At 42.6% G+C, this 53,563-nt stretch overlaps 3 protein-coding genes across 3 annotated transcripts; 1 reads left to right on the forward strand and 2 right to left on the reverse strand.

Annotated features, from left to right (window-relative positions):
• Positions 1-2,619: 2,619 nt before the first annotated feature.
• prg4b (proteoglycan 4b) lies at positions 2,620-8,762 on the forward strand. Its single transcript, XM_063460557.1, has 13 exons — positions 2,620-2,695; positions 3,028-3,144; positions 3,298-3,420; positions 4,418-4,477; positions 4,907-4,966; positions 5,043-5,261; positions 5,464-5,982; positions 6,373-6,459; positions 6,686-6,822; positions 6,909-7,065; positions 7,221-7,328; positions 8,064-8,192; positions 8,632-8,762. The coding sequence occupies exons 1-13, from the start codon at positions 2,629-2,631 to the stop codon at positions 8,733-8,735; spliced, it is 1,887 nt and encodes a 628-aa protein (XP_063316627.1). The 5' UTR covers positions 2,620-2,628; the 3' UTR covers positions 8,736-8,762.
• Positions 8,763-8,781: 19 nt separating this feature from the next.
• tprb (translocated promoter region b, nuclear basket protein) lies at positions 8,782-31,843 on the reverse strand. The gene is made up of 51 exons (XM_063500801.1): positions 31,681-31,843; positions 31,211-31,315; positions 31,029-31,102; positions 30,363-30,459; positions 30,155-30,258; positions 29,875-30,039; positions 29,592-29,684; positions 29,392-29,472; positions 28,857-28,944; positions 28,591-28,731; positions 28,319-28,422; positions 27,962-28,159; positions 27,711-27,818; positions 27,370-27,596; positions 27,097-27,260; positions 26,578-26,720; positions 25,182-25,330; positions 24,850-25,012; positions 24,598-24,732; positions 24,370-24,510; positions 24,080-24,248; positions 23,481-23,647; positions 22,962-23,114; positions 22,746-22,862; positions 22,337-22,540; positions 22,043-22,230; positions 21,764-21,911; positions 21,522-21,659; positions 19,791-19,922; positions 19,524-19,654; positions 19,219-19,429; positions 18,910-19,056; positions 18,579-18,777; positions 18,262-18,455; positions 17,956-18,029; positions 17,455-17,651; positions 17,036-17,320; positions 16,766-16,920; positions 16,571-16,651; positions 16,095-16,283; positions 15,865-16,014; positions 14,291-14,384; positions 13,765-13,922; positions 13,619-13,678; positions 13,429-13,520; positions 10,254-10,363; positions 10,063-10,161; positions 9,740-9,881; positions 9,466-9,587; positions 9,278-9,373; positions 8,782-8,993 (listed from the first exon to the last, which is right to left on the reverse strand). The coding sequence occupies exons 1-51, from the start codon at positions 31,829-31,831 to the stop codon at positions 8,947-8,949; spliced, it is 7,080 nt and encodes a 2,359-aa protein (XP_063356871.1). The 5' UTR covers positions 31,832-31,843; the 3' UTR covers positions 8,782-8,946.
• A 7,248-nt stretch (positions 31,844-39,091) lies between these two features.
• On the reverse strand, positions 39,092-43,842 carry pdcb (phosducin b). Its single transcript, XM_063500402.1, has 5 exons — positions 43,704-43,842; positions 42,731-42,803; positions 42,511-42,572; positions 40,635-40,783; positions 39,092-40,466 (listed from the first exon to the last, which is right to left on the reverse strand). Exons 3-5 carry the CDS (start codon positions 42,554-42,556, stop codon positions 39,951-39,953), a joined length of 711 nt encoding a protein of 236 aa, XP_063356472.1. The 5' UTR covers positions 42,557-42,572; positions 42,731-42,803; positions 43,704-43,842; the 3' UTR covers positions 39,092-39,950.
• Between the last annotated feature and the right edge of the window lie 9,721 nt (positions 43,843-53,563).

The following is a 53,563-nucleotide window of genomic DNA, read 5'->3' on the forward strand; positions in this document are numbered from 1 at the left end:
GAGTCCTGTAACTCTGTCTGCAAGATACAGTAAATAATGACCAATGTTGGGCAATTAATTACATAGTTACTTCTTCAAAAACGTAACTGAGTTATGCAAACAAAGTTTTTTGCAGCTGTTTACCTAAAAATGCAGCCAAGGTGTTTTTTTAAATAAACATTTCAAACTATTTACAGAACAATCAGCTGTTCTGCATCAAATTTGATGCCACACAAATTATTTGTGCCACTCCAAAAAATAATTTCTGTCCACTATGAGATAAAGGAGAACAACAGCCTGATACCTGCAGGCCTGACAGCAGGAGATGTATCACTCCTGTAACACCTGTAACATTCAGCAGTCGCCTCATTGTTCTGACACACACAACAAAACTATTGACTACACTACACACTAACTACACACTATCTACACAAGATTTGCGCTAAACGTCGCAAATCTCTCACATCTCAAACACCGCCGTCACTCCTAAAACTTCCTCCTTCCTAAACAACTAAATGCCATGCTGCCATATCATTTTGTGATTGGTCGACATGGTACATTTTTCCACCAATAGGAAAGGGTGGGGTTTTTTGGTTTTGTTTTTGCTCACAGGTGGAGAGCGCTTTCGAGCGTTTTCCTTATAAAACGCCGTTTTTACCGTTTCTTCCCACAGTAAATATAAACAACGATAGTATTCAGGAAGAAAACCAAACATGTTGATCAATGGTCATGGGAATTTGCATAATTATGATTAAGGAACTGACCTCACAGCCCATTGTTCCTTCAGTGGGCTGGTTTCAGTCATTATGCAAATGTACTGTTTATAAGATTGAAACCTGCAGTCAGCTGAGACTGAAGAAGTCACTTGGATGAATGACGAAACGTTTCTCCCACAAAACGCTACGTCCAGATGAACAGAATCAACTTTTGGAGGTTTCTACATGAGTTCAACATTTATACTCCAAAGCGGCACTGAAAGTTACAGACACAAGGGGGCGTGCTTACTCTACTTTCTAAAATGTTCAACTTGCACTTCTTTTCTTTTCCTGTCACTGGGTTGTTGTTTTTTGTTCTTAAATTAAGATCAGCTGGTTTAATCAATCTCATTTCACAGTATATGAGTGAGAAATATTTCTGCTGATGTTTCCTGTGATGTCTGCGTAGACCCGACTGTTTGGTCGGCTCGGCCACTTCAACCAGATCCTGTTGTTATTATTGGGTTGACAGGAGCGTACTAATGAGCACTTTTCCTCTAACTGAACCATGACATGATGGAAAAATACCACATGCATGATACGGTCCGTCAAAACAGCCACACGAGGCTCAAATTATTAAAATGTCTTGTCTGTTAAGAAGGATGCTGTATGTTCCACTTACAAAGAAAGTAACAACCAAACAAATAAATAAAAATAAATAAAGCTACAGGCTTATTGTAGGTTTCTTTCTATCTGTGTTTTACAGGTAAAGGTGTACATTTTAAACGATGTTAATCCTGCAACAGTGTACATGAAAACACAATAAACATTCTGATGAAAATACAGAGAAATAAAGTAATATGTGACAAATTCAAATACATTGTTCCAATTTCATTTACATTGAATTTGCTGTGAATTAATTTACAGTAACTTTAATAAATTACTGTAAATTCCAGTTACAGCAGCAGAGCAAGAAGAGTGTAGAGAATAAGTTGATTATGGGTGGAGGGAGTTACAGCCAAACGCAGTCATAGCCTCTTTAAATACTAAAGATAAACATGTTTTTGACTGAGACACTGCTAATGCTACAGTAATGTCCCAACTTGAAGGTCGGGAGGCGTTAAATCAACCCTGTTTTCCCTTCTCTTGCACTGTCATTGCAGCTTTGAGCCACACCTTTTTGGCCTTCAACACCTGTAAACCTCATATTTAACAGTACAAATGGTGAATATAGGAGTTTATTTATTTTGGCAGTGACAAGAAACACAGCTGCCAACGGGGGGAGAGAGAATTTAATATGATTTTACTCTTGATCTATAATTTAATAATTGCTAAAACAAAGATGTAGTAAATGTAAATTGTCTAAGAATAGTTTTTGTGTGTATGTGTTTTATTCTAAAATAGATGGCAGCTGTAAGGGGAAATCAAATTCACAATAAACAGATATATAGAATATATACAGAAAACAGCAAGCTGCTATTTGAGTGTCCATGTGATTTTTATTTGGAAGCTTCAAAGTCTGGGATAAAGCTAAAAGAATTTCCTACTTGTTACTGAACTTTTCTTTTTTTTCTTCTTCTTTTGCTCGGAAGTGTGTAAAGTCCGACACACGTGTTTTGATGTCATTCCAGCTGTTTGTGGCGAATCATGCTGTCTGGACCTGCAGTCTGGACTAGAGGACCCTCCCTACAGCCTGTGAGATCACTGCACATTTAATTAGACAGGATCCGCCAATTAATGGGTGGTCGCACTGTAGCTCTCAGCCTTTTAAAAGCAGGCGGAGCCGAACCTTCAGCAGTGCTCCGAGGCTCCGGCGAGGTAAGCCACGTTTTTGTTCCCGTGTTGTCCCTCTTTGGCACATCAGTCAGAAACATCCAAAACCTCCACACATCGCTGGAAATATGATAGAGTTTTTGTGCGTGCTTTTGTGTCTACTTTCAGATTCTACAGGAGGATGTCTTCCACGCTACTTTGTGCGCTTATTTTTCTGGCTTGTGCTTTGACATTTAGCGGCGCTCAGAGTGAGTATAACCTGGCATCGTGTAACATGGAAACATTAAACTGGTTTCCATTCTTTAATATTCTTTGGCTTCATTTGTTTTTAATGAAAGCGTTTCCTGGAATGCTTCAGGTTTTTTCTGCTTGTACTCGTTCATATTTACTCTGTTAAATAATTATTTACCTGAGGGGGAACCTATGTGTACCTTATGTATTTACCACTACTGCAGAAATCAATTTTTGGCAGGGTTGCACAGACTGTGTCCTCAAGCGGGATACATCAGGAGCGCAGGTGTCGTCTTATCGCTGCACCCTCTGCCTCTGACATTTATCCTTCTTTTACTGTTACTGACAGCGAGCTGTAGAGGACGATGCGGTGGCGAGTACTACAGGGGTTACAGATGCCAGTGTGACTATAACTGTCTGTCTTATGGAGAGTGCTGCAACGACTATGAATCCCAGTGCACCACAAGTGAGGCCTTTTCATTTTTTGGATCTATACCATCCAGCAGAATTTAGATTTTTGGTCACCGTTACTGAACCCTTACATATAATAACGTCTAATAACCAGCCGTGCAGTCTCACTGTGTTTGTGTGTCTATTATGCTGTGTTTGCGCGCAACAGAAAACTCATGTAAGGGGCGCTGTGGAGAAAACTTCAAACGAGGCCGGCTGTGTAGCTGTGACTCTGACTGCATAACGTACAACCAGTGCTGTCCGGATTACAAGAACCACTGCGATGCACAAGGTTGGTCCTTTCTAGCTCATTCAACTCCTGTGTGTATGCGAGGGATTCTTAATGCATGCTAAACACGATAGATTTCATCATCATCCTTAGTTCATCTGTAGAGTCATACACCCCTTATGTAACAGATTACATTTAGTCATCAATATAATATACCATCAGCTCATGCACGTTGTTATTATATAATTATGGCAATTTGTGATGCAAATTGTGCACAAACGGGGAGGAAGATACTAGGATGAATGTGTCTGTGAAGGTTCTCAGTCATCCAGGTCATCGTAGTCTAAGGAGCTTGGAAAGAAAAGCGTCTGGACTTCTTTAAGTTGCTTGAAGACGTTTCACCTCTCATCTGAGAAGCTTCTTCAGTTCTAGGGTCAAATGGTGGGGACAAAGGTAAAGATCAAAGGTCACTCTTTCGAGGATGCTAATGTTCACATTTTGGAAAGAGAAGACAGATGGTTTGAAAGAAACATCTATGTCCACTGTGAACGACCATCTTTGAACAGAGGGCGGGGCTTACGACACCAAGGGGGCTCTGGGACTCTCCACCATTTGACCCTAAAACTGAAGAAGCTTCTCGGCTGAGAGGTGAAACATCTTCAAGCAACTTAAAGAAGTCCAGACGTTTTTCTTTCCAAGCTCCTTAGACCAGGATGAATGTGACATCCCCACTCTGACTCTGCCTGCATGTCCATCACCAGCATGCACAGTACGGCAGTATAACCGCAGCATGCAGCGCATGCAGTAATCTGCAACGATGCAACGTTTGACAATAATTTCTGTGTTGGTAATTGCTGCAGAACAGAACAGTGGAGAGGCCAGTGCTGCAGCAGCAAAGAAGACTAGTTCATGCAATAATGTAAATGATAACAAATCCAAAGGTATATTTTTCTTGGTAAAAGGTTTGATTCCTCCTAGATTTTTGGGGGTTAAAGGCAGATTTTATAGGGGCTACCCCAATAATGGTGATTTTTGTTCTCGTTCGTGAACGTTCCCACAGATCAAACTTTGAAAGAGGCAACAGACCAGCTTTCTACATTCAGTGAGGGAAACGATGAAGGTGAGTTTGCTCTTTGTGAACTTTGCTAGAGAAAGCTATCCAAGATTTGGCTCTAATGACAGGAACAAATGCTCACTCAGTTCACGTGCACTTTGATGACTGTCGTGAACTTGATTCGGTGGATTTTAAAACGCATACGTCAGGAGGATGTTTATGGCTGTGAATTTGTCACATTAGCCTCACAGGCCAAATGAAACAAGGAAGCAGTGTTGTTGTGAGTGGACTGTGTGTGGGAGGGTTGGGCTGAGTTACAAGAGAGGAAAGCACTAAATGATGCCAGAAATGAGGATAGGACAATTTATGGGAGTTTTCTTCAATCAAAGCTCTGAACACTTTTGCATCCAGAGTCCGGAGGAGGACATGTAGGAAAAATAAAGATGGCCGATTAAATGATTAAAATGTTTGTGTGAACCCTGCTGCTGCCAACAGATGACTCTTCAGTTCCTCCTGTCGGTCCAACATCACATCCACCAGATGATCCCACTGATGGTGAGCAAAGCTCTTTCCCAATAAAGTTACACAAGTCTTACGTCCAAGTGCGCACCTCATCTCGCTCTTGTCACAGATGTGTCTGGCCCGATCTTTCCCACTGATGAATTTTCTAAAACTGAACCTGAAGATCTGGAGGCCAGTCCAGTCCCGGAGATCAGCAGTGACTATGAGCTCTCTACAGTTGACCCGCTGGGGGAGATTTCTACCGAGGCCACCCCGACTACAGCGAGGACTCCTTCAGACAACGACGACCTCGTCAGCACCACTGCAGAGGCCCTGAGTGACAGCACGAGTATGTGAGATATCTGCTTGTGGTATTTGATTCATACAGTTTTTGTGAGTTACTTTAGCAATAGATTGCAGAAAAAAACCCCAAATGTAGCAACTAAGATACAAATTGCAACTAAAATATGCAAATTGATATTTAATTATTTTATTAAATTGATTAAAAGACTTGATTTACAGTGATATGACTTTCTCTCTGCTCACAACAGCAGCTGACCACATTTCCAGCGAGCCAACATCAACTTCAGTACCCTCAGTCGAGCCTAGCTCTTCAACCAGCTCCCCACAGCTGGACACGCAGACACCAGCAGTGGCTATTATGGATGCTGTCTTTCCCTCTGATGAACCAGATGACTCACTGCTCACCATCACCCCTGCCTCCACAACCATCCCAGAGGAACCCACTTCAAACCACCCTGAGGATGTCACTGCAAACAACCCTTCAGTTCTTCCTTCCACCAGCGCTTCCTCAGTGGGATCTGAGGAGATATCAATGGTTGAAGCTGTGACCACCCACACTCCCTCACCCACAACTGCAGCGTGGAGTGATGCCACAGACGATCTGCTGACAGACACCTCCAAACCCACCGGGGCTCAAGAACCAGAACCGACTGCACCTGTGGAAAAACCAGAGCCATACGAGCTAGACCCAGCTAAGCCCACTTCTGAACCTGATACTAAGCCCCTGGAAACCCAGAATATAGACGATACAGGAGATTACCAAGCAGGTAAGACTGTTTAAAAAATAATAATTTGACCAGATTCTTTATGTCACATGCAGAAAACACCTGAGGGACTAACTCTGTGATGTGCACAAGTACCAAAATTTCCGAAAATCTAATTTGTTTTACGAGTCTGGCACGATCGCAGGCGCTGACTTTTGATTACGTGTAATCACAGGGTGCTACCTGTTTTATGAGCTCAGTTGTTTTTTCATTTTCCCTCACGCTGTAAATAAATCTGGCATTCCTCCGAAATTGGAAGTAAAGTTCAGCCACATTTAAGAGGTGAAAAAAAGCTCACAAAACAGCAGAAAATGAGAGTTAACGCCCAGAAACACAGTCTGAGATTACGTGGTGGGTGGTGTTTATTCTCACGGGTGTCTTTACTTTCCCCAGATGACAGCAACGATACAAACCTATGCAGCGGGCGGCCCGTCAGTGGAGTCACCACACTGAGGAACGGCACAATGGTGGTGTTCAGAGGTTAGTGCAGCTCGTGTGCAGTTTTAACTCTAAAAGGATCAGTCGTGTCATTCCAGTCCAACAACAGTGGATTTGCATATAAGAGAGCAACTAATGGAATGCATTCAAGACAGGAAGAACTGAGGGGAAGTTATTTTGAAGCATTAAACTGAGAGAATGAAATTACAATGTTACAATTATGTTAGGTCATCTAAAACCCTATTTACTGATATTATAATTTTTACAGGTCACTACTTCTGGTTGCTGGATGTTAACAGGGTGCCAGGTCCACCCAGAGGCATCACACAGGTGTGGGGCGTCCCTTCACCCATTGACACTGTGTTCACCCGCTGTAACTGCCAGGGCAAGACGTACATTTTCAAGGTAAACTGACCAATCTCAGCAGAACCACTGAGCGAACAGCATTACCCTTTATCTGCCTAGAGTTTAACACTGCATGGTGTTCACAGGGAAGTCAGTACTGGAGATTTGAAAACGACGCCTTGGACCCCGGCTATCCCAAAGTCATTACAACAGGGTTCGACGGGCTGCGGGGCCACATCACGGCCGCCCTGTCGGTGCCCCAGTACAAGAGGAGGGCAGAGTCAGTCTACTTCTTCAAGAGAGGTAAAAGTTAGGGGGGCGGAGCATATTAAACTACCAGAAAAGATATATTTTGCTGTTCATTGCTTCAGAAAGAGAATTGTAATAAACAAGGTGTACAGTGTTTATGTTTTGAACACATAAAAAGGCTTTACGATGTTTACTTTCTTTTTCCCTAGGTGGAATGGTTCAGAAGTATTCATACCAGGCTGGTGTCAGGCCGACATGTGGCAAGAAAGTCCAGTATGCCATTTACACCGTCCGCAACAGAGTAGTTCGACAAGCAGGTAACCCATCATTGTTTATTTATTTCGATCATGTAAACAATATACAAAGTTCATTTAGCAAAGAAAATAAGAAAAACAGCTAAACAAAATAAAGCCAGTACATTTCACTATTGCCTCACCTGTTCTGATTCAGTTACATACAGAAAAGGAGCAGGAAGAAGTAATCCCGCCCCTTCGCCATGAGTTATCGGTCAATATTCAATCAGCTTCCTTACTGATATAATCTGCAGTAATAATAACGACATATTTCTAATATAATATTTACACCACATATCATTATGTTTTTGTGGTTCAATAACTTTGCCTCCAACAAGTATGAATAAAATTTCCATTCACTGAATTTTAACATTTTCCCTTTCTTTATAACTCATAAAGAACACAACTTAATAACTCTCTTTATGTTTGTACACACTCAAACTTTTACAATAGTTGTGCGTGAACTTAGTGGAGAAAACCCCGGACAATCCTCACTATTGTTAAGCGTGTTTACAGACTTATGACTAGCTCCATGCTTGGTTAGACTTTGGCTTAGACGTATACACGAGCTGCAACGCACACACTGCGCCGAAAAAGTGAGTCATAGCGTGGTGGAGGGGAGCAAATAACTGGAAAATGGAAACAAACACCCTTCGTATGGTTTATGGGATGAGCAAGGGTTAAGAGTTTGTTCACAAAACAACACCAGTATGGTTTGGCTTCATGGCACAATTTTAAACCTGATCGTTTCATTTCCAGCCCCCGTTTTAGGACCGGACATCAACATTCGGACATCCTGGAGAGGCTTCCCGCCCGCCATCACAGCCGCCGTGTCTGTGCCCACAACCGCCGAACCAGAGGGCTACAAATACTTTGTCTTCTCAGGACGTAAGTCACACACTGGACTGTTTACAGAGCTGGAATAAAAGCATGCGGTTTGGCAGTGTTTAAAGCAGCAGTGGTGTTTACACATGCCTTTGTTGCTCAACTTCAGAAGCACAAAATGTCCTTCACGTGTCCATCGGCATTGTTGTTAACAAGGACCATGTGTTTGTGTGTGTTAGGGTGTTCACCTACAGCTCAGATTTATTGCAGAGTACCCACAGTCACAATTTCCATTTCTATGGTGATGCATAAGAAGAAAACAGGCGGGGTGTACGTAGACGAGCTGTCAACTGTAACAGCGACCGTGTTGATAAACAGCTCTGTGCCACGTTCATGCCAGTCTACCTGAATATAGAGCGGCATGAAGGAAAAATATTGTTTTGTAAGTATCAGCTATTAATGTAATTGTCTAATGAACTTGTTTATTCTACTACTTCTGCAGCAAAATCCTACAACGTGAGGTTGGATGGTGAACGCCCCGTCATCGCTCCTCCTACGGCCAGCTCATCACCTCAGTCCAACAACTTCATCAGATGTTTACAGTAAAACAACAACAAAAATGTTTTCACTTTGTAAGTTTATTATAATCATCATAAAACACATCAGCATGGATATCTAATCGCATTAACGAAAACAAATCGAAACTAAAACAAAGCCAAACACGCTTCATAACAACAGAACATGATCACGTCTGAGCGGGAAGTAAAAACCTCGGCTTTTCTGAAGGGAATGATGAGCTCTTCACTTTGATTTTTCTTCATCTGGCGAATCTTCTCCCCTGTTTCCATGAAGGAAAAGCTTGACCTGTGGAGATGTAAGCATGTTTTTAGACGGGCTTGCTGCACTGATGTAAAAAAAATTAATAAAAATATATATATGGTCACGGTGACTGTGTAACATGTGTTATGAATAACCACAATGAATGTACGGTGTTTCCTGTCGTGCTTTTCATTAATAAAAACTGAATGAAATGTCTGAAGTCGTTTCTGAGTGGCCATTTAAAGCAGTAATAAAAACATTGCTCAGTCTTGTGCCCATTATAACGTTTGTGTTGCATCACTGTTACCACGAGCTTTCAAATGCGTTACCTCCTCTCTTCATGCGGCCGCCGCGGCTGTCCGGCCATCGTTGGAGCTGTCTGCTGGGCCCGGGCCGAGGCTGTTTTGGTGGAGCGCTGCTTGTATCTAAAAAAACCCAAACGTAACGTTAACCACTGAATATGCAACAGAAAGACAAAACAGATGGGGAACGGCACAGTCACGAAGCTGTAGTGAACCTGCAGAGCTGGAGGAAGGCTCCTGGCTGGTGGAAGGGAGGCTGCTCTTGTCGGACGCTTGGCTCGACTCGTCCATATCGCCCTGAGACACCACAGAGTCCACCGACACTTCAGCACCGGGCCTGAATCAAGCAAAATGCACCTCGGATTATGTAAACTGTGACCTTCATAACCTCTCTCATTTTGGTCAAGTTATTGAAACCGAGTGGAACGAAAGGTTTCAAAGAGGCAGAAGTTTGAGGAGTGACAAGCTGCTGAGAGGGGCGAGGCTCACCTATCAGTGTCTGGCTCCAGGAAGACGTCGTCTCTGTCCTCCCCTGCACCGGCAGCTCCTGGTGTTGATGTGCTCACCATGGGAACAGACTGAGAGGCGTGCTCTGTTGTGTCGGACTGAGCCACTTCTGAGAAAACAGTTACTGGAAGATAGAGAGAGGAAAACAAATTTCAACTTTCCAGAAACTTGTAGTGCTCCCAAAACCCAAATTTCATCACACTTATCCTAGAACAGATAGTTTTGAGGAAGCTCGGGAAAAGGCAGTGCGAAATGCTTTAACGAACACATCCTTTCACATCAGACTGACAGAGACAGACAAATACCTGGTGCCGCAACTTGTAGCGGAGTGGTGGGAACGCTGCGTCCACCAGACTCCTCCTCGTGAGTGGCTAAAAACAGGGGACTGTCATACATCCCAAGACCTGAAGAGAAGAATTAGTTTGCAGTTAAAGAGATTGTGGTGCATATTGATGGTTCTTTGGGTTTAACATTTATTAAACATTTGGTAGATTACCTCCTTGTGACGCAAGCTGACCCAGATCAGAGTGTGAGGAAGAGCTGGTCTGCGCCATGTCCTCTGAAGGGCCAAACCTGAAGCGCGGCACGCCAGCTACCTGTGGCGAGCTGAGAAACAAAAGAGACACGAACGTGAATTAGGCGACTGTGGAGTGACCAAAACGGACCAGTTAAGATTTCATTTTAGAAGCAAATGATCAAGTTTGAATGAATAAAGGCTGTTTATACGAGCTCAAGACTCAGTTTAAGGAGATACAGTCAGACAGCTCTACATGACTGCACTGCAGATGGACCATGTTTGTGGCCTATACACGTGCTGTACTACAGTAATGTATGCCACAGGATAATGTAGCACACATTACAGTAGTTCTTTGTAGATTTTGGCTTTTCCTCCCATTAAAAACACACACACACACACACACACACCTTCTCATTTAATCATTTTTCTGTATTTTTACTTCTTTCCACACTGTAGATACAAACTCAAGACATCACATATATTAAGTAAGATATATGGAATCTACATTTGTTGCCAAGTAGCCGCCCTTTGCTTTATTGACAGCGCTGCAAACCCTTCTCTCAATGAGCTTCAGGATGCAGTCGCCTGAAATGGTTTCACTTCACAGATGTGCCTCGTCAGGGTTATTTGCGGAATTTCTTGCCTACTTAATGGGGTTGGGACCATCAGTTGTGTTGTGCAGAAGTCAGGTTGGTACACAGCTGATAGCTGTTAGGATTCATATTATGGCAAGAGCCAATGAGCTGAGTAAAGAGAAGCCACAGTCCATCATTACTGAAGGTCAGTCAGTTTGAAATTGCGAAAACTTTGAATGTGTCCCCAAGTGCAGTCGCAGAAACCATCAAGAGCTACGAGGAAACTGGCTGACATGAGGACCACCCCAGAAAAGGAAGACCAAGAGTCACCTCTGCTGCTGAGGATGAATTTATCCGAGCCTCAGAAATCACAAGTTAACAACACCTCAGATTAGAGCCCAGATAAATGTTCCAGGAGCTGGAAAACCATTTCAGGCGACGACCTCGTGAAGCTCATCGAGAGAACACCAAGTGTGCAAAGCAGTAATCACAGCAAAGGGCGGCTATTTCAAAGAATCTAAATTTTAAAACATGTTTTGAGTTACTTCACAATTTTTTGTTTGCTACATAATTCCACGTGTGTTCATTCATAGTTTTGATGCCTTCAGAGAGAATCTATGATGTAAATAGTCATGAAAATAAAGAAAAAACATTAAATGAGAAGGTGTGTCCAAACTTTTGACTGATAGTGTATAAAAAAATGTGTTTGTCTGATGAGACCAGGTCAAGTTATATGTACAATTTTTCCAACCAACATTCATCAGTCCAATAAATCACGATAGGTGATATATTCACGCAGGTGACCTTTTTGAGGGGCGGAGCAACGTAATCATGCACGGACTGACTTGTGTGCTTTCTTTTCTTGTTTGTTTCAGTATTAATATAATATAATAATAATATAGCTACTTTTTCTATTATTTATTCACTTATTTGAAATGCATCAAACTGCACAAAAGACTTAACGTTGGAGATTTTTTTTTTTTAAATTTATGTTCGCTGGAAGAAACATTTTGATTTTTAACTTTTTGTTTAATTTGGTATTTGTTGTTTGGTTGAGTGTGTGAGACAAACACAGTTATAATGGAAAAAAGAAGCCAGTTTCTCTTCGTTTCCCTCCCCATCACTGTGTTTTTTATTTAAATTAAATGTTTTGTTTTTTCTGAACATAGGCTACTGCCTTTCTTTCCTTCTGTTATGAGTTTGCGTAAATGAATCGCTGCATTTGGGCGCACTATTACCGTTTTTTGTTGACTGCTTCCTTTAGCTTCAACCAACCTTATTAGCAAACTTACTCATGAGCAAATAAATAAATAGCTTTTGTAAAAACGACCGGTGAAAGGCTCAGCTTATCGTTGATTAGGGCTGTGCGATATGAGCAAAATCTCATATCCCGATAGAAGACATTTATCGTCACAACAACGATATATAATCAAAAATTTTACATTTTCTGTAAATTTTGTGAATCTCGGGCAACTCAACTTGCGTGACGTGTTTTCCGCTGCGCGTCGCGTACCTGGAGTCGAGTGTTACATAAGTTTAAACAGCTGCAGTTTTCTTTGTGAGCATGTATTACACGGCGTGCTGCGGGGGAAAGCCTGTTCTAAGGTTTATTTTTAGCACCCGACGGCTCTTTTTAGCTTCTCATCCGTAAACACTCTGCATACTATTTCACATAATTCAGTTTATTTTGAAAAATCTCAGCAGGATCTTCAGCTTTATTGTGAAAGGTTTATGTGAAAAATAAACGGATGGCGGAGCCACGCGATGGTTTTACCGTCGTTGTTGCTAACGACAACGCATAAAAACAGTCGCTTGTCCGTCCGTAGTGTGGTTATATTAAATATAAGAGAGAACTTTCAGAAATTCTACAGCGACCATCAAAACGATGAAAATTTATTGACGTAAACAGTTTATTTTGCGACACCACGAAACAAACGATAGACGTTTTCATATCGTCATCTGATATATATCGTTATATCGAACAGCCCTATCGTCGATGGTTGATAAATTCGTCCAACCTTAAGACCAAGGTTAATTTTTTGGCTGCAAGTCCAACAGTTCGCTTAGCACAAAAACAACACTTTGCTTGTTCACCAACGGAAAACCAGAAGGCTGAAGATGGAGAAGAATTTCCCCTTTGAACACGACCGTGACCGAGGATACATTTAAAAACAACAAACAGAAAACTGAAGTTTTGGAATGAGCCAGCCGGAGCCCACATCACTGGTGTGAGCTGAAGACGGAGGTGCAGGAGAGATGTCCTCATAATCTGGCAGAATCTGAGTGCTTTGCAACAAAGAGTGGGAAAACTACACTACGATGTATCATGCCAGCTGCTACCCAAGAAAACTGAACAAATCAAAAGGTGCATCAACAAAGTATTAGTGTAAGGGTGTGCACTTATACAACCAGCCTAATTTACATTTACAAAATATTTATTTTTCAGTGGAATTGCACAAACTACAGGTCATAATGAAACCAGGAGAAGTTTCGAAATGATTTCCTGTGTGTATAAATGTGTAGTTCCTTAAAACGGTTTTCTGTGTTCCAACTTGCGGCCCGATGTTTGTGACACTTACTGGATGGCCTGATCGAAACCATCAGAGCGGTGAGGCACCACCAGAGTGGGAGTGCTGGGAACCATCCTGTCATCCTCATCGAAAAAGTGCTGCTGCAGAGGGAAAGAGGGAAGAAAAGGGGGTCAAGGTTTCACATAGAGGTTCGTATGAATATCATGATGTAAATTCTCAGCCTTTCGATGTGACTCACAGCGCTGCCCGGCACACCGGGAGTAAGTCTGCCCACTGACTGGCGGCGCACTGGGATACGCTGTGAAGGCAGTTTCACAAAACGGTCAGACAAAACATTAAAGACGGCTTTCCCCTCCCCCTCAGTGGCGACAGATCCCCACGCACCTGAACCTGAGCAGGTGGCCCCAGTTCTGATGTCGGTGCGGGGTGGATGTTCAGGCGGGGGGGCAGCTGATGCACTGGTCTCCGTGGCGACTGGGGCATGCGTGTACCAGAACTTGTGGGTTGCTCTGCAGAGAAAGCCTCCATTGCGCCACTCTCAACTAAAACAGAATTCAAAGGTTCAAATGAACAAGAGTAAATAAGATTTTAGATAAATATACTTTAAAACACCAGAAATGTAAACAAAATAACTCCCTTTACAATCAATATCCCAGTTACTTGTGACATTTAAACCTCCTTTTACCTAAAACATAAGTGAGTCGGGTTAATTTGCTTATTTTACCCGTAAAGCAAATCTCTTCTTAGAAGTGACCTTTGTTACGCTCGCTTTCAGACAGAAAACACAACATGACATCTTTCTCAGTCATCGCAGACTGTGGATAACTAATTGGATGGCGGGACAGTTTGTGAGCGCATGCAGAGAGTCTGAGGCACAGCTACGTATTCGACAGGGTTTCCTGGAGCTTACAGCTGGGTGTCTGGGAATCCGCCGGCCTTTGGGTGGAGTCGGACGCCCCCAGACTCTCCTCCGTCTCGGTGCCCGGCTCTGTTACGTCAGCTCCCTGAGAAACGAGGGGAAATAAAAGGAAACGAGTCAAAGAAGAAATTCAAAACCACTCAGAGTTTAAAAAAGGCTAAATTTGGCAAACGAAGGTAAGACCAACGAGTCACATAACTTTGATGAGTGAGAGGAAACGCCGAAAGAGAAAGGTCATATAAAACGAAGCAGTGCCAGGGTATACTGGCAGAGCATCACATGCAGATTATGATTCACTTTCTCCCCGTTGGAAACTAAAACAACTGTGAGAGAAGCCGAGGGTCAAAAAAAAAAAGTTTGACCTCCGTCACAGAGAAAAACTCTGAATCAGATAGTGAGACGGTCCAGTCGTCTAACAGGCGAGTCACAGCCCTGTTTAGCCTCCCTGTACTCTAAACAGGTACTACGGATGGCTTTGTCGATTCTTAATAATGGTCCCATCCTCTACGGGGTTAATTTCAGCTTCTTCCCTCGGGACGGAGGTGTCTAGCGCCAAGATGCAGTTACAGAAACAGCTTTTCCCCGCTGCCGTCAGTAAACTTAGCCTACGTCCACACGTACACGGGTATTTTTGAAAACTGCAGTTTTGAAAAATATCTCCGTCCACATGTAAACGCTAAAAATGCATTTAAACGCTGTCAAGAACATGCCAAATCCTAGCTGTGTAGAAATGTAGAAGCCTGGGAGGGAAACAGTAAACAGGGTTTTATGCAAACCTTAACTACTTGTAAAAAGTTTTTTTTTCTGGAAAGGCAGCTAATTTTGTGCTACTTTTCAAGTGCCTTTATAATTTAAATGTTAATAACCAAAAACAGTATTTTGTCTGGTGTAGACTCACAACTTAGGAATGAACAAAATGCATACATTTTAATTTAAAATTTTAAAAATTTATTCAAACCCGACGTCGGTGTTGGGATTTAGGTTGTGAGAGCGTCTGTGTTGAATGAAGCTCACTCTGATGCATCTGTCTTTCTAAATGGAGGGACAGTAACTGTGTGTATATTTATATTTCCTAAGTAATATTAAGCTTTTTTTGTTTACACATTTTATAGTTTAATCTGTGCTGCTATTTAACATTTTCCACCCTGTATACAGAGAATACCTCTAGTTTCTATTTAACTTTGTTCAGACACCTGCCTTTGAATATAACACGTTTATCATTATTCCAAAACCTCACACACAAAACTGCAAATCCACACTTCAAGCCGAACCTTACACAAGGATTACAAGTTAAAAGCCCATTAGCTGTTCCTTTGCAGACACTGACTCATCCTACTGAATATGTGCAACGAAGACTAGAGTAAAAATGTAAACAGCTAAAGTCAACACAGGCGCGCAGACAGAACGTTACGACACGGGGGCAGCATGTAAGTGACAGTGAAATGAGAGCGTGTGGAAAAACTGAGTGTGTGAGCGGGAAAGGCAGCGAGTGGGAGGGGTTAACACGGTGTGTGGGTGGCAGTCACAGAGGTCACACCTGGAGCTCGCGCTGCAGGTACTCTTACCTCTGTGTCGTCTCCTTCGTAGGGCTCGTTGCAATCTCCGCTGCCCCCGTTGCTGTCCTCTCCTTCCTCTCCCATCTCTCCGTCATCCTCCTCCTCCTCGTCATCTTCCTCCTCCTCGTCTTCGTCTTCTTCATCCTCGTCATCGTAGTCCTGGAAACCGGCAAATTTGTAAGACGAATTTTCACCGTTTTACATGTCGTCTTTAAAAAAATTGAACAAAACTGCTCTACCTGCTCTTCTTCTTCCTCTTCCTCCTCTTCCTGTTCTTCGTCACTCTCTGTGTCCGTTACGATAACGATCACTTCCTGCTGCAGTTGTTCTGTGGTCTCGCTTTGGCTCAGGGTAACCTCTTGCTCCATTGTAAGGGACTGAGAGGCTGTGCCTTCATCTACTTCCTCCAGCGTGGAAAACTCCTCGGTCTGTGGGGCGAAAAAAGGAAAAAAAAAAATGGCCGCCATTGACAACGCAAAACATCATGCATATATCAGGGTACAATTCCTGCATGAATGTGACAACATCGTCACAAGACTGCTTTATGGTACTACTACAATGGTGAAAATTGTCTTATGGTACAACATTACGAAATCCTCATTGGTAGCTTTAAGATCCTAGTCCTATTTATTTACTTTTAATCACAGCAAAGATTAAAATAATGGTAATTATTAGCTGATGTACAAGACTAAAAATGTTTGTAATTTTGGCCAACCTGGCTTCCTTCTCCACCGTCTAGACTGTCTGTCGGCACCACTCCCTCGGCCTCAGCGCTATCCTCGGCCAGCACCTCTTCCTACGGAGACCGCGTGACAATCAGAACCGGAGCATCAATATTCGCTCAAATTTAAAAAACAAAAACAAAACAGAAAACAGCCATGGAGTTTTATGTGCATCAGTCCAGCCTCACCTCTGGACCCACTCTCTGGATAATGCGCAGCTTCTTTGATATGGGAGCCCGGGAGGTGTCCTCCTGAGTCGCTTCTGTGTCAGTGACCACACTGGCGGTCTCCTCCTCTTCCCGAGGGCGCTTGGACATTGCTGATGTTCCCGGTGTTGCTGACACTAGAGAGAAAGTGTGGCTATCGTTAGTTAAAGAATTAAGAAAAAACCTCCACGGTGTGAGTCTCGTCGTCTAAAACAAAATATCGCCTCGGCTTTCAAAAACATAATCTCTCACCGGTTCCAAACACAGAGGACGACGTTGACGGCCGCTCCACCTGCGAGCTAGGCGTGGCCTCGATCACCACAGGCGGTGGCTCTTGATTGGCTGGCTCTGTATGGGTCATGCTCTGCTGCTGCGTTGGTTGAACGAATGCGGTGGCCTGTGTCTGGGTCTGCTGCACAGTAAGCATGGGGCTAGCTAAGGTCGTCTGGACGTTGGGGCTGGCGGAGCGCACTGAGCCGCTCGCACTGCCGTACACGGTCACATGCTCCACTGGTGGACCTTCAGCTGGCTGCATGGCTGTCCAAGAGTAAAAATTACAAATACTGCAAGTTTTACAATGACAAACATTTACTAAAAAAAATAACCTGCGGTTAGTTTCCTACTTTTGCGACTCGCTAACAGGTCAGCTAAAGCTTTGCTGTTAAACCTACCTTCCTGCGTCTCCACCTGGGTGGTGGGCATGACTGTAGCAGTGGGCGTAGGAGTGGGCACAGGAGCTGGGGTGATCATGGGCCTGATGCTTGCTCTCGGAGTGGGTTTGTTCCCTGGGTTGACGGGCTGTTTACTGGCTGTAGCAACTACAGGTGTAGGCTTAATGTTGGCGGTTGGAGGCTCAGAGGTGCTGGCACTGATGGAGGCAAGAATTAGTCATTATTCTCTGGACCTCAAGGATCCACTAAGAAAATGATACCCTCTCCTCCAAATTCGAGACGTGGCACCTACACTGCCATTTAATTTTGAGACTGCAGAAGTCGGCGGCACGACCAAATGAATGTCAAACAGCAAAAACTAAGAAAAGTACAACAAGTGTGGAACGGCCACAAGTCAAATGAATAAAGTCAGCATTAAGACAAATACAAAACTCACGAAATGCATTGGTGCATACTGAGTAAGACTTTAAATACTCCTCCATGCTTAAATAGTGTACCTACCTGCCCCTGTCTGCAGCTGGAGTGGTCTTCAGGCTGATCTGCCTCTGCTCTGTGCTCCTCTGCGGCTCTTGACTCTAAAAGCACCGAAAGAAAGAAAGAAAGAAAATGCTCAGAATCAGGACGCCAAACGGTCACTAAACTCGCCGTACTTTTCCAATCCAACATAGTTAAGCCATCAAAATAGAGAACACTGATAAAATAAAGACACAATTTTAGCAACGTTATGTGACACATACCTAAAACATTAAAATATTTATATTACAGCAAACCAGTGTAAGTAGACTATAAAGTAAACAACATCCTCACCTTGCTGGGACCTGCCTCAGCTGGCTCATCTCGCTGCTCTTGTCTCTCCTGTTGACCTCGCAGGTCTCGGAGTTCTCGCTCCTGCCGACTCAGACGGCCCTCGTATTGAGACTTCAGAGCGCTCACTCGCACCTCCAGCTCCTCACGCTGCTGTTTTAGCTCCTCGTTTTCCTTCTGCAACTGGTCTTTAGCGCCTGATCATAAATCGCAAACGTCACAGATTCAAAGTGAGAAGCGATGCTCGTTACGCAGAGCCAAGAGATGTGAGGAAGAGCAAGTAACTGGTAAAAATCAGGAGTTTATCGTAGTCCCCTCACCCATGAGCTGGTTGATCTTCTGCTTGGCACAAACGATGGCTTTCCTGGTCTTCTCCTCCTTCTCAGCCATCTGCTGTCGGAGCGCGTCCTCCTGAGAAGCTTTATCCTGCAGCTCCTGCCGCAGCCTGGCCAGCTCCGTCTGCAGCCGAGATGATTGTTCCTGGGCGTTACGTGCATCGGTCTCGCGCTCCGTGACCACCTAAGGTAAGCGTGCAGAATTGTCTAAACACTTGTTTTTTTCCCGCCCTCCCAAGAACTTTTAGTATAGAGGTTTATCAGCACATATAACACCGTTGGAATAAAAACGGGGGGATTCAGCAAGTTTTCCTACCTTGTTGATGTTCTCCAGCTGTCCTTCTAGCTCTTTACTCCGAGCTTCAGCTTGACTCAGAGAATCTCTGAGGCTCTGCAGCTCCTGAACCGAGGCCTGACGAGCCTCCTCCTCTTGGGATGGGCCTGCCGCGGCCTCAGCTACAAGCTGGAGTACATATGGAGTTAAAGTTTAACCTCAAGGAAGCACAACTGTACTACTGATGAGCTAATTTATCACCAGATCGTGATAAATGAAAACATATTTTACAACCACCCACTTTTACTTCAGGCTTTGGATTGAAGTTTAAGCTGTAATGGTAACAAGTACCTTGTCGTGCGCCACCTTAAGCTCATCGTACTGCGTCCTGTAACGCCGTCCGATCTTCTTGATCTGTGCGATGGTTCGCATCTTCTCCTGGAGTTCATGGTTTTTGGTCTCAATCTCCTTCTGCAGCCCGTTCTTTTCTTCGGTTATCTTACTCATACTGTCACGCAAGCTTTGTATTTGGTTCTGTAGGGAAGCTGTAAGATTATTTGTCCTATAGAGAGAAAAGAAAACAAAAATGAATGAAGACAGGGGAAGAAAGAACAGACCAGGAGAGCCCAGTTCAGCACCTGTATGTAGCTCCTCACCTGACCACCTCTGATTTAAGCCTGTTGTTTTCCTCATTCAGCTGCTGGATACGTTTGAGATGTGCCTCCTTCTCAGAATGCAGACGCTTGTACTCTTCTGGATCCGAATCTTTCTGCTGACTCACCAAATGCTAGAGCAACATAAGGAAAACTAGTCATTCATCTCACAACTTAGAAGTCAAGTCTGTCTCATGACAAACGTAATTTTTCCCCTTCATATGAAAAATAAAAACTTTTAGTTGTTTATATTTGGGTCTTTGCACTGACCTGAGTACGAGCCTTCCAGCGTTTGATTTCCTCTTCCAGCAGCTTCTTCTCTGCCTGCAGCATGCCGCTTTTCTCACTCAGCTCAGAGTTGGCCTGCTGCAGTGGCAAGATGTCCGACTCCAGCTTTTGCACCTGAACACACAGGAGATACGCGCGCACTGAGAAGATTTCAAACATAATTGCCGCTTTGCTGCTGATTTCCTCCACCGAGTTGTCAAGTCCGCAGTTTATGTCTGTCTAGACTCTGTGTGTGTGTCTGTTAGGGTTGGGCGATTGAACGAATATTTCGACTATCGCCGATAGGCTGAGCCCATTGGCAATCGTTTTTACAAGAGTGATTTATTTATCTATTTCCCCATGAGTAAGTTTGCTAATAATGATGGAGCTAATAGAAGCAGTCAACAGAAAATAATAATAGCGCTGTTTTAACAGCACCCTCTTTCATCTGCGAGCAAGTGCCCCCTCCTCAGAGTGCGCCCAAGTGCTTGTTGCTGCAGAAGCTGCTGATAGCCTAGCATACTCAGCCGGATGGTAGACACGTGCATGCTCATGCAAGTTAGTCGTGTTTGAGTCCTTTGCTCGCACTACATGTCTGCACAAGCGGCACACCGCTTTGGTTACATCCTCAGGTTTACCTCTTTCATCTGGTTTAAAGCCAAAGAAATTCCAAATTGGCGACTTTATATATTTTTTATTGCTGTCAGCGTTAACGCGCCGTCGTCAAGACTATGCGATTAACAATTAACCCATCTGTGCGCAGACTGAGTCAAAATCCCTGAAATGTCTGTCAATGCATTTCGGCAGTTTGTCCAAAGTTCGTTCAGTCTGCGCTCCAGATGTGTTGAGCGTGTTAATAATTTTTAATCGTGATGACCGCGTTAACGCTGACAGCCCTAATTTTTTTGGAAATTAGTTCGTCCATGTTTGGACTTCTTCTTGTTAACGCGCAAATCCGTGCATGATTATATTGCTCCGCCCATCAAAAAGTCTGCGTATGTGCGAATATATCGCCCATCGTCGATTTTTGGACTGCTGAGTGTCAGTTGAAAAATTTTTACATATCATCCAACCCTAGTATCTTTGTGGGGACCAACAGCCCTTATGGGGACAAAATCCTGGTCCCCACGAGTTTGAAGGCATTTTTCAGACTCAAAATGTGGTTTTAGTGTCAGCGTTACAATTAGGTTATGGTTAGGCATCCATTTTTGATGGTTAGGGTAAGCAGCTACGGAAAGCATTATGTCAATTAGATGAAAACACAGTGTTTTCATCTAATTAAGACTGCCCACGTGCCAGATTTCTTTAAGACTATAAAGAAATCTGACACGTGGGCACTCATTCACTATAACTCACCCTGTATGTGAGTTACAGGTGTGAATAGTGATCATAAATTAAGCTGACCATTCAGATTCAACATGTTGGTCTTTTTGGACATTTGTAAGGTCACAATAACCTTTGACCACCAAAACTCTTAAAATACGTGGACGTTAATGCAAAATTTGAAATGTACAGAAGACATTCCAGACTCTGCATCCACATAGCATGCAGTGATCGCCAAAGGAAAAATAAAATAACGCTCTTCTCATGGGTGTTGTCAGCATCAAATTTAAACACTTGCAATATTTGGATAATTGAGTGGTTATAGTGTACAAATGAGAAACTAATCTCCAGTGCACTGCTGGAGAATATGTGAGATTCAGCCAAACTAACAAAGTCATCAGTGAGACTGACCTTAGCTTGAGTTTGCTGCAGTTCCTGCTCCATCTTATCCCTCTCTTCTCTCAGACTCTTGTTTGTCTCCAATAGGATGCTCATCGTTTCCGTCTTCTTCATCAGCTCATCGTGCTGAGCCAGGGTCTTTGCTGTCACCTGAAACAGAGTTAAGTGAAAGATAAAGAAAATCCGTAGGCGATCTGCGTGCTCGGTACAGCCGCAAACCAGAAGTTACTGAGTCAACGAGTACACAAACAAACCTGCATCCTCTCTCGAGCAGCGCTCAAACTGTCCTGCACCTCCTTCAGCTCTCGTTCCAAATGCTCCACCCTCAAACGGTAACGCAAAGTCTCCCCCTGGGCGACCTCAAAACGAGACTCTGAGATCTCCTTCTCCCGACGTACAAACCTGTGATGAACAATGCGGATCAACCGTTGTTAGAAATAGTGAAAACATGACTGTGTGCAAGAACTTTTAAAACTTAGTCAGCAGGTTTGATTTGTGGGAGTCCTGCAGCATAAGCTAGATAAGCCCGTTACCTGAGAATCTCAAGAAGCTGGTCCTGGGATTTTCCCTCTTCAGTCAAAGATATGTTGAGGGAACTCTCACTGGCAGCACGCTGCAAATTATCTGCCATCTTGCTGCTCATGGCCTGGATCTGCTCATGAAGGAGGGTGTTCTGCCTTTGCAGCTCCTCATAGCGGCTCTCCATCTTGGACATCTCCTCCTGTAAGACGAGGGAAAAAAGGCTTGGGTTAAAACATATCATAATATATCTAACATAACATATCTAATATATTTATATAATGCACTGAATAGACACTAAAACAAACCTTGAGGATCTTCTCTTGCTCCTCCCATGACACTCTGGCCTCCAGTAGCTCAGCACTGATCCTCTGCTCTCTCTCCTCCAGCTGGTGTTTGAGCTCTGCAGCCTGCAGGGCCTGGGCTTTAGCTGCCTGCAGGGCTTCCACGTCCGCTGCGTGCAGCATCATCTCCCGCTCATATTTATCTTGAGCTTCAGCTGCCAGTTTAACCTTGAAGAGCAAAAGAAGGTTTGGAGTCAATCTCTGCATATCAGAGTTTCTCAACATTTTCTTTGAATTCATATTTCAAGTTTTTTCCCTCTCCCCACAAATTACTTCATATTTTTGATTTTTACCCGCATTAAGTGACCTCAAACCAGAATATTCCACACTTGGATTATTTTCCTCCATGTAATATTTTATTATGACTGCTTACCTGATCTTGGCAGTCCTTAACAGCCTGCTGTTTTTGGGCTTCAGCGACTGCAACCTGCTGTAGCGCTGCCTGGTGGTCTGCCTGGGCACTGCTAAGACTTCTCTTCAGGTCATTTATCTAACACAAACAAACAAAACAAAAATTTTTCATGTCATAGAAACAAGTAAACATGTTAACATTTTTCACTTGTGCCTGGTTATAACAAGGATTTCATACTTGTTCCTCCAGGGCAGCCAGGACACTCTTCTTCTGCTCCTCCATGTCTTGCTTTTCTTTCTCTGCTTGCAGAAGCTTCTCTTCGAGTCTGCAGCGCTGCTCCTCAGCCTCCTTCATACGGCCTTCAATGGATGAGCGCGCCTGCTCCGTCACCTGGTTGTCACACACGTCACATTACATTTAGAAAAACAAAACATTTACATGATTTTTAAAACTTAACGTGCCAAATTTGCGATTGTTGAGACGATCTCAATCCTGATCATTGTGTACACCAATAATAAATATTGAGTTGCCTTGTGGCTACTTTTTAACTTTCATACAGTAACAGACTGTGAAGCTTCTTAAATCACATCTGTATCATCTGTACTTTCATATAAAGTTACAATGTCAACGTAAACTAAAACAACTTCTGTTTATTTGATTAACAGCAACAACCCTTTGAATGTTTTCCACTTTCATATTTTTTGTCCTATTTGGGTGTTTTATGAGCTGAGGTTGTTTCACGATCGAGCGCCCAACCTGTTTCTCGTTCTCCAGCGATTCCTCGAGGCTCTGAGCCATCGCTCGGTACTGCTCCGTGCTGGATGTGGTGGCCCGGAGGCTCTCTGCAAGCTCTTCAACCCGCGTTTCAGCAAGCTGCAGGCGGCCTCGTAGGTCCTCTCTGTCTTGATCTGAACCAGGCAGGCCTGCAAGCGAGTAAAGCATTTTGGAAGTCGTTGTGTGATGAGACAGGGGGACGCAAATATGCACTAATAAAATATACCAATTAACTTTGAAGAACCTGTGCTTAAATTCTCACAGATTTTCAAAAGGAGCGCAGTTTTAGACGTTTTACTAGACCTCATCTCAAATAAACAGAATCCAGTGCAACATTCAGGCTTTTAAAGTTCAGATAAAAGTGGTTCAGCCAACTGGAACATCTGGGAAATCTGAGCAATTTACTTGCGTCTCAAACGTTCAAACTAGAACGTAGAAGCCGAAAGAATGACGACGTTAAACATGCCTCGTGGTATTTCATGACATCCCGACAACATACAGAGAATTTAGGTTTGTACGTGTCTGGATTTTATTGTGAATGTTAGTTTAACTTCTTCTGTCTGTAAACATTTAATGCCGACCTCTGCCGATCGGTGTAGAGGGGGAGCTCAGGATGTGACGCCCTTCGATGCTGCCTTGCTGCATCCTGAGGGTGTTGAGCTCAGACTCGGCAGCATTGAGTTGTTCCTTTGTTTTTTGGTGTAAGGCGACTTGTGTCTCCAACTGCCTCTTTGCATCCATTAATTGGATCTGTGCATATGAAAAAAAGAAAATCATTAGCACTATATCTGCATCCTTCTCTGGCCTCAGTTGACCACTATTTAAGTGCTCACTACAAAAGATGATAGAAACATTTTTATTGGATGCCTACTTCCTGGTTTCTGCTGAGCAGGTGGCGCTGCTCCACTTCTTGTTCAAGCCTCTTCTGTAGCTGGGAGATCTCTCGCTCCTGTTTCTCTAACTGGCTGTTCAGACGCTGACGTGTGTCACCCTCAGAGCGCTCAAGAGTGGCCTAAAAGAACAGAAAACGTAACATTACTTTTGTTTATGTGAAGGTGTGACAGTCAGACACTGACAGAAAAAAATAACCTCAGATTACCTGAATAGCCTGGAGGTTGGTCAGCAGCAGGTTTTGGCTCTGCTGCTGGCTCAGAATCGTCTCTTTCTCCTGATTCAGCCGGGACTCGACCAGCTTCAGCATGTCTCTCTCCTTACGCAAGTTCTCAGCACGGCCCTGAAAAGGTGGATGAGATTCAGTTTACAGTACGTGTCTCAGTATATCCTGGAGCAGGGACACTTCCAACTCCAAAGTGATCCGAAGCACAAATATGACACTGGATAAGGGGCAAACCTCAGCCATGGCGAGTTTCTCCTTGGACTCTTTAAGATCCTCATTCAACGTGTGGACGGTCTGCTCAAGCTTTTGTGTGGCAGCCTCCATCTTCTGTCCTTTCTCTCTCAGTGAAGCAATCTCCTTCCTGTAGCCCTCAACATTGTCCTGCAGCATCTCATACCTGAGAGCGTAAAAAGCTGACGTCACTTTTGCTGACTGATGTCCTTGTGGTTAAATGTTTGATTTTAACAGTGGATATTTGCCCTGAAAAGTTCACATGCTCCCAAGTTCTGTTCCTGCTACAACCCCCCCCCCCCCCCCCCCCCACATATTTTTTTTTTTTAAATTACCTTTTGGAAGCAAACTCTAGCTGTGTGGATATCTTGGCATTCTGGGAGCGGAGCTCAGAGAGCTGTTCCTGGAGTTTCTCGTTCTGTTCGGTCATTGCCTTCTCGCTCTCCGCACGCTCCTTCTTATAGGTGGAGAAGACGTCCTGCAACTGCAAAGAAACCAGACATTTTATTTACTTTGATAGAGGTGTTAGTGAATAAATAAATAAAATTTTATTTATATAGCACCTTTCTAGACAGAATCACAAAGCGCTGCACATAAGATAACAAATAATAAAAGGGTAAAACAGACAATATAAAACAGGCAGAAATGTAACCAAAAACAGTTTTAAAAAGGTGAGTTTTGAGTTGTTTTTTAAAAACAACTGCCGAGTCCACAGTTCTTAATGTATGAGGGAGAGAGTTCCACAGTCTCGGGGCCACGGTGGCAAAAGCTCTGTCACCCTTAGTTCTCATCTTAGTCTGTTTTATAGCAAGTAAGCCCTGATCAGATGACCTCAGGGACCTGCTGGGGACATATGGCTGTAGCAGATCGGAGATGTATGGTGGTGCCAGTCCATGCGAGGCTCTAAATGTCAAGACCAGGATCTTAAAATGTACTCTAAATTCAACAGGAAGCCAGTGTAGCTGAAACAGCAATGGTGTCACATGAGAATACTTGGAGGATTTTGTCAAAAGTCTAGCTGCAGCGTTTTGCACAACCTGCAGACGATCCAGAGAACCTTTGCTTAGACACATAAACAAAGAGTTACAATAGTCCAAGCGTGAGGAAATAAATGCATGTATAGCAATCTCCAGCTCAGGGCAAGATAAAATAGGGCTTAACTTAGCCACATTTCTTAAATGATAAAAACAAGACCGAACCAGAGATTTCACATGCCCATCCAATGTGAGAGTCGAGTCAAAAGTGACACCTAAATTCCTGATAGAGGATTTAACATACACAGAAAGAGGACCAAGGGCTTTCACTATCTGGGATACAAATCTGTCCGGAGCACATATGAGGACTTCAGTTTTCCCCTCGTTGAGTTGGAGGGAATTTACAGCCATCCAACGTTTGATAGAATCTTAGCAGTCATTTAAAAGCCAATAGTCTGCCAATAAACACACTGCACCGCTGTCTGTGATTCAGAGAGACCTACAAATGTCTTTATGTGGGCACTGTGCCATCTGGTGGCCAGCACGAGTAACACGATGCAAAGTCCCAAGCTTTTAATGAAGAAAGGAGGGCTGCTGATGGAATATCGCTCCACAGAAAACCATCTTTAAGTAATAAAGCAGACTTATAGACATGAAAACTGCATCATGGTAAACTATCATAATTCTTTAAAAGTAGGTCCTGATAGTGAAAAATAAATATTTTCAGTTTCAGTCTTGTGAGCCAAGTTTAGCTCACCTGTCGCAGAGCCGCCTTGGCCTCCAACGCCTCAGCAGACTCTGTGGCCATGGAAACAAGAGCAGTGGGTGTTCCTGCGGTGGGAGTGGCCGCGGGGGAACGACGTGGGGTAGACGTCAGGGAGAATTCTTCAGTTGGTGTACCTGGTGGATAAACAATCAAATATTCATCCATCCTCTTCTGCTTATCCTTTTCAGGGTCGCAGGGGGGCGGAGAGGCAGCGTAGACCCTGGACAGGTCGCCAGTCTGTCACAGGGCTAACACATAGAGGCAGACATTCGATTCGCTCTCACCTATGGGCCTATGGGCAATTTAGAGTTTCGAGTTAACCTGACCACACTAACTGCATGTCTTTGCACTGTGGGAGGAAGCCATGCAAACGCGAGAACAACATGCAAACTCAAATATTCAAATATTAAAATTCCGTATAACGTGTAAAACTGCTGTGAAATTAGTGTATCGAATTCTATAAACAGTATTCGCTTATGGTTTTCAAGATGCAAGTGTTCATGTTCTTACCTTGTTGTGGGAAGTTGACTCCGGTCGCCTGAGCCAGTAAGACTCGGTACATGTCCCTCTGCCTCACAATGGACTCGGTCATCTTTATCTGCTGGCTGCGTTGCTCTCTCAAAGACTCCAGCTCAGCCTGGGCCTTCTCCAAACTCTGCTCCAGCTCCCCGTGCCTGAGACAGTTCATTGTGGGGAAAAAAAGGTGAGATAATATTTTAGGTCAGATGCAAAATTCTGGCTAAATAAATAAATAAAAGAAAGTCAGTAAACATTGTAATATACTTATTGCCGGTAGCCTCAAACTCCTCCTTCTCCTGGGCTTCACTGAGATCTCTGAGGGCCGCAAGAAGACGCTGGTTCTGCTTCTGAAGCTCCTCCACACTACGGAAAGTCACCAAGTGTTGGCTGATCACCTCTGACGTGCTGCTGACATCTGCTGAGCTCACCTCCTCCTCGTGAATCACGTGGTTCCCACGGGCTTCTTCGAGCTCAATCAGCAGCACGCGAACCTAGAAGAAACGATAAGGGGTAGTAGAGAAATTTTATTTGAGTGATTTGATTATTTCGGTCATTATTTTGAAGACTAACAAAGTTTATCCACACAAAGAAAAGTACGAACCCACCTGCTGAGCCATGTCAGCGAGCTGAAGCTCAAACCTCTGATTGTCTCTCTCCAGGACCGAGGAGCGCTTGTTGGCCTCGTCGGCCTCGTTCTGCAGGCGGTGAACCTCCTGTAACAAACATGAACGGAAAGCTCGAGCATTGCTTGTTTAAAACACAGATGTTATTAGCAGTCACTGTTTACGGTTTTCTTGTCAATTAAAAAGCAGCAAAATCTATTTGATCGTGCAAACAACGCGTCTCCATTACAAACCTTAACAGCCTGCTCCAGCTTGGCAGAAAGGCTGGCCACTGACTTCTGCATGCGCTCATGCTCGTCCCTCTGCCTTTTCAGGATGGGGGCTTTCGCTTCCACTTCCTGCACAATGTCATCCAGATACTTGTTGACTCGCTTGTTCTCCAACCGCTCCAACTGCAGCTCCTCCTGGCTCTCCACGTATGCTGTATACAACTGAAGAAATGACTCGTGTCAATATAATAATCAAACATCTTGTTGTTAGTTCAACACACATCGGTAAGAAATCCGAACAAGCAAGACACACAATTCTAGAGTCTAATGAAATTTGTAATGAAGTCAGCAATTTGAGTCTTAAACCTGAGCTGTACGCACCTCAGTCAGCTTCATACCAGGTTTTATCTTGGATATAGCAGCGGCTGTTGGAGACATTGTTGTCATTTGCTCTTCTGTCAGAATGGATGTTGAGGCAACAGGGCCTGGACAGACAAAGAGGAAGTTCAAATGATCACATTAAAAATAAATAAATAAATAAAATAAATCCACGCAAGGCTTGGCTGAAGTTCCAGAAAATTAATTTTGCATTGCCTACAAATAATCAGCATGCCAATGAAATGAAGACAGGAATAAAAATCAACTCAACTGACCTCTAAGTTTGGAACTTGACAGCAGCTCATTGGCATTGTCCAGCTCCTTCTCAAGGCCCTGAATCCTGTCCTTTAACTCACCGACAGTTTTGTCTGTGACGCCATTCATTTCCTGCAACTTATCCTCAAGAGCATTGTTGGCTGTCAAGGAGGGAAGAAAAAACAAAGACTCTAAAATCCCAACAACATGCGACTACACGAGCAAACAAACTGAACATCTTCTGTCCTTCTAGGATAGAAAACATGATTACAGAGAAGCCTTTTACCTTCACCGGCATCTTTCAGCAGCTTGTGCAGCTCCTCCACCGCCTGACTCAGCTCTTTGCTTTTGGCCTCAGAATCTGCAGCTGCTCCCTGCCAGAATAAACGGTGAAGTATAACAAACACCGGCAAAGAAGCCGAGCAAATACATGCAGGGATTCATTTCATTTACAAATGTAAAGCTTAAGCACTGTCATTTAAATTAAATATGTAAACACTCAAAGATTAAGTTTTTAAATCACAAGTTGCCTATAACAATTTTATTTAGCCTAAAACACACAAACAATAATTAACCGGCATCTGTGGGTGGACAGCAAAGAAAGAATTTCATTGCACAAAGAAATGTCTTTTCTCCTGTGACACATGACAATAAACACTTTGAATCTTTGAATTTGAATCCTGGCAACAAATTTAGAAGTTGTTGATCACGGGCGCTACAATCATAACGTAACGTAATAATTTACTAATGCAAACTTGGAAATAATGGTCCAGAAGTACAGAGTACCACACCACATGGTTTCATTTTGCACGTGTGCATACCTTGTATAAATTGCAAAGCTTAATGTTGGTATTGAGCTCATTTCGGAACTTCTCCTCCATGTTGGTGTGTTGCTCCTTGGCCTAAAACAAGTTAAAATCCAACCATTCATTTTCACTCTGAGTGCCTTCATTCTAATGTACATTTACATAATACCAAAGGGTTTGATTAAAAAGGAAATACTGTCTGGAAACAAACATACTTCTTTTAGTTTGCTGATCATGTCCTCGTTTTGTTTCTGAAGGTTCTCGTTTGATGTCTTCAGACTGGTCGCTTGATCTTGGAGTTTTTTCATCTAGAAATCACAAAGACAAATGGCATCAGATGACAAGTCAAATAAATAAATAACTGCCTACATTCAAGGCACAATGAGCACTGAGATCAAAGAAACAAACCAAGACAAGTAATCTCTGAGTCAGAGCTATCGCGACAAACTTCTTCAGACATCAACATCCCAAACAAAAACAACAAAAAAAGGGACTTGCCTCATCTTCTTTATTCTCCAGGGAACACTTCAGCTCCAGGATCTCGTTACCCTTCTGCCGGGACAGGGACAGCAGTTCCTCACTCTTGGCCTTCAGCTCCTCGTTAAGCCAAGCCGTCTGGCTGTTCAGCAGCTCTTTCTCTTGTTCCATTCGTTTCTCCTTATACTAGAATAGATCACAACTTCAATCAGTGATATGCTGATAACCATGGAAAACAGAAAACAACTTTCTCTCGCAGGTGGTGTTAAGATATTAAATCTACATGAAAATATCAACTCACTTTGATGTTGACTTCAGCTGCTTCGAGATCATCCAACTTCATCTGCAGGGTCATCTTTGACGAGTTCACTTCCACCAACTTATCATTGAGTTGCCTCAGGTCATCTGGAAGAGCAAAAGAAATGACTCTGTTATGTAGAGGTGAGATTTTACATTTACAAATATAGATGCAATACATATGAAGTTATATAAAAATGATCTTTTCATACCATTTAAGTTCTCCACTTCTAAGGATCTCCTTTCCAGTGTTCGCACAAGTTCTCGCTTTTCTGCCTCCAATTCATCTTTGGCTTTGGACAGCAAAGTCTAAACAAATGCATTAATTTAAACAGAGTGCTTAGTGTTATAATACTTACAAATTAAGCACATCTTAAATCCTTAAAGCATCCAAAGCAGTTCAGTGACGCAGACATTCCCTCTATACACATATATTTTCATTATCAAGAAACTTCTTCTACAAGGTGCATGAGTGCAAAAGGACGGTAAGGGGAGGGGCTGGTCACGTTAAGAGATCTGATTGGTCAATAAAGTGTTATTAATGAAAATAAAGGAATGGGCTCCTTTCATATTAAACGTGGAAGTTATGGCATAAGAGCAAGGAGGATTTAAATCTTGGGTGTCAAACTGTGTTAAACCTTTTTCTATTGTTATGTTTGATTTGATCACCTGCCATACATACAGTTTTTACAAACATTCTTGCTAAAAAACGCCTGATTGTTCTATAACTGTTCATAATTACTCTGAACCTTACACCGACAGCAATAATAAATGCTCAGGCTCCAGAGGACATGACCACTGTAGTTCCCGATAGACTAAAATAAATTAGAAACATTCTTAAACACAAAGCGGTTATCAGTGATTTTCGGATTCCCTACCTGCTCTGATGACAACCTTTGTTGTGCAGATTCATATTCTCGGTTCTTCTCGCGAACACTTTGGAGTTCCTCTCCTTCAGGAAAAAAATGAAAGTGAGCGGAAAGAATAAAGGTCAACATTGTGGAGTCATAAGTGGAATCAGTCCGAGTCCGATTAGAAAACCTAAATATATTATTCTCACCAAGTCTGTTAAACTCATCTTTGAGTTTAAGATGTTCTTGAGTGTGAGACAGAAATTCTTCTTGACATTGGGAAAGCTGTTTAACTTTTTCGAAGAACTGTTGCTCTGTAACAAGAAGGTAAACAAAAACAGCTAAGACAAGAATATAGAATCATCGCCTTCTTGCTTTAATTACTTCTTTTTTGCTATCAAAAGCAGTGGTTAGCTCAGAGGGTTAACTAGTGCTAGCATTAGCTAGCATCTCATTCTTGTTATTGGAAAAGCGCAGGTTCATCGCCTGTTAGCTCTAATCAACATTTTAAAGCCCCTGACGGACAAATGAAGTAATGAACAAAGAACGGTTAGTATGTTCAATACGTTCAAACTTCTGAGCTTTAACATTGCACGGTTTAAAACAGGCATGCATGCACTGTAAGCAAAGCCAAACACTTTAGCACAGCTAGCTATCAGGATAACAGGGAATAACTTACCGCTGTCAACCCGGAATTGCTCGTGTTGGGCTTTTAATGAATCGATTTCATACCGCAGATCCGAAACAATTTTCTCGAGTTTACTTTGAATTGTTTTTGGTAGCTTAGCTAGTTCGGAAGCCTCCAACTCCTGTTGCAGGAGTGCCGCCATTTTTCCCGACTACAAGACGAGCAGGCGCAGTTGATAATTTGAAGCATTATGGGAAATGTATTTCTTTTAAGCGAGGTAGCAGTTTAGTCAACCTAAACAAACCTCGCTTGAAAACATAATTATTAAGCTGTAAAAACAAAACAAAAAACAACAACAACAAAACAAACAAACAAACAAAATAATTATGTTATACCGTGTGTTAGCAACTAGGTCTAAGTTTTTAAAAATCATCCTCGTGACCTCTGGTGTCTATGGGATACAGATACTCCAGCCAGTGACCGCCGGCAGATGACGCCAAAACATACTAAATCGACGTCAATGTAAGTACCAATGTACCAATGACTGTAGAAAAGATTGTTATTACAGTCATTGGTAAGTATGCGTGTGCAAGCATAGTAAATTCGGGTAGCAAATATCTGTTATTTTTATGGATCAAATATATATATTTGATATATATATGTATATATATATGTGTATATATATATATATATATATATATATATATATATATATATATATACATATATATGTGTGTGCTCAGTGAATACCTCAGGAAGCAGAAACCCAAGAAAGAGGAGGAAGGTGAGGAACCATCATGGAAGGACAGGCCCCTGCACGGTATGTACCACCGGCAGATAGCGGAGGTGGCTGATATCCAGAAATCCCACCAGTGGCTGGACAAAGCTGGACTGAAAGACAGCACAGAGGCACTAATCATGGCAGCACAGGAACAAGCTCTGAGCACAAGATCCATAGAGGCTGGGGTCTATCACACCAGGCAAGACCCCAGGTGCAGGCTGTGTAAAGATGCCCCTGAGACAATCCAGCACATAACAGCAGGGTGCAAGATGCTGGCAGGGCATACATGGAACGCCATAACCAAGTGGCCGGCATAGTGTACAGGAACATCTGTGCCGAGTATAACCTGGAAGTCCCGAGGTCAAAATGGGAGACGCCCCCAAGGGTGGTGGAGAATGACCGACCTAAGATCCTGTGGGACTTCCAGATACAGACGGACAAAATGGTGGTGGGTAACCAACCGGACATAGTGGTGGTAGACAAACAGAAGAAGACTGCCGTAGTGATCGATGTAGCGGTTCCCAATGACAGCAGCATCAGGAAGAAGGAACACGAGAAGCTGGAGAAATACCAAGGGCTCAGAGAAGAGCTCGAGAAGATGTGGAGGGTGAAGGTAACGGTGGTCCCCGTGGTAATCGGAGCACTAGGTGCAGTGACTCCCAAACTAGGCGAGTGGCTCCAGCAGATCCCGGGAACAACATCGGAGATCTCTGTCCAGAAGAGCGCAGTCCTAGGAAAAGCTAAGATACTGCGCAGGACCCTCAAGCTCCCAGGCCTCTGGTAGAGGACCCGAGCTTGAAGGATAGACCCCCCGCAGGGGCGAGCGGGGAATATATATATATATATATGAGGCATAATATATAATAATAACATTATGACTGATATCATCAAATCAAATCTCATGAGGCATTAAAAAAATATTTGCAAAAGGCTTAAAGACAACTGGACTATATTGGACTAGCCAATACAGGACTAAAGTTGTCTTTAAAAGTCTCTGTAGTATAATTAAAGGATACTGAGGGTAGTGATGTGCAGAAAGAATAAAAGCCTAAACTGGCTCATTAAGTAATTCGTTGACTGCTTGACTGGATATCACTATTTCCCATAATTATTAGTATGTTTCCATATCTGTTGGTAAGTGATTGTAGGCAGCCTGCATAAAGTTCAGTTTGTATTTTTGTTTGCATTTATGAAAAGGTAGCACGGTGGCACGATGGTTAGCACTGTTGCCTCACAGCAAGAAGGTCCTGAGCCGGGGTCTTTCTGTGCGGACTTTGCATGTTCCCGTGTTTGCGTGGGTTCTCCCCGGGTACTCCGGCTTCCTCCCACAGTCCAAAGACATGCACTTCGTGGGGATACGTTAACTGAAAATTCTAAATTGCCCATAGGTGTGAATGTGAGTGCGAATGGTTGTCTGTCCCTGTGTGTTAGCCCTGCGACAGACTGGCGACCTGTCCAGGGTGTACCCCGCCTCTCGCCCTATGACAGCTGGGATAGGCTCCAGCGCCCCCCACGACCCTGAAAAGGATAAGCAGAAGCGAATGGATAGATGGATTTATAAAAAGGTGTGGGTCTTGATAGGTGTTAAACTTCTACACTTAAAAAACAATCGTTGGCACTTAGAAACATGGACCAACAATTTTAAAATAAATAATAATGATAATAAAATGCAGCTGAAACATATGAAATCAAAGGTTTATTTATTCAAACAATTAATCATTAAGGACGTTGTGTTAGATGGAAACTGAATGTGTACAGATTATATTTGAATAGATTCCATTAAATTTAAAGTTTTATATTTCACTCATATGTCTGTCAGTGCGCCCCAGGGCGGCTGTGGCTACAATGCAGCTTGCCATCACCAGTGTGTGAATGTGTGTGTGAATGGGTGGATGACTGAACGTGTAAAGCGCTATACAAATACAAGCCATTTACCATTTTACCATTTCACTCATATAACAAAATTACATGGAAATTGTACATGTAATCTGTGTATCTATCGATCTAGCTAGCTGCCTATTATGATGCACATGCAAGTTTTGCTTTGTGTCCTTATGGATTTACAGTAATAACTTGAATATCTTTATAAATGTGATTCCTCTGCTCCGTACAGAAGCAATGATGTCTCTCAGCCACAGAGCTAATCTTATCTTTCAGCTACACCCTTCATAACTTCATGCTCCATATTACACAGCACATTTAATTAATTGTAAAAGGTTGAAGTGTGAACGATTTCTTTTTATGTGTGCAGCTGTGTGTTTTTTTCCTTTCTTTTGTTACACAGCCACTTACACTTTCACTTAGTGCTCTTGGGTGGAAAGTCTCAGTTTCAGACATTTTACTGTGTCCCTTTGTGACATAAACCTTGTTGGTATTCAGAAATTGTTGAGACTAGTTGGACAAATACCTCAGTGGCTTGTTGGTTCATAATGAAAATGAGACTTCCATGAGACAAAAGCGTGAACACGAGAAGTTTTAAGGCAAACTTTTGCTGCAGGCAGCGGAGCTATTTTCTGACAGTCTGCTGTCACGCCTGGATACCAACGCGTACAGTAAGCTGCAGCAACATTACAGTGAAAACCTCTTAATCTGAGTCAACCATACCGACAGTTGTCAGGACTTGTCATCAGCATTAAAGGCAGGAGCATGGACACTCCAGCCTGTGGTGTTTGAATTTAAACAGATGTGATTCATGGTTACGGGTACATTTACTTAAATCCATCAAAGGTGAGAGTACTTCAAAAGAACTTTGCAGCAAGTTAATCTTTTGGAAATCTAGCCACTCATCTCTTACACCATCCTTGACATTTTTTCAAGTTTCGGTCCTTTCATTCAGTAAAGTGAGCCTAGCGTGTGAAGCATCAATAGGACCAACCCAAAAGTAGGAGGTGGGAGCTTCCTGTGCACTGTAATTTATTTTTCTGCAGCCGTTCCAGCTGTGTTACTCATTCTCATCCTCCACTGAGTCCTCCATCCTCTATCTTCCCCATTTCTTTGAAAAGTTTGCTCCCCCCACCTTTGTTTTGGTAACAACAATCACGTTCTGTGAGGCTGTGTTGCTGTGGCGGTTGCATTACATTGCACTTTATTCCACACGTTCAAAAAGTTGCCCCTTGTTTGTACTGAAAGCTCACCAGGCCCAACACTCACATCATCACTTCATCGCTGACCTTCATGAGTCACGAGGATCTTAACAACATATATAAACAACATTACTTAAAATAGGTTTTCTTACAGGCAGTGAGCACGGCTCGCAGTTATGTCATCTCCCTAACATCCGGTGTCCATATTTGGTCAAGCGTGCTTCCAACCGGGTGTCCTGCTGTGTCATGACATCACCTCAGTTAAACTGTTTTTTATGTGGGTGAACTAGAGCGCGACAGCTGGGCTTTCCAAGACTCCAAACATAAAAAAAGCACAAAAAAGTGTTCCAATTAGCGAACGAGTATAAACAAAGGGGGACCGAAATGTCAGAATGGGGGTGGAATCAGGTGGTCGGAGCATGGGTAAACAGTGAGATAAACATTTGTTTGAGTGGAGCGGTGAGTCAGGTCATGTATGGGGTCTTTTCCAAGAGCAAAGACTTACTGTATCTGTGTAAATGTTTTTCTGGACTTCACTCTGCAGTTATTCAGGACACTCAGCTCATGTGAGGCCGATCCTTCAGATAAGCATCGAGGTAAAATATACCCTCTCATTTCTTAATGGCGTTAAAAAGATCTTTCCTCAGCTCTTCCAAGATTACTCACTGTGGCTTCTGCCTCACTCACTTGTACCCAAAAGCCAGGAATAGATGGTTGTAGACTGACTAAAGTGTGACTTAAACATTGCACCATATTATTGGGAAGTCGATGGCTGTCCTGTTTGTAAACAGTGCTGTAGTAGTCGAGACTTGCTGACGTGTTTGGGCACCCCGAACCACTTTCTGCTCCAATGGCTTCTGTGGAAAGTATCAAAAAGATTTTGATAGAGACGCTATGGTGTAAAAATGATGCAATACCAGCTAGAGGCTATGCAAGTCATGCGAGATGCGCTACTGTTGAATAGCAAACACATGTAGATCCTTAGAGGAATATTTATAAGTGTGTAACAGTTTGGCAGCTCTGGCTTCAGTATTCATTAGAAATCCTTCTTACAGGCAATTATATAAGAGACTAATGTAATTTCCCCCTAAGGAAGCCACAACCCCCCCTCACCTCAGAAAGTTTGAAATAAGCTTGGACGTTCTTTTCCAAATCTCTATATCACTAAAGCTACAAAACCTACAACAAATAAAGTGTGGCCCCTATTAGTCAAATTTAACCCTTTTTTTTGCCTTACAGCAGGGGTAGGCAACTCCAGGTCTCGAGAGCCGGTGTCCTGCAGCTTTTAGATGTGTCCTTGAACCAACACAGCTGATTTAAATGGCTAAATGACCTCATCAACACGTCTTGAAGGTCTCCAGAGGCCTGGTAATGAACTAATCACGTCATTCAGGTGTGTTGACCCAGGGTGAGATCTAAAACCTGCAGGACACCGGCCCACGAGGCCTGGAGTTCCCCACCCCTGCCTTACAGCATGAAACCTACCAATTCAATTAACCTGATTCATCCATGATACATTAGGTTGTGGGACCATCTTTACCAGCAAGATCTACGGGCATTTGTTTGTGCACAGATCTCTGTTGAAGTCTTGAGTCTGAAATGGTCATCACTGCTGTGCTTGTGGTCATTTGTCCTGTCACGTGATCCAGTTTCAGCTAAATTTTGTATCTGAAATTGGACAGAGGATTTCATACATGATTCAGTGACTCCAAGGTGCCCAAGTCCTGTGGCTGTAAATCAAACCCAACTCATCACCCCTCCGCCGCCATGCTTGACAGTTAGCAAGAAGTGTTTTTGCAGATATGCTGTGTTTGTTTTTTGTGTTAACACACATCTAACAAACTGATTCCATAGATGAGTCTCATCCTTTAAAAACAATAAAATCAGTAAAATACAGTGGGGGGAAAAAAAGAATAGAAGGTGTTTGCTGTTAAACCATTTTAGTGTTTGAGTGCATTCAGGACAATTTGGTGCGATACTCCAGTAACTGGGACCGGTGGTGTCACTTGGTGAGCATATTAGAGCTTCATAGTCCAAAGGTAAACTGTACCTCCGAGTCAGTGCATAACTCTGACGACATGGGTAAGTTCTCCAGGGGACCTCTTCAACTTTTTCTCAAACTGTTATGGAGTCGAAGCATCGCATTAAATGATAACACACATGGATGAACTTTCCTAGAAACACATAAAACTGCCGCCTTTTCAGATACACGCACGCCAGTCATGTACTGAGGAATATTAACCGACGCTCCTGCTTTTCAGTCAAGGAGTTAGCGTCAGATGTCCTCTGTTCTGGCTTATTTAGCCTGAAAGAGAAAAATGCGAGTGGTCTTCTGAAACAGTGACTTTACTTTTGCATTAGAAAAATTAAAAAGCCAGACAGAAGATTGTTGAATCATTGGTGGACAGAAGATTAAAAAACAAGTCTGATAAATGAAAACGATAAATGTAGTAAAAGCGGAAAGAAAAGCAGTAAACTAAGGACGGCCTTTTGAGAAGAAGGAAGCATGAACGGTAAATGTGTCTTATTTCTATAAAGCTTCTCTATTTTCTCAAGTGTTGTTCCCAAAATGTGGTTTTAATGATTTGATTATAAGTTAAAGTAAGTATGATAATATAGTTATGATAAATTTACGACAAGATGGAGGAAACCTCTGTCTGGAGGCTGTCTGAGCTTTAAGAGGCGAACTGCGTCTCAAAAATACACACATAATAACACAAAAACACTTACCTTCCATAAGAATTTATATGATCCCATTATCTACTTCATGACAAAGCTTGTTTCCTACAGGCTGTTTGATTTAGCTCACTGCAAATTAAATTGTGGGTTATTGCAAGTCATCACTGAAAAGGAAAATAAAAAATTAAGTTGTGGTTTCAGCATGCCAGGAGTTCAGGGGGTCACGGGCGAGTCAAGTCTGTGCTTCGATACAGATGAAGTTATTATACATGTGACAGCATCTGTCTGCACGCTAGATTTAACCGTAACCTTATGCAAACTTTTGAAAACTTTCTTTTTCTGATCCCTTTTTGAAAATTTTACTTCACTTCAAGAAGATGAGTTACTAAACTCGAGAGTATTTAAACCAGGCCTTTTAATCTACGCAAAGTGCACTCACTTAAACTAAAGGGTTTAAGTGTCTGGAGTGTAGGCAGAGGTGGTGGAGTGAAGGAAAAAGAAAAAAAGTCGTCAGATGACAGAGTAAAATTCTTGGCTTCATCTCCTGGCAAATTCTGAAGAGATCCTCTGCTGCTTAGGTTCAATATAGACTCAAAAAAATGTGTGAAATTGTGTGAAATTTCACTGTATTTTAGTTTTACTAAGTATGAATGGAAAATGGAGAAAAACCTCGCTCTGTCCGAAGGCTTAAACACATTTGAAATCCTAATTTTACTTCCTCTTTGAGCCACAAATGGAACGTGCAATTTCTACAATTCGAAAAAGCCCAAACTCACTACTTTATAACCACAAGAACATGAACTACTAATGCAAGATGTTGCGGACTCCATCAGCGACTTCCTGGCCACAGTGGTGAGCATTCTCACCCTGCCATTAAAAACCCCAAATCTATATCGTGTATGAATGAAATGCAATGGCAAACATTCGATTTTTTATTATTATTGTTATTATGACTGACAGGAGTATGTTTACTTAAATACTAATACAAAGGTTAAAGGGAAACCTGATGTGAGCAACTTTAAATGCGATGATTTCGACACTGTGCTGAGTCACGACTTGTGGGGTAAGATTACACACAGGAACCCCAACATTAACCATTTCCTTTTTTGTGACTTCCTTCATTTGTTTCAAATTCACAGTATGACCTGCGCAGACATGAATGAACCCATCTATGATCACAGTGATGAAAATGAAGCTGTGAAAAGTTGATCTTTTTCTTACTTCCTCTGTTTTTAAATGTTGTCAGAGCATCAGGGATACATCGAATATACACGTGTAACACATTTGGGGATGTCTGTTTGTACAAACCCTGATTTTTTACAAGCAGCCTGTGTAAACCTCAATTGAATCGAATATAAAAACTACAAAAAACCCTATTAATCATTATTTTTACAAGTAGATACAGCGTTGGAGTCAGTGTTACAGTTTTGGCTTGTATCGGGGTAGTGGTGAGGGGAGTTGTGCTCTCTCTCTCTTGCTCTCTCTCTCTCTAAATATATATATTTATATATATTGTATTAATAAAAGCTGCTCTCCTCACATTACCGTAACTGTCACGCCCATATTCTGAAGCACCCATATCTGGGTCACTGATGTTTCGTCATCAACTGGATGTCAATTTTTTCCTTTAGATAACAATCCCAAAACACTAGAGCGCTGGTGGAGATGTTACGCTTGCCTATTTATTGAAACCCAGCGCGATATTTTCATATTTTAATGTAACTGTCTTTCTTAGATCTTTCTTCCTTCGGTTCTTCATCAGCAGCCAAACTCTTCATTTACTCTATGTCGTTCTCTTCATCGTCTTCCATCTGAGGCAGCTCTTTCTCTGGCAACAGGCCGTAGCTGTTGAGGAAACCCTCCACGTCAGTAGCAAAGAATTCCTCATTTAGATGCTGTGTGCAGGACAGGAAGTTTCCCAGTAGCTCTCCAGCTTTGTACACGAGCAGCGTGGGTAAATATTCATCCGAGAAGCGCTCGGCGGCACCGGAGGCGACGGCGTCAATCCTGCAGAACTTTACGGTGGGATACTCAGTGGCCAGGCAGTCAAGGCAGCTGTTGAGTGCCTCGCAGCCTTTAATCCCATTCTTGTAGATGTGCACAACCACAACCGTGCTGTGATGCTCCTTTTCAATAACTTCTAGGAAAGCCTCTCCACTGTCCAGGTCATACACGCCTTCAAACTTTGGCCCAAAGCTGAGCTTGTCATGCATCTCTTGCATGCACCGCTTTCTGTAGGTCTTTAGACATCCTTCATCCTCCTCCTTAAGCAGTTCATACTCTTGGACACTCATCTGAAGGAAGTGTATTAAAACAGTAGTTACATTTTTGGGTTGATATTTATGTGCATTTGCTGCTTGAGGCTAAAGTTTTCTAAAATAACTCCCAAGAATTTCTACAATTTCCTACACATCAGAGTTAAGAACTGGTTTAGCGCTGTGGGAACTAGCGCTGTGTCATACCTTGCGGTTAAGGTTTGCTCTGGAGGTATCTTTTGCTCTGCTGGGGGATGACATTTGTCTCAGCAGTTCCCTTTTTGCAGGATTCAAGTTTTCTTGGTCCATGCTTTCCAACTTAAACCTCCTCCAGTCATTGATCACCCCTTTGGGGCCTACGGAGAAAGCAGATAGTTGTTTGTGTTCAGGGAAATTACTAATGTCTGTGCTAAACTATTTATGAACGCAGAGTGGCGAGAATGAAACAGAAGTGGGAAGACAGATGCTTCAACAGACAGGATTTAATTCATGTCTCTCAGTCCTGCGTGTGGGAGCTGTGGTTTTATAAAGCAGCAGTCATAAAAATCTTGGTTTTAACAGTGATGTCGTATATATTTTATGTTTTGAAACCACTGGTCACGCTTATGGATAAGGCGTGTCTTTTTACAGGAAGTGTACCAGTTACCTCAGTGTTGCATAATAAAAAGAAGATTAGAGCATCTGTTAACGTCTTACAATCCTCCAGGTCACTGATGTACGGTGGCCCTGAGAGGCCAAACGGTCTGCAACTTAAGAAAACACCAGCAATAAAAAAATGCTGCAAAAGCACACAAAACACAACGGAAATAGAAAAACAAAAACGGAAATAGGAAAAAACTGATTTCCAAAAGCACAAGGGAAGTGTTTGTGGGGACAATAACCTGACGGACCAGCTGCAGGAACCAAAACATGTTGGTAAGTGTTTTAATCTCATCATTCATATGGTAAATGGCCTGCATTTGTAGCACTTTACTTAGTCCCTAAGGACCCCAAAGCGCTTCACACTACATTCACCCATTCACACACTGGTGAAGCTACATTGTAGCTTGCCATCAGCTGTGGCTGACAGAGGCGAGGCTGCCAGACACTGGCGCCACCGGGCCCTCTGACCACCACCAGTAGGCAAACATGGGGTTAGTATCTTGCCCAAGGATATTTGGCATGCAACCTGGAGCAGCCTGGGATCGAACCACCGACCTGCTGGTTAGTGGCTGACCTGCTCTGCCACCTGAGCTACAGCCACATATAATACTGATGACTGATTTTTAGGCTAATAGTTAGGCTAACACACGTCTCATCTTTTCTTTCCTCACAAAACTGACAGATCCTCCACTTCTTTTAAGTGTCTCTCAGTGCAGTTCTTAGCAACTGGTCCTGCAACTGGTCCGTCGGGTTATTGTCTCCCCAGAAACACTTCCCCTGTGCTTTTGGAAATGTTTTTTTTCCTATTTTTGTTTTCTTTTTTCCTAATTCCGCTGTGTTTTGTGTGCTTTTGCAGCGTTTTTCTTATTGCTGGTGTTTTCTTAAGTTCCAGTCCGTTTGGCCTCTCAGGGCCACCGTACTGATGGTTTGTTTAAAGTTTGATTTGCAAACAATAAAAAAAACATCCACAGAGAATTTTATTTAAAAAGATGTGCAAGAGTGTCAGCAAACTCTTCTACACTTCAGTTTAACACACACACACACGACCCAGTTTTATAGAATCGTCCGTGTGGTAGATTGGAAATGTTTATGACCGGAGAACTGTGACACCAAAATTCATGCTTGAGATTTAATTTGAACAGTAGCATGTCCTAATTTCTTAAGATATGCTTGTTAACCATGTGACTCAAACACATCCTAACCCATGTCAGGTTGCGTTAGGTTGTGTTTGAGCCACAGCCCGACCTTAATCTTTATCAGGTTGCTGGTGAAGTGGTGGACGTGAGGCTGAAGTGCCCAGACTCTGCAGATTTACACTTCGCTCTGCTTTTTTTACTCTAAAAACTATTTTCTTGATGAACAATCTTATAGTGTTTGTGAAAACACCATAAACACAAAGTGTCAGTTTTTGTGTGAGGTTTTAAACGCCATGTCACCTCACCTGTGTGGGTCGCGGTCTCTTCCAAGTCAATCAGTCGCTCAGACATTTTCCTGGTTGGTTAGCTGGAGGACGAAAATCGAGAAAATGCCGACATGGCGCCATTAATGATTTAGATAATGTTTTGGTTGTCACTGCAACAGATTTAGAGTCACTGCTACTGGATATCCGGTGACTTCCACGATTTTTAATTGAATTAATGCAGTCTAAGAGGATTACTGACCTGCGGCAGACTTGCGTGCTTGCTGTAAGTCCTTAAAGCTACTGCTTGAAGAATGAGCTGATGAAAGTGGCCACTAAAATCATGAAACACAGTCATAAACACAAGATTACACAATCACAATGATGCTGCAAATTTAGTGATTAAAACAGATGTGTGAGTGCAACAGAAACTACACATTTAGATGTATTAGCATATTCTTATTGCAAATATATTCTTAGTGCAAATACTGGTAAAATTGCCTTCTTGCTAAACTTTTGACCTTCGCACTGCTTCCTAATGTCTCTGTGATGCTGCTGTTTGCACAGGTAGGTTGGCCTACATCCACCCCTATGCTGTAGCCAATATCTGATTGGATTAAATGATCTGTCCCCAGGGTTCCAGGTAGTGCAGTCCTACTTCCTGTATGCAATCACAATGCTCATCTGGGATAATGATCTTTATGACTGCAGGTCTAAGTCACAGTTTGCAAGACGTAATTTTCTGTGATTAGCTCTAGCATTAGCAAATGGAGCTAGGTAAACAGCCTATACTTGTTATCATTATTATTATTGTTATTATTATTATTATTGTTGTTATTATTATTATTGTAGGTCTGTTTCTCTGTCTGTGTGTTGGTGAGAAATAGACGTCTCGTAACCATCTGACTTCCAATTAGTCACAGACCCGTGACTAAACTCAGCACCGACAGAATGAACTCTTTGTTTGTGTTTGTTCTGCGCAGAAGCTTTTACTTTAAGTCATCGAAGAAACTAAACAAGAATAAACAAAAACAGCCCCTCAGATACAGAATGTGGTAACATAATGTAAATTATACACATGAAACATAAAAAGGGCCCCAAAGTCTGTGTATGTAAGCAAAACACACCGGCCAAATAGCTCGTATACTTTAAATGATTTCTTTCAAAACTCAACTTCACATTTCTAAACCCGCCTGTGTGAGTTTTTACTGCATTATTAACAAAGGTCGTCTTACCTCCCACGGTCACAGTGAGGTCCTCCCTTTGTAGCAGCAGATAACCTTGCACTGATCTCCACTCAGTCACTTCACTGAGCTATCTGTTGCTGGACGGTGTGTGTTTTGCGTGCATGCGTGTGTCTATTCCAGCCAATGAAATTGGTCTAATGGAGATTTCAAAAGCAACCCTGTAGACCGAACAGAAATAGAGCGCAGATCCTAAGAGGATTTCACCTCAGCAATTAGAAGACTCGACTTGATAAAGGCCTGACTACACTCGATGAAGAAAGAGAGAGAATGACAAAAAACAGAAAGAAAAAAGTTTCTTTTTTAAAAAGCTTCTTTTCTTTTTTCCCCCCATATCGCACATTTAATGCATCACTTGATCAGGCAGCTGATAAGAGCCATCCCTATTCAAGAGCAGTACACAAGAGCCACTGTGTTGCATTTTTTATGAACAGCGCATTAAGAGTTAACTCGAGGAAAAGCACCATATCCCCAAGATGAACTTTCAAATAAAGTGATCCTGTCTGGAATTCAAAGTTCTTCCAGGCATAGAGCTTCACACGAAACACATGACGGGAATCTTTCAAAACACAAAACACCGCTAGCTAAGGGTGGGGAATATCTAGTGATATGCTTTGTCATGTGCTTCCCGACTGTTTTCCACACAAAAATCCCACTCACTCATTTCTAAAACCTAGATTTCCCTCACATGTAGATTGGTAGTTGTGTTTCAAAATTATGTAAAATTTTATTTTGAGGTAAACCCCCCCAAAAAACAATGTCAACAAATTAAAAGCCTCTACCTGTGATCCTGTTTTATTCACTGGTTATAACCAAGTAAGAAATACTGAGAATATTAAGAAACACAAGTAGTAAGAACAAAGCAGAGACAACTGTAAAAGTTGTGTGGTTAGGTAATTAAGTTCTTCAAGTTAAGACAGAGTGAAAGTCAGAGTTCAGTACGAGCTTATAAAACCTAAATTCTTGTTATAGTTTTGTAATGTAATGCGTGTTGTCTCCTTGCATGTCTCCACAGCTCAAGAATTTCCGCTTTTAAGCGACAAAAGAGGAAGACGTGATTTCCTTTGGTTTAAGAATGTATACATCTGTTCCTCAATATTAAAATATAACTAATCTGAAGGACGTTTATATGGATAACAAAGCAAATTTTATCCCTTTTTATATTTTCCCAAATACGAGTGCTTGTTACCGATCCCTAAACAACAACATTACGCAGTAAACTGGTGACACACAGTGACGTAAAAATGGTAAACACTTTAAGTGGAAAAAGTATTTTAGTAAACACATTTACTTTCCATTGCAGTTGAACTTTGCTCATCCGCCCAAAGCATCTGAATATCATTATCTTCACAGGGTATTTGTTTCCCTTCAGAGCAACATAAATGCAGGAACTGCACCTTTCAAGTTTTATAGTTTCGCAAGTTTACGTGCGAGAAGGAATCACCTCTTTGCACTCTTTGCCTTCATGCATCACTGTAAGCTTTCCGTTCCCTGAGTGCTGAATCACTGCAGCGCATTTAGGAAGGGCAAATGCTCGCCACACCCACACGATATTTTCTGCAACCGTGTTTGACTTTTGTCCTTCGTCTCTGCGTCTGTGTCCTGTCTTTATTGGCTTAAGGGATTACTGGACTTTTTTATTTAGGCACACAGAGCATGCATGTCAGGTGGGGTTCCATTATTCTCAGTCACTCGATAAGCCCGGGTTGCTTACAGTGGAATTCGGCTGATTATTTTGCACCTTTTGTGCTAAAACTGTCTGTCAGCAGCAGCTATCTATCTATCTGAAGGTTCTAAAAAAAGAGCAGTGACTATTATTAACGTCAACAACTGTGCAAGTTTTCTAATGTGTTTTTTTTAGTAACTTTTGTGAGAAAATGTGCTTTCAGTTGAATTCTTGTAATGAGCACAAGGTCAAACAGCCCACTGCAAACCTTATATGTATTTAGTTTTTTCTCATTTTAATAATGAAAAATACAAATTACCCAAATGGATCTTCTCATTGTGTAATGGCTAACATAATAGCATACTGCCAGTGTACTGCTAGCTCTGGGTCCAAGCCTGGATAAATGTGGAGGGTTTTGTCAGGAAGGGCATCTGGTGGAAAATCTTTGCCAACTACGACATGGAAGATTAGGATTTCCATACTGGATCGGCTGGGGAAGAGTTAACAATGACTGCATCTGATGTTGTTGGCCCACATTAGAAGGTGTAAACTGTGTTACTGTTGGCTGAAGACAAAATAAGAGTAATGGAAGAAGATTCAGAGGCAGAGAGGGAAAGAAAAGCGGGAGTGTGGAGGTTAGACTAGAGGCTTTAAATGTAGGGACTATGAGTGGTAAAGGAGAGCGTTGGCTGATATGATGGAGAAATGGAAGGTAGATAAGGTGTGTGTGCAGGAGACCAGGTGGAAGAGAAGCAAGGGTGGGAGCTCTGGAGGTGGAGTCAAGTTGTTCATCGTGGCGTAGATGTAGAATTGGAGTAGGGGTAACGTTAAAGGAACGGTACATGAATAAAGTCGTGTAACTGAAGAGTGTTAGACTGGATCGTGGTTGACTGGTAGATTGGATCAGAAGACTTTAATGAACGTGTAGGTGAAGGGAACAGGGGTGATGAGGGGCTGTTGGGTATGTATGGTGCTAGGGAGAGAAATGGTGGTCGTGGATTTTGTGAAAACCAAAACAATAGCTGAGATCGGGTGACAGAAGAGTGTAGGGAGGTGCACACCAGGGGACTACAACTTAGGCAGAAGGTGCAAACTGAAAGCGACAGGAGAGAGTAAGTTTGCTGTCCGGGGAGAATAACGTTAGGCAGCATCGGATAGCAGCTTTGGCTTTGGAAGTCGAGAAAAGGCAGCAAGCGAAGGTGGGGGCAAGGATTAAATGTTGGAAGCAGAAGGAGGAAAGTTGAGTTAAGCGTGATGCCAAGACAGGCTCTGGGTGGTAAGAGTTACCAGATGAGTGAGGAAGTATAGGAAATGATTCAAAGGAAGAGGTTAGTGAAGAAAAAGTGGGATCATCAGGGACATGATTAAAGTAGGTGTTGGGAGGCTAGATGTACAGCAAAGTAAGAAGTGACAAAGGCTGAAAGTGAGGGTATGTGAGGGTAGATACTGATGAAGGAGAAAATGACTGTACTGATTAAGGATTGAGGATAGAGATGGAAATGTGCTAACGAGTGAAGAGAGCGTGTTGAGAAGATGGGGACAGATGGAGGACAGTTAGTGAATCAGATGCAGTAAAAGGACTAGATGTTACAGTCCCTGATACTGCATTGCTTTAAATGGAGAGACTCTTGAGGGACGGCTGTTATGAGGAAAGGCAGCCCAGAAACTTTACCAGCTGCACACATCGTTGTGTGCCTCAACTTTCGGTCTTTCACCCAAACTAATCTGCCATTTTCCTTCCTTGGTTAGGTTTAGGGATTAGAGATGTGATCAAGCTTATCATATTAAAATTTGGGACACATCGTCAGTAGTGGGCCTTTGAATTCATCGGGTGTTTCGGCCATTATCACTAGACACCCTCATCCAAGGAGGCCCTGCCAGGGTTGATCAGGCCCTGGAGTGTGTCACTGGTTTATGTTAAAATTGTTATTTCTCTTCTTCTTTCTTCTGTTTAGTTTTCTACAGTTTATTTTCTTCTATCTCATCACTGCACCTGGGAAGTAATACTCACCTCTTTAATATTTATGGAGCCTCACCTCTTCAAAGGGATAGAAAAGGAAGTAGATACGATCACTGAGCAGGAAGCTACGATGTATTCTTTCATCATGCTTGTACCACTGAAATTTCCTCCACTGTCCACTCCACTTAATTGGGACCTGATGCCATGGTCTAAATATAAAATTAAAATATGAAATACTGAAATACAAATAAAAAAATTCACTTATCAAATGGGAGGCTAAAAGAGCAGGTGATTGAACACTACCAGGGATCTAACTGTGCACATGCCTGATTCAGTGGCTCTGTTATATCATCGTTAATTGGATCGCTTCCCTTGGCTGTAAAAGGTCAAGACAAGTCGAGACAGCTCTTGAACACTAGAGGTCAGCCTTCATCCTAATTCATTTGACTTTCAAAGCCTGTAAGGATGGAGACGGTTTTTCTCATTAGCTTTTTTCACAGTTCTCCAGCTGAATTCCTCACAGCATTTCTTACTTGCGACCAACAGGAAGAATATTTCTGTTTCTGTCGATATTTGAAAATTGTATTTAACACAGGCAAATCATTAAGTACAGCTGGTTCTCCTTCACCACGTAGTCTTAGAAGAGTAAATAACGTAACCTACTTTTCTGAGAACTAAAAATAAGGTTTTAGATTCCATAGGTTGCATATACAGCTGCACATAAAGTTGCATATGCACCCACTTATTTAACATAGATTTTCTTTGCCTCGTACCCTTACATCATTTCTTTTGCTTTTAATGCAGAATAACATTTTATTGACTTATTTTTGCCCAGTCCTCTCGCATTTTGTGTTTTGTGATATTGCGGTTTGGTAAAATAACAACGAAAATGTTGAAAAATTTAACAAAAAAACCCCCCCAACCTCTTCACAGTTCAACTCCAGAAACATCCTGGCTCCTTATTTCTTCATGACGCGCCAAAGCCGCCATGCTTTTGTTTGGTTTATAAATACGCATTTACACCTACCAGCATGCCAGGCGCCGGGTCATTTAAAAGGCACATCAGATTGATGTTTTTAGGTTTCAGTGGCAGGTGGGAAAATAATAAAATAGAGACCAGGAGTAAACAAAACAATCGTATGCGTCATCTTGCCTCTCCCACCGCAGTATGGTTTCAGCTAACGCTTTACATACCTCTATGCTGCGGTTTCCCAGTAACATGGTCTTTACGTATCACTGAGGCATGAAGAGCAACATGAAGGTGTGGAGTGTTGCTGGTTTTATGTAATAGATGTAAGAGATCTCTCTTGTGTCCGGTGCTGTGGGCAGGATAAAGGAGTCCCTCTACCTGCATATTACTCAGGTTACTCGGTCATGTTTGCATTCCTGAGATAGGAAGGAAGCAACGGCTTTTCCCGAGGCTATCGGCCATTTAAATATTAAAAGCAAAAATGATGTTTTCATCAGCTGGATAGGGGACAATGACAGATTTGTTCTTGAAAGAGAAGTTTGATTTACTCTGCCTGCTGCCATTTCTAACAACTTTCTTAATCTAAAACATTTTAGCTCATGATAAATGTTTATATTATAATTAAAAGTAATCTATTAAAAAGTATATATTTTACTGAGCTCCACAATAGCAAACCTTTGGGTGTTTTATTGCTCGGCCTTTTGGTCTGTAAAAAAAAAGGAAAACATTTGTGGTTCTGTAAGTTTCCCCTGACCGCGATTAGACCTAGTTTGTGTTCTTGGTGTGATGCGGTCATTCCTAGCAGTGTTCCAATATTATGACAACTGTGGGCTATTACGTGGTTAGGAGAAAGTCTGAAAGTCCAGCGTTGCTTTACTCGACGCTCAACAAAAATCCACTCCGCTGACTCAGGAACTTTCATTTCCAGTTGAAGAGTTATCACAAACTGGCTGTTACCGGCTGTCTCATCCGGCTCCACGATGGTGAGTAAAAAAAACAAAAAAGATGAGACACTGAACATGCGTCAGGCGATTCTTAACTAGGTATTGTTTGCTCATAGTCCAGAGGTTTTTCCCCCATTTTCCATACCGAGGTCAGAAGTTTAGCTTTGCTGTGAATGATGATCTCCTTTTCACAAACTGCTTCGACCTAATTTCCCAAAGTGGACTCCAGCCTTGCCTTGTGCAGCCTCTTGGTATGCAGGTGTGAAAATAAACAGAGATCCACATTTTTTCCCTTATTTCCACGTTGGTATGCTCATTTCTCTGTTAAATATTGTTCTTCGCTTCATTCTCTTCTTCATTGCAGGCTTTGACAAATAAATAGCTTCTTTGATTAAATCCAATAAATATTTGTATTACATATTTTTTTTACTTGTAAAGAACTAATGCTGCTTTCTGCCTGTCTAATTAGTTGAACCTTATAGAACGTATAGTTGTAACTATGTATAGCTATACCTATACATCCATCTTATTCCGCTTATCTGGGGCCGGGTTGCAGGGGCAGCAGCCTAAGCAGAGAAGAAGCCCAGACCTCCCTCTCCCCAGACCGCTCCTCCAGCTTGTCCGGGGGAACACCAAGGCGTTCCCAGGCCAGCTGAGCGATGTAATGTCCTGGGTCCGCCCCGGGCCTCCTTCCAGTGGGACATGCCCAGAATACATCACCCAGGAGGTGCCCAGGAGGCATCCTTGTCAGATGCCCGAACCACTTCAACTGGCTCCTTTCGATGTGGAGGAATAGCAGCTCTACTCTGAGCCCCTCCCAGATGGCTGAACTCCTCACCCTATCTCTAAGGTAGAGGCCAGCCAACCTTCGGAGGAAACCCCTTTCCTGCCGCTTGTATCTGCGATCTCCTTCTTTCAGTCACTACCCACAGGCGAGGTGAGGCGAGGGTAGGGACCGGTAAATTTAGAGCTGTCACACTCAGCTCTCTCTTCACCACGACAGCCCAGTACAGCGTCCACATCCCTGCAGCCGCAGCACCAATTCGTCTGTCGATCTCCCTTCTACTGTCACTCCTGAACAAGACCCCGAGACACTTAAACTCCTCCACTTGGGTCAGGAACTCGTGCCATTATATAGTTAAATAAGACTCTCTCCTACCCCATAAACCAAAGTAATATTGAAAAAAAAAAACCCCAATCATTTACTGTAACATACATAAGGAATCTTAAATCCAAATAATTTGGCAGTAGGTTTGATTCAAAGACCTGCTGAATTGCAAAACCTTGACAAGAGTAACTGATCAATAAATTATAAACTCAGGGAGGCTGTTATAATAAAATAAAATATCTGACAAACATTATATCAGTTCGTCAGTGAAGATTATCCAAGGTAACTACAATACAAATCCATTCATCCTCTTCTCCTTATCCTCGCCAGGGTCACGGGAAGATGGAGCCTATCCCAGCTCCATAGGGCAAAAGACAGGACACACCCTAGACAGGTTGTTAGTCTGTCGAATGGTAAACACATAGAGACAGCCAACCATTCGCACTCACATTCACACTGATGGGCAGTTTAGAATCTGCAATTAACTGTGGGAGGAAGCTGGAGTAGAACCCACACAAACACAGGGAGAGCAAACTCCACACACAAAGGCCTCGGATGGCTCACAGAGTCAAATCAGGACCTTGCTGTGAGGCAACAGTGCTAAGCACCACGCCACTGTGCTGCCCGGAGACTGCACTGCCTCTGGTAAACTGACTCCTTACACTTAAAAAATATATATATATATAATTTGACTGAGCACACATGGTATTGCTTTCAGCTCAGTTACACAGAGATGCTGGGAAATAGCTCTGAAAATTAGAGTTATTATGTCTCCTCACTACGGGGGAAAATAGAAAATCTGCTTTGAATGAACCCCTTAAAGCTCTAATGAACTAGATGAACCCGACGTCTTCTTACCACACTTGTTTCCACTGCTCTCACTTACAGTAAGTTACACCAAATTATTACTTAATACACCGAGTCTACGTTAAAGGGGGACGGAAAGTCTGATCAAGTCCAGAAAGACTTTGGTTTGAAGGTTATGTTTGAATGAGTCTCCCACAGTCTGCATGTGAGCGCAGGGAATCTCACTGGGAATCTCGCGGGGAATGTGGGAGTCATTCGTCTGATCTTACGTAGAAAGTTTGAAAATAAGCTTTGTTGAGTCAGTGATTCATTGTGAGCAAAATGTTTTTCTGTGTGTGAAATTAAAGAATGATCACGGCACACATGACAAAACAACCACAACAACACAAATGTCTATTCAAAAAAAATGAAACTTGTTACATGAGAGCTGCTCAGTGTCCTGGGCACGCTGGCTTTTAGTGTGCGAGCACAGTAGTGTATTTTTACTGTTAGTTTGATAGTTAGCGTATACTTTGTATAGCCTGTGCAGAACTTTGGTCACTAAGGTTATTCAAATCGTGCTATAGAAATAAACTTTTCCTTGGCTTGAAACCAAAGAGGACATATTTCCTTTTTTCTTTTAAAAAGCCTTTGCACTCATGAAAACGTGCCAAAAGGTAGAAACTTCCACCATCATGCACTGGGTCTTTTACATCGACAAATAATTTAATCAAAAATGTTCATTCAAATTGTTTGTTTGTGTCAAATATAAACAGTATTTATATAAAATGATTTGACCTCACCTGTGGTCATGAGCTGTGGGTAGTGACCGAAAGAACGAGATCGCGGATACAAGCGGCAGAAATGGGCTTCCTCCGAAGGTTGGCTGGGCTCTCCCTTAGAGATAGGGTGAGGAGTTCGGCCATCTGGGAGGGGCTCAGAGTAGAGCCGCTATTCCTCTGCATCGAAAGGAGCCAGTTGAGTTGAAGTGGTTTGAGCATCTGACAAGGATGCCTCCTGGGTGAGGTGTTCTGGGCATGTCCCACCGGGAGGAGGTCACGGTATTCGATGGCAGATCGTGGAGTTGTGGAAAAAGGAGGACAAAAAGTGCAGAACTCTAATGATGAAGGACAGTGGATTTATTTACAGTGAACAAAGAAGTACAGTGCAAGTGTCCGTGAATGTGAAAAAGTAACAACTCCAAAAACACGCTATGCTCCCTGATTCCTGGCAACACACACACAGCAGGATCATCCACAATAACGAGGGTTTCTTCATACAAAGTCCACAGCTGTACTAACGAGTGAGACTCAAGGATCCAGCGCCGACCAGAGCGGCAGGTGTGGCTGCCTCCAGTGCAGGAACACTTTGGGGGTCGCGATCCCTCAGGTGACCCAAAACATCCAGGAGCACATGGAGAGACCGGGGAAAAGGAGAGAAAACAACACACTACACACGGAAAAATAAACATATATACAAAAATACATGAGCCCGGGTTCCTGAGACCCGGGCCATGACAGGGAGGTGGCCACAGGGCAGACCCAGGACACACTGGAGAGATTATGTCTGTCGCCTGGTCCTGGGAACACCTTAGCGTTTCCCCAGAACAAGCTGGAGGAGGTGGCCGGTGAGAGGGAGGTCTGGGCTTCTCTGCTTCGGCCGCCGCCCCCCGCGACCCGGCCCCGGATAAGCGGAAGAAGATGGATGGATTTGAAATATCTATATATGTCTATGTGTCATTAATGTCAGCTCAGTTTGTAAGTAAAGATTAGTTCACAAAGCTTTCCAAACTCTAATTTTGGAAACTTGTGTGTTATTTTTTCATAGACAAATAAATTAATAATGTTGACAATGATGCACCAAGCGGGAGTTTTCTATTCTATTCTTTACTCTCACTCTTTTTTACTCTTTTTTTTTTTTCTTTAAATATTATGATTTATCTGGAAAGCATAATGAATAATAAAGATAATAATGTGCTGTCATAACCACCAGGTGAATACCTGAAACAGTGTCGCTGGAGAATCAAAAGCCTTGTTTGTTTCAGACCATTCAACGCCCTTAAATAAATCCATATGATGTCAGATATGATCTCTGCGTAGCTTTGACACTTTCTAGCCAACTCAGCTTTTCAAGAGTGGGTGAGTACTCGTGTGAAACCTTTCTATGTAACATAAAATCCAGGGTAAGAAACTTGTTCACACCCGATTTTGAAAGTGGAAATTGGCTTTGCAGGAGCCCATGTTTGCCTTTGTGTTAATCTAAGCTCAGACTGTGGAAGTGGACAGTATTTTCCCACGTTTTAGTTTTTATATTCACTTTCGTTGTCAGTGTTATACCTGAAAAAAGGCAAAGTATTATCGCACAGGAAGCTTTGTTTTTAATCTGCTGGATAGGAGATTTGACTGAAGCCCCCTGAT

The sequence above is a fragment of the Pelmatolapia mariae genome, linkage group LG17, assembly GCF_036321145.2.
Source record: "Pelmatolapia mariae isolate MD_Pm_ZW linkage group LG17, Pm_UMD_F_2, whole genome shotgun sequence".
Lineage (NCBI taxonomy): Eukaryota > Metazoa > Chordata > Actinopteri > Cichliformes > Cichlidae > Pelmatolapia > Pelmatolapia mariae.

Bases quoted from the DNA above. Each gene is read 5' to 3' on its own strand.
- prg4b (XM_063460557.1), top strand. From the start codon at position 2,629: ATGTCTTCCACGCTACTTTGTGCGCTTATTTTTCTGGCTTGTGCTTTG. The intron at 6,823-6,908 runs GTAAACTGACCA...TGGTGTTCACAG, and splicing joins GCAAGACGTACATTTTCAAG to GGAAGTCAGTACTGGAGATT. The intron at 7,066-7,220 runs GTAAAAGTTAGG...CTTTTTCCCTAG, and splicing joins AGTCTACTTCTTCAAGAGAG to GTGGAATGGTTCAGAAGTAT.
- tprb (XM_063500801.1), bottom strand. From the start codon at position 31,831: ATGGCGGCACTCCTGCAACAGGAGTTGGAGGCTTCCGAACTAGCTAAG. The intron at 23,648-24,079 runs GTCGGCATTAAA...ACTCGCTTGCAG, and splicing joins CTCTACACCGATCGGCAGAG to GCCTGCCTGGTTCAGATCAA. The intron at 16,652-16,765 runs GTGAGGCTGGAC...CGGTCTCCGTAG, and splicing joins TCCAGAGAGTGGGTCCAGAG to GAAGAGGTGCTGGCCGAGGA.
- pdcb (XM_063500402.1), bottom strand. From the start codon at position 42,556: ATGTCTGAGCGACTGATTGACTTGGAAGAGACCGCGACCCACACAG. The intron at 40,784-42,510 runs GTGAGGTGACAT...CTTTCTCCGTAG, and splicing joins AGAGACCGCGACCCACACAG to GCCCCAAAGGGGTGATCAAT. The intron at 40,467-40,634 runs GTATGACACAGC...CACTTCCTTCAG, and splicing joins GAGCAAACCTTAACCGCAAG to ATGAGTGTCCAAGAGTATGA.